The following is a 72,089-nucleotide window of genomic DNA, read 5'->3' as shown; positions in this document are numbered from 1 at the left end:
ATCTAAAGTAATGCCTTCTTGTGCCCAGTATTTCTCTTTGAATGTCTTTTGGTCTTCGGGAGTGTGACACCAGGAAGGATAGCCACTGGCTTCTTGTTTCAGTTTCAAAAAGGCATCCACGTAGTCGGCGAAGATGCCTTTCTGCGTGGGGTCACCCTTGTGGTACTGTTGTGTCTTGGGAAAGTGACAAATTTCGTACACTTCTAACAGTTGATATCCCATGTCCAGAGCTTTGAACAATTCTACGCTGACCCAGGTTCCCGTCAAAGCCCGTTCTTCCTGGGTGTGCTGACAAGGCTGATCTTGGTGCACGTTTCGGCACAAGTACGGCACAAAGGAAACATCATTTTGCCTTGGCAATGGTGAGGTAAGACGGGATGGTACAAGTCCTTGGGAGGCAAAACTTTGCACTTGATCAAACCTTCGTATTGTCGAATGTTTTTCAGGTCGATGTGTTCCGTGAACAATTGTGGGTGTCCTGCAGAAAAGCGACAATATTTGCACACGTAGGGATACAGCGAACACACGTCCAAGTATTTTATTTCTTCTCCTTTCTCTTCGTCGGCTTTGTACAGCAAGCAGGTGGCATTGGTCCTTCCTCCGTACAAACTATCCCTCGGGTTCAGCAGGTCCATGAACTGGTAACTTTCCACGAGGCGTTTAAACTCGGGATCGGTTTTCAAACGGTGATCGTATTCGTGTTCCCATATTTCCACCACTTGGCATCCTTCCTGTTCTAACTTTAGGCGTCGCTGACAAGTGGCCTGGTACAAGTCTTCCATGGTTCGTTGTAAAAACTGATTTTTAGTGCCACTGTCAGGATAACGGACGGGACATCCGTGAAATAAGCAACCGTTAAACTCGTACACGATCTTGGGGTTTTCTAAGTCCCAGTCGTCGAACGAATGCGTTCCGATGGTCTTTTCGCCCCCTCCTTGCGGCCATGCTGAATCCACTTGTCTTCCTTGTCGCACAAGTAATGTAACCAGCGTAGGGCTTTGACCGAGTATTGACGTTTGACATAGTTGGTCGTTTGAGGGCTGATGACAGCCACGGTGTTTTCAGGCATGAATCGTTCCCGGTACACTAAGGAACACGCTTTGGCAATGGTGCAAGCTTCTTTCAAAGGATCGACCCCTCCGTGTTCCATGAACAGTTCTCGAAATTTTCCACAGCAACGTCGTAAAATGTCCACGTCGGAACGACAATACTTTAACATTTCTTCCTGAAAGTCAAAAGGGTCGTAGGCGTGAGCCTGGTACCAAGCGTAGAAAGCTTCTCGTTGTTCGGTACGCATGTTCTCAGGGTCGTAATAGTGAGCCTCAGGTAAATGGGGTAGAACGGCGTGTTGATTGGCTTCCGTATTGAAAAAGTGTGGAAAGTACCCTTTAGCCATTTCTGTCATTCCAAACGTTTTAGGCATTCGGCTCAAAGTCATGGCCAAGTAACTCATCGAAACTTTAAACTGTACTTGTCCCACTTGCATGAAAATGATTTTGGCTCCGTTCAAAGTGACTTTAGGACGCTCGGTGCATTGTTTCGAATAGTATCTCAAAAGAAATTGTCCATCGTATCCGAAGAAATTGTGAGCCATCACCGTGGCATGGCGATGACAATCTCCGTAACGTTCGATGTCCTCTTGGCTCCACGTCTTGTCGATGGGGTCTAAGACCCATTGGGCAAAATCGGCTAGCGTGTTCGGTCCCCGAAAGATTTTTTCACGTCCTCCAGGAATCTTGCTGCAGTGAGGGCAATGACTGAAGATAGGTTCCTGAATGCACTTCTCGCACGCTCGATGAGCCACGCAGAAATTAGGAACGTGAATGCCAGTCTCTTGCATGCATTCGAAAGCGAAAAAGATGAAATTGCCCTTCTTCTTGTGACCGTCCTCTTTCTCTGGTGGGGGTTGGTATTTTTGCACGTAGCATTGGTGTTCCAAGTCCACGGTGTGGTGACAAATGTGACATTTGTTCTTTCCTGAACATACGTGTGCCTTGGCATTATTGGTACGTATGCCTTGTCCACACGTAGGGCACAATCGCAGCAGTTGACAAGCACATTTCTGCTGTGAACCTTGCGTCTTCAGATGTTGTTGGTAACAGGTAGGGCTGACAAACGTGCGCAGACAAGTTGAACAATGCACTGGTCCTTCGCTCAGACAGGGTGGAGAGGCCAAACATCCTGAGCATTTCAATCCACAATGCTTGTGTTGCTCTCGATTGTTATAACCATGGTCACGTTTCTCACAGTAATAAACATATCCCAGGAATCCGGTGATACTGGTAATGGTATCGAAATGGTCATCGTGATAAAAGACATGAATGTATTTTCCATCCTTAAAGTCTTTCCCTCGAAACAACAGAGGCCCGCGCATTTCTTGAGGGTGCACTTTCAAGGTGTAGCGTAGAGCTAGGACATCTTGCAATGTTTGCATTTCAGGAATGCCACAGGATGTGTCTGTGGACAGGCCAGCTTGTTGCAACAGGAGTTCTGCTTCACTTCGTTGTTTGGCTCGGTCGGATCGTTGAATAGTTTTCCAGGCTCTTTTCCATTCTACCGTGTCATTCTTGTTAGCATAGGTTCGTCCCACCACGATGGCTCGGGCTAAACACATCTGGTCTTGAGGGTTGTTAATTCGGACGAGACTCTTTTTGGTGCTGCGAAGGTCGTTCACCAATAAGACTTTTTTGAGGCCAGTCCCTTGAGGAGGAGAGACGTGGGTCATGTCCAGTGTGGCTTTTCCATCGGTGATGTCAAACTGGTCATTGGATTGTTGCACGTGTTGAATCTTGTCCATGACTTTGGAAGTAGTCAATTCTGCAGGGCTGCTAAACTCGATCCAAACAGGGGATTTCAAACCGTCGTGTTGTATGGAAAGTCTCAAGCGATCGTCTTCTTTGGGTTGACATTGTCGCTTGAGTGCAGTGAGCAAAGAATCCCACACCCCGGTGATGAACCCTTCTGCTTTCTCTAACGGTACTTCAGCCTTGAAATCTTTAAACTTCACCGTGTATTTGTAAGCCGTGGTTCTAAATTTTCTAGAGGAGCGCTTTTCTGTCTCTCGAATGGAATAGTACTTTTCAGGGTTGACTGAGGGTGGTGAACTTTGTTTAGAGGGTTCGGATTCTGGTTCACTCATGTTCTCTTCAAAATCACTGGCATGAATTTGTGCCAAGACTTCAGCCCTGGTACGAGGCGATAGATCACGTTTCTGCCTCTTACTTTCTTCTTCTTTCTTCTCAAATGAATTGGATCGTTTCATCTTGAGTGCAAAACGTCAAATGACTAAAGTTTAAACACCATAGACTAATTTATAGTCATGGCAGACCAGCGTTTATAAAAGGGTGTGTGTCTTGTCCTTTCACTATTCATTTCACTCTCAAACGGAGCACAACGATGGAAGAGACTAGCCAAATCGAACGTTTCATCAGAGCTTTGCGAGGGGTCATTAGAAAATTTTCTTCAGACCAGCCTTCGGACTACTCTCCTTCTTTTCGAGATAAAAGTGAAGATACTTGCTGTATGTGTCAAAAGAAAGGGCATTGGTCTTCAGAGTGTCGAGACCGTCAAAAAAGAAAAACAGGGGTTAAAAGAGACAAAAGTCAAGATACCTGTTATTATTGTCAAGAAAAAGGACATTGGTCTCCAGATTGCCCAAAAAAGAAACAAGAGGAGTCAGAAGAAGAGAGGGATTCTTCAGAGGAAGAAGAGGAGGAAGATAGGAGACAGGTGAAGAAAAAGAAACAGGAGAAGAAAAGAAGAAGGGAAGAAAGTGAGGAGGAAGAGGAGGAAAAGAGTGTGACGGTGAAGAAATTTAAAAAACAGAGAGACTAAACAGTGAGACAGAAGAAGTGAATGTACTTTTTAAAGTGCTCTGTTGTGAATTGTGAATTGGATTGTAACTATTTATAAAAGAATAAATTAGGTATAAAAAGGTAAGTGTCTTTGAGTTTTGATTTTAAATAAGAAGCTACACTCATGCACTCATATACAAGTACTATAGGGGTAAAATGGGTTGTTTTTTTTTTTTTTTTTTTTTTTTTTTGAGTTACTGGCAATTGAAAGTCGATCTCTTTTCGAGAGAAGTGGGTGGCCCTGAAAAGGGCCTTTGGTTTTCGGTGTAGGGGTGAGTTTAAGCAATCAACTTTAACTGCCTTAAGCCTTTGCCACGGCCGAGGCCTACTTCTGATGATGATGATTGGGTTGAAATCACTAAGGGTGGTACGGTAGGCTTAGTCACAGGGTTGGCGTGTTTAGTTTGGGAAGGTCGTATTCTCTTCGGTCGTGATAAAGAAGTCTGATACATTTGTTTCAGACTTCTTAACTCCGCTAAAATGTCTAACAGTACCGTGACCGTTTGATTTTCACCCTCTTGTTTCTTTGCTGCTGCTTCTTCTTGTTGTTGTTGTTTTTTTCTTACCTCTTCTTGCTGTTGTTGCTGTAAAAGAAAAGCTTGTTCCGCTTCCTTTTGTCGTTGTATAAATTTCTCCAATTCTTCTTTCTGTCTCTGTCTAAAATTCTCCACGTGTGGTAATGAAGGTGACGAAGGTTCCGGAACAAATTCTTGCGAGGTAAGAAAATCCACAAAATCCCAATTCACCTCTTCTGAAAGTAAGTCCGGGTTCCCTTGGGTGGTCTCCACTGCTGGTGCACCCCAATTGATCGTTTTCTGAGTTTCCGTCATGTTGAATAACTGTCGCATGGATTGACAGCACACAGGCACTAGCGAATCTATATAGACCACGTGACGTCACAGACTGTTCTCTTCGGATTGGATGCGAGCTGACTGAATTTTGTAACGCGTGTTTGGATTGGTCAATGAACTCAATCCGTTTCAATCCTTCCTCTACCTATAAATGAGCGCAGTTCACTGCATTGATTTACCTGTTCTCGTCGCCTCAGCATGTGGACTGTCGTTGAATCTTCCACCCTTGTGTCAACAATGATGTTCAGGACGGACATACCGATGTATGTCCGATCCGAATGGACAGTTGTCCATAGGACCGCCAGCAACCTATGGATACGTAGGATTTACGTGGAGAGGCAAGGATGCCTCAAAAGAGTCCTGATTTACGGTCCTACAGTGAGACGAAGCCTAAGGACAAGAAGAAGTCACAGATGCCCTTCATGTTAAGGGCATATATAAACCCAAAGGCCCTTTTCAGGGCCACCCACATTTCTCGAAAAGAGATCGACTTTCAATTGCCTACCCCTTTTTTATTTTTTTTATTTTTAAAAAAAAAAATCCCGTGTTAAATTCCCCTTGTCCCTAGAATTGCTTTTGTTCTCCCATGTTAAATTTCCCTTGTCGCTCAACAGACCCACGATTTATTCCCCATGTTAATTTCCCTTGTCGCTCAACAGACCCAAAATATATTCCCATGTTAATTTCCCATTGTCGCTAAAGTGACCCAGGGGTTTTCGTAATGTTAAATTTCCCATTGTCGCCAAAGTGACCCAGGGTGGTTTTTAATGCTAATTCCCATTGTCGCTAAAGTGACCCCCTTCACTACTACCGGAAACACCAGATGATGCTGTCATTTCAGCCAATCTGAGTTCGATATGTCACTCAATCACATCATAAAATTTATTCTCAGTAATAGAACGGCTGAATGAATTTCTCATAATTTTGTAATTCTACTTCTGAGAGAAAACGAATTATTCATATGTCATTTTTGTTTATGTAATTGATCAAATTGTCGTATCTTACATATGGGGACTTGTGTTATTCATTTCTATATCTCTGCTCAGTTCTGCTATTCCAGCCCTCAGTTTCATATTGCATGTTATTAATTAATCAATCCAGGCAATAATACCGTGGTCGATCATCTCCTAGATAACGATAACCAAAAAGAATAAATAGTGGGGAATATCTCACACATCAATCCAACCAACATACAACTTTCACTGCCAGTCCATGTTTGTAGAAATGCATCCTTTCCCTCAGATGCGCCTGTAAATGGCTTCTGCTGGTACTTAGTCATTCTTTTGATGTTAAATTTACAAAGTATCCTTTTGCCTCCACCATTTTAAGTCGACATGCAATACAGTGCTCTTTGGCGCTTTTGGTTAGTTGGCATTACATACTAAGGGAGACAATTCATGAACTCCACTAGAAGTCGTTACGACAAAGCACCCGAATATATTTTCGATCCGCCAAAGTGTAGATAGAGTTTACACATCGGAATCTTGGCTGGCGAAGACGTTTAAGGGTTTGAGGATTTGACTTTCCACCAGCCTCACTATTCATAAGCAGATTTATGAAGCTGCTAAGACGAATGTCACAAACATAGTTCATGCAGTAAACAGGGTCAACAAGAGTGGAGGGAGGCAACCGGGGATACACCCGAACAACGCTTTTTTTATTTTATAAAAGAAAACTTTTGTTTGAACAAGAACTAAGAGATGCCTGGGTGTTTCTTACCACAAGGCCCGTGATCGCTCTCTACGACTTTGGCAGCAAAATCAGTCTGCTACAGCACTAAGACCACTGAAAGTTCCAGCTACAAAGAGTTCTTTGCGATTACGAAGTTAATGCCAAGGAATAAATGTACATCACTTCCAACGACATTCTCTTCGGTCGACCTTCCGGACATGTAAAATGTGTTCCGTGACGAAGTACAATCCATTAGAAATAAGCATGACAACACAATTTCAGTAGACTCATCCTCACCATACAGTTGTGATACAGAATATCAACGGCAGCCTTTAACAGAATTTGAACCTGTCTATATAGATTAGGTACATACAATTGTGATGAAGAGCGCCCCAGAGTCATGTAAATTCGATTCCACACCAACCCACCGCTGCTTGAGTACTTACATTTAATATTGCCTTTATTACCGAAATTATCAATACTAATCCATCATCCGGGGATTTCCCATCATTTTTCAAAACTGCCATTGTAAAGCATATGTTGAAGAAACCGATTATTGACCATAACGATATAAAGACCTATCGTGCTGTTTCTAATCTCACCTATTCACGTCAAAAATCTTACAAAAAAAGTTGTTTTATCCCAATATGGACCTCATCTGAATTCAAATAGTCGTTTTTACAATGTACATTCTACATGTCGCCCTCGCCATAATGCTGATAGTGCCCTTCTGTGAGTAGTTAGCAACCTTTCTCTGCTTTGGATAGTGGAAAGATTACAATCCTCACCCTCCTCGACTTGTCTGCGGCATTAGACATAATAGACAATGACATCACTTTACCGCCGTCAGCATGTATTTGATAATCACGATACAGTCTTGCTGTTCTTCAAGTCTTACTTAGTCAACAGGATATTAATTGTGTCCGTAAATGGAAAACATTCCAGCCCAGTTGATCTACGAGTCTGGTGTTCCACAAGGCTCTGTCATCGGCCCCGTTCCCTTCATTCTGTACACTCAGCCGCTCTCAAGTGTCATAGATCGACATCCGGTGTCATCAGCCATTCGTCTGGTAACACTCAAATATACAAATCAAGCTGTTCCAACTGAAGCTGAGGCTTCCGTCCAATGCGTAGAGAGGAATTTTTCTGATGTAAAGTCAAGGATGATATGTAACAAGATGCAGATGAATGATGATAAAACTGAAGCAATCCCGATCACCACTTTAAGACTTTCTTATTTCTTTACCTCAAACAATAAGTATCATCAATACTATCATTTAAATCAAATAGCCAATACGAAACTTATGTGTCACTCTCGACAATACTATCTCATTATAGCAAGATGTCATGAATAAATGCACGCCAGCGTATCTGGAGCTGAAACGTTGATGCCACAAAAGAGAGCTCAAAACACAACAACTCGGATTATCCTTAGAGTACGAGGAACTGAGAACACCTGAGCACACACCCCATCCGACTCTGAAACCTCCATTGGCTACCCATTCAATCCAGAATCAACCACATGATGTTTTTGTTTTGTAATTTCATTGTCTTTGTTCTTTTGATCTTTTCGCTGTATATATTTCAATGTGTTATCTAATATGGATAAGCGCAGTGAGCTTCTAAAGTTTAAGCTTAGCACTAAGTCTATATTATTATCATATATACACTTGTCCAATCCAAAATTGGTGCAAATCGGCGAGATATATAATCGACAATATCATTTTTGTCACGAATTTCTATGTGTATTAAGCAATGGAATATATGCCTTAATACATTGTTATTCTTTCTACTGTTTTGATCTTTGCTGAAATAGGGTCCCGATGAACAAAATAAAAAATGACTAAATAAGGGCTACAGTTACTTAGAAAACAGAAATTATTTCCTCAAAACAACATATTCAATCGTCGAATAAAAATTGTGACAGTGTAACAGTAAAAGCACGAAAAGTACTTTTTATTGCCATGTAACAAATATTTTATGTTGTCTCTTAAATTGTTTTTGTTTTGCAGGCCTTGTAAAATATCTTTCCAAATCCGCCATTAGAATATATTAATATATTTATCTTCAAAGGTCATATTTTCTAAGAAAGAAACTCTCAATCGGATGAACTTCTGTGCGTTGGTCTCATCCAGATAACACATCAAATTTCAAGTAGTAGTCGTGTCGGATGCTCTTCAAGGGACATAACTCTTACATCTTGGGAACAAGTTATTTGACAAGTTGTCCCACTCTGATCAATAGCAGATCTACTAAATAAAAAAATAAATTAAGAAAATAAAAAAAATATTTGCAAGTAATTCCAGTAACGAAGTCTTCTTCTGCGTAAGACTGAATATTAGATATATAAAGGAAATCGTCTCAATAGTATTCCCTCATCCACATATTCATTTCGGAATGATAAACTGAGCCGGACTCAAATCACACGGATACAGAAAGTAGGTGATGTGGTATGTTTTCCATGCACACCAGTGACTTCCATTGCTCTATAAAAATCGACCGCACAAGAAAATACATGAACGTCAGTCACGAAGTCAAAGTTCATGCCTCCGCAATCACGAATTATTCTCTTGAATCTAGATGATTGCCGATTATTCGATCTATTCCTGTATATTTTATTTCAAAGTTGCATCTTTAATAAATGTACACTGCTGACTGCCATTTTTTTGGGATCCAGTTTATTGCACAAGGTGTCTATAACCAATAAAGTGTCAGTAGTATTTTTCGCATAAAGTTTCTATAACAAATAAAGTGTCAGTAGTACTTATTGCATAAGGTGTCTATAACAAATAAAGTGTCAGTAGTAATTATTGCATAAGGTGTCTATAACAAATAAAGTGTCAGTAGTATTTAATGCATAATGTGTCTATAACAAATAAAGTGTCAGCAGTATTTATTGCATAAGGTATCTTTAACAAAAGTGTTCGTAGTATCTCTTGTCATTGTATTAAAAGTTGAAAAAGAAACAGAGTACCATTCAGGTAAAACTTTCGCAATACAGTTACCTTGTCTTGCTTTTCTATGTCAGCCTTGCATCTGAGGTAATCATTTATTTTATCATTTAACGCTTCTCTACATTCCATGAGGTCTATCGGTATAATTTGATTGGTGGAAACTACTCTGTAATACGGTAATATTAGACAAAATTATGACAAGAAAAATGGCTGAATCTTGACCTTACGTTCAATTATCTACTTACAGTTATAGCATGTACACCACTTTTGTATTCCTGCGTGTGAATTAATAGAACTTGGCTATCAACGCTTTTCAAAATTAATTCAACAACACCTAAATAAGCACAAAACAATCAACTTGTGATCAGATCAATTAAAAAACTGCTTAATAGGTTTCTCCGAGATTTTAGTCAGAATTAATGGAATGCTATCATTGTGCTGGGCATTGGAAAGGCAATACAAACTAAGGTATAAATGCAGTCTCTGCAATTTTTAGCCTACTAATCATTGTATTTGCATTTCTTTCTAATTTTGTTGGTATACGTTGTGTCTTACACATTTATATATTACATTACATTGAAATTTACTTCTGAAATAAGAAAACTTTGCAGACACATTAATGAGGCACAGTATATTGTGAAGTTTTTAAACATACCTTCTCGTGTTAACAGACGCCTCATTGTCAATTTGTGCTGATTTGGCGAAATATTCTGCTCCCTCTCGAAAGTGAATTACGTGTAAACCAAGTTTTTTCATTTTATCGAGAACTGAAGCTTTTTTAAGTGATTGGCGCATTTTCAATAAGATTTTTAGGTATCACATTGGCAGCCGAAAAAAATAAAAATATTGACATTAATATTATGATTAAAGATTAAAACTTCTTCGATAGGGAGAAGGGAGAGAAGGGAAACTCTGACTCCAAACCCGGGCAGATGAAGCTCGTTAGCCTTGTCAGGCAGTTCATCTAGGAGAAGGAAACTCTGATTCAAAACCAACCAAGCCCCATCCATTGGATTATGGCTCCACTGCCTTGTGGATATCTTCGGGAGAAGGAAAGGCTACGGGAGTAAACCCAGACAGAAAATCCGGAGTGGAGCCCCTAAGGCGGCTGGGGGTCGACTACGACCTCCTTCCGGCAGCTCCTGAATCCAAACTGGTGCCAAATGTCATGCTCAGCATTCCTTTGGACCCCACCAGCAAGGACGAGAGGGGGATCCTGACGTCTGGGTAGCCCAGGATCTCCATACTCCACGCCCAGGCTTGCTCCCTGGAGAGGGCACTCCAGTCTCGCTACTGAGTGAAGAAACAACACGGAAGCTGACAGTTTACGGGTTATAAGTCCCACCCGATTGGCGTAGGGAAGGGGCGCCACGGGTCAGCTTTGACGGTGGGAGGGATCATCGTGTCCCACTGGCCAACTATCGCCCGCCTCAAGCCGGGCAGCCCCCGGTCAATAAGGTGTTGACCGGCCATCGTCTGCCTGCTCCAGTGGGTGTCTGGAGCTCAGTGTGTTGTTCAGCATGACAAGCAGACGGTAATTCCACACCAGACAAAAGAAACAAGAAACCAATAAAGAAGACTCCAGCTCTTCGATTTGCAAGCTGGAATGTATGCACCATGTGTACAGGCATCTCCGACGACCTCAGAGAAGTGGACGACACCAGAAAGACAGCCATCATCGATAGAGAACTCACCAGACTAAATATCAGCATAGCTGCCCTCCAGGAAACCAGGCTCGCCTCTAGTGGCTCCCTCAGAGAGGAAAACTACACCTTCTTCTGGAATGGTCGAGAACCTGAGGAGCCCCGCCAGCACGGAGTGGGCTTTGCCATCAAAAACAATCTCCTGGCCTCGGTTGAACCTCCCACAGGGGGCACTGAGCGTCTCTTGTCCATCCGCCTCACCACTGCTTCAGGTCCTGTCAACATCATCAGTGTCTACGCCCCAACCCTCACGTCAACAGAAGACGTGAAGGATCAGTTCTATGGGTAGCTAGACGAACAGATCAAAGGATGCCCCAAAAATGAACCACTATTCCTCCTCGGCGACTTTAATGCCAGAGTAGGTGCGGACCACGAGTCATGGCCTACCTGCCTCGGATATTATGGCACTGGAAAGACCAACGAAAACGGTCAGAGACTGTTGGAGCTATGCACCTATCATGGCCTTTGCGTCACAAACACCTTCTTCAAGTGTAAGCCACAACACAAAGTGTCATGGAAACACCCCAGATCTCATCACTGGCACCAACTTGACTTGGTCATCACCAGGCGTTCTGCCCTTAACAGCGTCCTCTCCACCAAATCTACCACAGTGCAGACTGTGACTTCGACCATGCCCTCGTGAGCAGCAGAGTGCGACTACAGCCACACATGCTACACCGCTCAAAACCAAATGGACGTCCTCGCATAAACACTACCCAGATGTCAGTCCCTGCCAAGGTGGAGGAGTATGTGTCCGCCCTGAACAAGGCTCTCCAGGACCTGCCTGAGTACGACGCTACAGCCAAGTGGAACGCCATGAAGGGTGCCATCTACAGTACAGCTATGTCAACGTTTGGCAAGAAGGAACGACCCAGCCAGGACTGGTTCAACGCACACCTATCAAGGATGGAACCACAAATCGAGAAGAAACGAAAAGCCTTCATAGCTTACAAAAAATGCCCTAATGAACGGACGCTTGCTGCTCTCAGAAGTGCCCGAAGTAACACCCAACGCATCGCTAGACAGTGTGCGAAGGAGTACTGGCAACAACTGTGTGAAGGGATCCAGCGCAGTGCCGAGTCCGGACACATCCAAGGTATGTACAGTGGCATCAAGAAGGCTCTAGGCCCTACAGTGAAAGGGGTCGCTCCCTTGAAATCTCTGACAGGAGAGAAGACCACAGACCGTGGGTAACAGATGGCCAGATGGGTGGAGCACTACTCAGAGCTATACTCCCGAGAAACGTCAGTCACCGATGCTGCCCTCAGCGGCATAAAGAATCTGCTCACCATGGTAGAGCTCGACAAAGTGCCAACCTTAGAGGAGCTCAGCAAAGCAATTGACTGCCTTCCAAACGACAAAGCACCAGGTAGTGACAGCATCCCGCCCGGAGCTATCAAACGTGGAAAACTAACATTGATTAAACCACTGCACGAGCTACTTTGCCTCTGCTGGGAGGAAGGAGTAGTCCCCCAAGACATGCGTGATGCCACAATTGTGACCCTTTACAAAAACAAGGGCGACCGCAGTGACTGTAATAATTACAGAGGGATCTCGCTCTTGAGTATAGTTGGTAAAGTGTACGCCCGCATCATACTCAACAGGCTGCAGTTGCTGGCAGACCGTGTGTACCCGGAATCACAGTGCGGCTTCAGAGCAGGCAGGTCGACGACAGACATGATCTTCTCCCTACGACAACTCCAAGAGAAGAGCAGAGAGCAAGGTCAACCACTCTACATGATGTTCATCGACCTCACCAAGGCCTTTGACTTGGTCAGCAGGAAGGGCCTTTTTGAACTTCTGAGTAAGATTGGTTGCCCCCCAAAACTCCTCAGCATGATAATCTCTTTCCATGCAGATATGAAGGGAACAGTCCTGTTTGATGGATCCTCCTCAACCTCCTTCCCAATTAACGGTGGTGTGAAGCAGGGCTGCGTGCTGGCACCAACACTTTTTGGGATCTTCTTCTCCCTGCTCCTGTCCTACGCCTTCGACACGTCCACGGATGGCATATATCTACACACCAGGTCCGACGGGAGGCTGTTCAACTTGGCACGACTGCGCTCAAAGACGAAAGTGAGAGCTGTCTTTATCAGGGAGATGCATTTTGCAGATGACGCAGCTCTTGTGGCCCACACCGAGGAAGCCCTCCAGAGACTGGGAGACCGTTTTGCTGTTGCCTGCATGCAGTTTGGTCTCACCATCAGCCTGGAAAAAACAAATGTCAGCGTGCAAGATACCACCATTGTCCATTCCATCAAAATCAACGGTGTCACCTTGGAAGCAGTCAACAACTTTACCTACCTAGGGTCAACCATCAGCAACACTCTCTCGATTGATATGGAGCTGGACAGAAGGCTTGGAAAGGCAAACACCATCATGGCTGGATTAACGAAGAGGGTGTGGGAAAACAACGCGCTGACAGAGCACACCAAGGTCCGAGTCTACAAGGCCTGCGTTCTCAGCACCCTTCTATATGGAAGTGAGACCTGGAGTACCTACATGAGGCAAGAACGCCGGCTCAACTCCTTCCATATACGGTGCCTAAAACGCATCCTGAAAATCAGCTGGCAAGACCGTGTTCCACACAGTGAGATCCTTCAGCGTGCAAGTACCCCCAGCATGTACTCCCTGCTGATTAAACGCTGCCTTCGATGGCTGGGTCACGTCCAATGCATGGAGGATGGAAGGCTGCCAAAGGACATCCTATATGGACAGCTGGCCACTGGCATGAGAAGAGTCGGACGCCCCTCACTCCGTTTGAAAGATGTGTGCAAGAGGGATATGAAGGCATGCAACATTTCACCCGATGGCTGGGAAGAGCTGGCCGAGGACCGAGGCACCTGGAGACTGACGGTAAACAATGGCATATGAGTCGCTGATGCGAGGAGAGGCCAGTTGGCGGCAGAGAAACGTAAGAGAAAGAAGAACGCGGCAGCAACCACAGTAACGCAGACTTCCCAGTATGTCTGCACCAACTGCAGTAGGGACTGTCACTCACGTATAGGCCTGCACAGCCACAGCAGACGATGCCAACAGAGACAGACAACACCCCAAGGGCGCTATTCGCATGGTCTTTCGAGACTGAGTCGCCAATGATGATGATGATGAAAGATTAAAACTTCTTCGATACCCAAACTATCCCCTAGGGCCTGTATTTTACTGGTGACAGTTATTACCTGTCTACAAGATTTGAGATTTGTACTCAGATGTACTGTTGTATTTCGCAAAAGATTTATCTTGCACACTTCCTTACAATTCGACCACGACATGTCATGCCATTCAGAGGAACTCACCTTTCTATGTCTAAAACCTAACTCAACAAACCAAAATAATAGGCAATATTAATAACTACATTCCTTTTCCAATAATAATACTAGTAATGATAATGTAACAACATAAAACAAAGTCAGAAAAACTATAGGCCGTTCAGTATGTTGTAATACCTAATGATATTGTGAATGGAGTTTTGCATGCACAAACACTGTCCAGTTAATGGGTGAAGACTATTTGATGTTAAACGTTGAGATGTGAGATGATGGTTGACCTACGAGACTTTGGCATATTTGATTATGTCATTTTTATTTGTCAATAAAAACATCTACCACGTGTGAATTACGTCTTCCATTCATGAACGTATGACACCCACCCACCATCGTTTAGATCGCCATCTGCATCTCTTATAAATGTGCACTCTGTGTTTTATACTAAAATGTGAGTATAAAACCTTGCTCTGGTCCTCGTAATGTCACGATGCTGTCATGAGTATTAGTGAATTCCTCATGGAATTCATCTAAAGATATCAACAGTTCTACAAGCCCTGGGACAGAGATCAACATCAAGTGGAAAGAAGTTCGCAGGTTAGCAGTTATTGCGCCATATTCATTTTCATGTTGGACTATGCGTGTGTCGTGCTGGAATTTCACATGAAAAGTTTAGGAAATGAATTATCTTACCTTCCATGGTTTTGGAATATCAAAGCCAGAAATATGTTACTACATAAATTAGTGACTTCAACCATCCGGTGGAGTTTTATTACCGAAACAGTGGAGATGCAGGATAGTGATGGAATCGATGTGTTCAGCCGAAGAATCACATTTCTCTTCTCAGACTTTTGCTGAACAATAAGTTAGAACTAATGCTACTGTTCATTATTGTAAGTTACTGGTTATGTAGAACTTGTTATTTTTCTTTAATGTGCGAAACAGTATGCATTTGATAGGGTCTATTGCATCAGCAGTACGTTGTACTCTCGCTCGATTCGCATCAAAATTCACTTGTCCGTTTCGTTCATTTCTACGTAATCATATGTATGAAAGTACAAACAGGATTAAAAGTAAAAACGCACACCACGGACATTGAGTGGACAACCTAATTCTGTCTAAATTTTGTGTTCAGAATGATTTTTCCATGCAGTTTGAACAATTGACTTGGCTAGCCCTGAGAAGGACAAACATTGATTAGCTAACAAAGAAGTCTATAAATGAGTGCAGACAGTGCACTGGCAGATAGCTGTCAGAGCGGCAAAGTATGAACATGTTAGGTAGAAAAGAATTTCGGCCATGTATTCTAAAACCATCAATTATATATTTTTACACAACCGGAACTAACTTTGGCACTTTAAAATCCCAAAACTGAAATCAAAATGTTATGACAAATTTTTTATAGATTTATTACATGATTGCTATTGAATTTAAATGCTTTATAATTATTATATAATCATTAATGAAGCCGCTGCTATCCCTCACCACACTGCTCAAGTACACTAGTACTAAAAAGCGAATTTTCATTTAGATCAATATAATGTCAGAATATGTTACCGTAATCTAGTAAATTTAGCTGTTAATATACGCATAAATTTAATAATATAATTAATTTCACCATAATATGGTGTATTACAATGTTGTCTTTTGGCATTTACACACACACTACTGCACAATATTATCAGAAGTTGATATTGTTGTGCCTAACACTGTGGATGTAAAGTCACTATGCGATATTAAAAGGCATGTTCTATCTCACCCTTATTATTTATAAAAGGCATGTTCAAGTCTTGAACTCTGGTCTTTTCGATATAACACGCGGGGTGTTACAACATATGTATAAATGTGTGTGTGTGTGTGTGTGTGTGTGTGTGTGTATATATATATATAGAGAGAGAGAGAGAGAGAGAGAGACAGACAGACAGACAGACAGACCAGTCCCCGTTTCAATGGACATACTGTCCATATATTTCTGGACATCCTTGGTCAGGCTTTCTGGCTGAATTCTGCTTCAATTCTTGCCTTCCTTTTAAGAAACTTCATCCCGATAGAATAGTCTCTGCGATTTAAAAGCGAGATACGTTTCATGCAAATGTTTGGCAGTAAAATTAATCGCTTTTAACATTAAAGTTTCCTGTACACTATAAACGTTTGCCTACAGTTTTTAATTCTACCAGCCATTCCAAGAAGATATTTGTTTAAAATAATTAAGCAAACTATACAAAATAAGTACCGTTAAACATCTGAATTTAATTTATTTCAGAATTTCACAAAACAGTTATAATCAAAATCATCAGTCAGCTTTCATTTCCCATGTCTGATACGTTATGACTAGTCTTTAAACTCGTCTACTTGTAAAGTCTCAGAGCGGGCTTGAAGAAAGAAAACCGCACCTGAAGAAAGTTGATGAAATTGTAAATTATACATATATATATATATATACATACATACATACATACATACATACATACATACTCTTTCAAATTATACTTTGAAACCAGGGGTAATGACGAGCAAAGGAAACAGTATTAAGAGAGGATACACATAATGATTCCCATGCTAATATCCAATAGTCTATTTAAGGGCCTAGAAAGATAACTGTTAAGCCAAAGTAATTGCTTTTAATTCCGATTATTGAGGCACGAAAGTGCTTATTTCTGTACCTATCATGGGACTTAGTACGTATTTTGTACCCATCATGGGACTATAACACTTATTGTTTTACCTATCATAGAACCATGGTACGTGGGGGTTTTTTTTACCTATCATGGGGCTCTAGTACTTATTTTTATTTTATGTGGTATAAATCAACCTCAGCGGGCTTCAAAATAATATTCAACGCTTAAGTATCGCCCAATATAATCCAGAATGGCACCTATTTATCTTTATTTTTAATGTAAAATATACTCCACCAGAACATGTGTAAAAAGAGAGAGCAGTAAATTAGCATTTTACATATAACATTTATTAAATATTAACAAAGCTTTACCTTTTCACAAATGCATTTGAGTTCCAGTCCCGTTCATTACTAATATTTCCCAAAAATATCGACACTACTCTTTTTTCATTTCAAAATATTCAATTTTATATAATAAAAAAAACATGAAAAGATTAATTTAAAAAAAGGATGAGAAGAAAAATCTATATAATTTCTTGATTGTAAAATCATTTCAAGTTGTCATTGTCTCAGATCAGCGTATTGGCGCCTACACGGTCAACATTAGACGATGACAGAACAGAAATAATGTCGTTTACTTTTATGAGTAATTATGACACGGGGCTGTTTTGTAACAAGTTAAAATTCAGAAACAAGTGAATTATGATAGTAGATTCTGACTTTTATTGTACAAGACTAGACATTATAGATAACATTATTTTTTTCTTTCTTAAAAATATATACTACTAAATTTATATATTTTTTGAAAATTTTATTTAAAAAATAAAAATGTCAATTTGTATTTGTAAATATGCATTTTTATATATAATATAGATTGTGTGTGTGTGTGTGTGTGTGTGTGTGTGTGTGTGTGTGTGCGACAGTTATGAGAGTTTATGTGAGGTACGAAAACCTACCCACCCCACGCCGCATCCAGCCACAGCGTTATTTATTCAGTAAATCTGGTTTTCGCGATCGATCGATCAATCAAGAGAGAGAAAGAGAGAGATGTTGTTGCGGAAAGTCAGTGAGAGAGAAAGGCTGGAGGAGGGGGGTAAACCGTCTTCATACATTTTAATATTGAATAAGCTGTTTTAGAACCTTATTAATAAGTTTCATAAAAGATGATTAATGAAATAGAAACAAACAAAGATTAAAAAGATTACAGTATGTCTTCCTGCTACACAATAAATGTACAATACGATCTTGACAAGCTATTCCAACTTTGTATCCTTGGTATTGTGTACACTGTTTTAAAATACCAATAGAACGTGTATACCTAACCGTAACATAGCCCCAGGTTCTTGTAGGTTAAGCTCTCTCTCTCTCTCTCTCTCTCTCATCGTATACTTCCTTTTATTCTCTTTCATATATGCATGGCGGTGGTGGGGGTGGGCAGAGAGGATTTCAACGAATTCTGTAAAATGATTCATTGATTTAGACAACGGGGTTATTAATAATTTATTGTTATTTAGTTACAAAATTAATGATTAATCAGTAGAAATTCGTCACAGATTTAGAGAAAATAAAAGCGATTGCCTACTGCTTAAATATAACATAATGTTGAAACAATATGTATGCATGCGTAGTAATGCGTTATGGGATTAATATACCTACTGTATTGGTATATCATATTGCTTTATACCAACATTTTCAAAGCCATGTTATTTTGTTTAACATACGTTTATATATATATATATATATATATATATATATATATATATATATATATATATATATATATATATATATATATATATATATATATATATATATAATTTCCTTTTTTCTATCTTTAAGTTGAAATTTTCTTTTCAATAAACAGTAATCAAACTTATTTATACCGACATCTTATAGATAAATACTCACATTTGTCAAAAAGGGGTAGTGAGTTCGGTATCATATTTTATATATATATATATATATATATATATATATATATATATATATATATATATATATATATATATATATATATATATATATATATATATATATATATATATATATATATATATATATATATATATATATATTCAAAATTTCTATAAACTCGCTCATGCCAATATTTTATTTTACTTTGTTTATTTTTATGTTGAAACTTTATCTTTTGTTTGTTTATTTCATACCTCACTACTAAAAACAACTAAGGTATCAAGATTACGTTCTGATAACAGAAGAAAAAATTATAACGAAAATTTATAATTCGTACACCAATTGTCCCGTTTTTGGTTTATAAACAATAGTCAAACTATTTGTTACAAACATCTTATATATCAACACCTACAAATGTCTTTCTTTCTTTGTCCGGCTGCCAAACAATTTCTTTATTTCCGTCCTGCGATGCGCAATCAACCTATTATTTGTGATAAAAATGCTCTTATAAACTTCCCAATCTGATTAAAATCATATCTCCACTCTCATACATGAAGACATGAAGATCTGACAGCGACCTCTTTGGGGTTATGTTCTGGTACCCTTTTTTATTAACATAATCGCTATTTTATCAGTCAGATGAAGTCTTGCTCTTCAAATTTGGGAAACTGAGTAGTATGATTGAAGAGAGTGGAAACTCGCAGCGGCATCCCAATTTTTTTAAATGTATATTTTTAATTTTATACTAAAACTTTCTTTTAAACTGATCATCCGAATTTTTTTAAATTTTAATTTCTACTTTTTTTAATTCCCGTCCTGGTAATTAACTTGGTATGTGATATAATAAGCTAATGGTGCTGTAAAATGCTGAATGCAGAATATTATGGTATTAATATAATTTATTCATCTTGGACTTCTGCATTATATTACATGTTGTATGTCTTCAACATGAAACCAAATACCAAATATTCCTACCAAAAAAAAATAAAAATTACACAACTGTCCAGACCACTTCTTTGGAGTGAATGTCAGTGAAACGCGTTACAACAAAGTCATCAATTCTCACTTGGTACAAAATATACATCTCACAGTCTAATAATCCCAAATACAGCTTAGAAATGCCAACTTTAAAGGATAACTTGCATCAGGAGGAACTCGAGTGTGAGATTTATAAAACTCGAGTGTGAGATTTATAAAACTCGAGTGTGAGATTTATAACTGGACAGTTAGCTGGAAGTCTAATGGCAATTAAACTTGACGAGAGTGGGAGATTTATAACTGGACAGTTAGCTGGAAGTCTCAAGGCAATTCAATTTGACGAGAGCGGAATTTTCACTTGTTGAGAAAAAGGCTGATGATATATCAAACAAACAATGGCAGCCAAGCAACAGAATAAGTGACAATCAAAGCTGTGACATGACCTCGGAACAGTTAAGATGAGTAACATATTACAAAGTATTTATTCTTATATGACAGTACACAAGTTGTAGAGCAATATTAATCTGGCATTAATGTTATGTTGTTCTGAGAAGTCATTAAAGTCTTCAAAAGCTTCATGGGATGTACGTTTTGGTATGATTATTTCAATTACCTGATCTGCGAATATTCTGGGCTACCGATTGCAGTTAGTTCCATATCTGCAAGTTACTGTTGTTGAAATGTGTATAAACCTATACTTCTTCACCACCGGTAGAAAAGGAAATTTTCGAATACAAATTGAGTGAATTTATTGGGTGAAAAATTTCAATAATTTTACCCAATCGACGAACTTGTTCCGTTTGAAACTCAGAACAAACACATTTTCTTGTTATGCTCAAAAGAGCTCGCTAGCTACAGCGTATGAAGATTTCCAGTTTAGCGGATTTCTTACTGTCAGTTGTTTATTAGGTCTCACTGGGCATTTTTTTTTTGTTGGGCATATTTTCTTCCGACGATGACCTATTGCAGAAAAAATTTTAATAATATTACTTTAAAGATACAAATAAAAACTAATGATTTTTGTTAAAAGGATGCTTGTAAGATTCTGACTGAGGTATTAAGGTTAAATCCTTATGCAACTGGAGGCTTTGATATTTAACCAACACTACCACCAACCCTTCTTTTTTACATTCATTTTGACAGGAAAGAGCTATTTTTAATATTTTCCTGTGACAAGGCAGCTAAAAGAATCAGTATGTGCCTTATGCACGAATAAAGTTCACTAGTACTAAAACAAATTAGCATACTTTTCATCACCTCTCAACCATCTATATCTTTATATATTTTCCTCTGCAGCAGACACACGTAAGTACGTAAGCCAACTCGGCTGCTCATTTGCAGGCCAAGTTACGCATTTGATCTCCAATGCTCGTTTAACTGTGACAGGCAGTCACCAACAAACCAACCCATTTCCAAGCCTAACTCAAAGTAAATGTAAACCACATTACAGATTTAGCTTATGTGTGAATTTTTAAATGCTAGGATTGTGATAATTAGGCTCATGCCTTCTACCTTAAAAATTAGGTGTCAAAATACGAAAGTATCCAGTGAGACCTTATTTATGTTATTCAGTGTTCTGTGTCCATTTGCACAGTAAGTCTGTATAACATACTTTTGTCTTGATTCAACGTAACAAATCATACATTTAACATGCACATGTACATTAGGACTGAAATGCGAGTAATATAAATCTGTCTTAATTTAAAATTTACAAAGCATACACAATGAAATAAATCAAAATCATACAGTGGGATTCGATCCTCGATCATTTGCGTGACAAATCGACCTATTTCCATTCAAATACAGTGATTTATTTACATTGAACGTAGGCCTATCAATCAGCCTCACACATGTAATGATCGTGACTGAAGATTATGGGGCTGATTTTATATATTCATTAAAACATGTAAATACTCGTCTACACACATCGGTGTACAATTTATACACTTACCGGTATTTCTTGCCACCGTTGAGAAACTTTTGGTTAAATTGTTCTTTTGGCGATATGTTCATGGTATATCCAGATCAAATAATATGTTCGACGACTTGTAAATCCACATGGAAAAGCACAACCCTATGTAAAGCGACAGTTTTGAATTTGAATTTCCGGAAAGCAAACGAGTTACATTACAAACACGAACTATATTTTACCAATCCAATTCATAACAGAAACAGAAACTATCTCTTTTATTACAAAGATAGATTTTACTATTCGTTAGTAAAATATTGAAAATAAACTCGTAAACAATAATTTTACTAAATCAGTGACAGCAAGGAAACAATGACTGTTTTAATTTTGACGGCTGTTACAACTTAAATATAGATTGATATAGTGTCAATGAAGAAAGTTCGGCTGTCCAATGTTGGACACTCATGACAAAAAATCATATAGTTCTGAGTAGCAATGTACACTATACATTACTAAGTACAACTTATGATTGCTTGATTCGATACGTGCATTATGTAGTTTTGTCACCTGCAAATTTGTATATTTTCCTCGACCAGATCATGTATACTAAATGTTATTATGATGGTTAGTATTCATGCTTCCAAGAATCGTTGGAAGTTGAAGATGTTTTCAGTGATATTTTGTTTTATATCATTGCCATTAAAAACCATTACAAACAAGAAAAGATAACAGATTGAATATCAGTATCAGAGATGAAGATGGAGATGTTTCCTTGAAGATAGAGACGTTATAGATTTTAAAAAATATGCACGTAACAAATATTCTCGTTGTAAATAAATAGTTTATCTCATGAATAGCATGCTTGGAGAAAGATCTCTAACAGGTCCTTATGACTTTGGATTTTATTTTAGCATTGAGTCAGAAACAGATAAAGCAAATGCCGCGTTAAGTAAAATAACAAACAGCATCTATTGTAGATTGTTCAACCTCTGAACCAACGGCATTATCAGTCTAGCAGGTTCAGTTACCCCCTCCCAATCCCGAAAACTATAAAAGGCAAAAACAAAGTTCTGTCTTTTGTGTTAACAGTACGTACAGCAAATCTTGTGCTGGTGGATTCCTAACTTTCTTATTGTGGCCATAGTCTTCTAGTTCTCGACTTTCTTGGGATAGTGAGGAGGTTTCTTTTTTTTCGAAACAGAAGACATTTATACGGGCTTTTATGTTTATAAAAATGCAGCAAAATCAACTTTATAATTCAACATCAACTCGATCATTTTACTAAAAAAAACGGAACCGGAAGTCCGCATTAAGGGCGACAATTAATAGAAAGACTACGAATAAATAAGTAAGTCAGAGTTTCTTATGGTTAAAATGGCGCTAACGTCAAAGTTGAAAAGGCGGCGAGAGAAAAAGAAATAAATGAATAGTCAATTTTTTGAAAATCCCAAAATGCGTCGCGGGCCGCACAATATGCCCTTGCGGGCTGCATGCGGCCCGCGGGCCGCGTGTTTGAGACCCCTCTCTTAGGTATTATTCAAAGAACCTGTATTTCCCTTTATTTTGGTGTATGATGGATGGGTGTAAGATGGGTTATATAGTATAATCTTGGCCATTCTCCATTTGTGCACTTTTCAAAAAAACTGCTAGCTCCACTTGGTCATTTTCGCTTCCTGAACTTCAGAGGTAAATTCTTTTTAAATTTTATGTATTTGGTCGTTCATTCATTACACTTTGAGAAGCTGGCATTGTCTAGTCTGGCAAAATTAATTTTCCCTGTTTTAATAGCTACTAAAGATAGTGTACTTTGGACTAATTCAGGCTGCTTTTTTTTAGCACAAGGAAGCAGTCATTTTAGTTAGCAGCGTGATTAGATCATATACAATTGCCACAAGTACGATATCCAAAAAAATGTCAGCCACCTGATATCAAAGTATCATAGAGGAATACCGACATTCTTTCCAATGTGCATGTTTTAAAAGCAAACAATTTCAACTTACATACGTCACTCTCTCAAACGTACATAATAACTGGTGAGCGCCCCAAAATCAAACTGAAAAATTGTGATACCAGGAAAAACAGATATAAGTGAACCCTAGAAATGAAGAAAACATACTGTATAGGTTTGAAAAGGAAAATTGTTAGCTGTTGTTTAAAATATAGGTTTATTCACCAAATGAAACAATGTACAAGAAAAATCTTTTGAACAAGAACACAAAAGAAGTAATCAAACTGCCATCAACCTCTAATCGGGAAGCATTCCTTCACTTGTGTAATCTGTTCAAAAAGTGAACTGGAAAGAAGCACCACCTTGTAGGAGATAGTTAGGCACCTTATGGATATCCCTGTATAAAGAATCAAAGAAATATATTGAACACACATACATATTTCTGAACATCTAAATTTTTAAATGTGCAATGGATTCTCTCAAAAGCAGATATATATATATATATATTGTATAACAAACAACGTATATCCCGATCTGCCTGCACATTATGCAACAGCAGTTAAAGGTCTGTGTTGTTTGGAGTTAGAATCAATTCAAATCTTTCTGTATGTAATGGTAATAGCTATGACATTAAACCTATTGTCCGCTCCATGCAATCTATTCCTAATCAACTTCGCACACAGAAAAATAGCAAATAGTCTTTAATATTTTCTGCACAGTTGTCGAAACTCCTCTAATGTCACCTTTAGCACCTTGACCACGTTGTATCTGACCTCTGATGAATGTTCAACAGAGTAAAATCAGGCTTGATGCCCAACGACTCCACCACTTGATAGTGACTTTTTTTTTCCCTGAAATCTGAGAGTACTTCTTGTGTTATTAGGAATGTTAGTATTTTCAAAGCGTTACATATTCTTCCTTTTTATCGATATATTTGATTCTTTAAATAGAAATGTTTGTATTAAAACAAAGTTTAAATCCTTAATTAGAATTATTTTGTAGTTAGTATCAAATAAACACCAGCATAACCTTGAATAAGGTAGAATGACCAAATCACTTTGTAAAAGCCTGTGCATGTCTAGTCTCATTTGCACGCGGCCTTTTGTCATTTAGCATTGCTTTTCTTTTCAATTGTTTTTTTTAATTTAAAAAAAAGAAGATATTTATAGACCGGTGTTAACTTGAAAAATATCAAGACTGTTCACACGTGGTTTCTAAAATAATTGGTCAGTGGTACACACAATCACCAATAAGTAGAAATTTATTGCGAGTAGATGAATTGTCAATTAATATAATGCTGAACAGAACATGATGGAATACCTTCGAACCGGCATTTTTCACCACAATTTTATCGGCATGATAACAAAGCGACGCCTATCAAATCAGTCATGCTTCATAACCCACATCTTATCTACTGGTTGGGCGCAAATCTCGGCCTTTAAGTTCTTAATAACGATCGTGGGCCTCTCTGACAACATATATACTAAATTGGTTTTAATGGCGTTAAAATCATACCCTGTTTCAAGGCTGTCCGATTATCTCTCTTGAAAGAGCCAACAACTCTCTGGCTGCCTTCTTTGTACTGATTTCATCTATTTCGTTACATGCAGTTAGATAATGGTCACTGGAAAAAAAAATGAAAATGCACTACTGTCACCAATACTGGTAGAGAAATAACTATTGACTTGCTTATAGTACATCATGGACTAATTAGAACGTTGTACCGTCATTTCTGATTTAGGAAATCCCAACGCTCATATGAGAGATACAAACTAAATTACTTGAAAAGTGGAATACCAACTCAGAAATTCTTATAATATGCTTTGTTCAACGATTATTATTATTATTATTATTCACTCTCAGATAGTTTTAGAGTGTGTACAGTAATCAGTTCAAGCAGTTTAACTTATTCGGTAACCAGGAAAAGAAGTTGTGAAGTTGCGGCAAAAGATCTCACCTAAAAATAAAATTTTTTAAAAAAATGATATTCTCCATACTTTTCTTTCCAAATTAAAATTCCAAATTTAGCACACGTGTAAGTAATAATAATTTCAGACGCTGAATGATAAATTGTCTGAAGTACGTGAAAAGTATGTATAAATTATCCACATCTGAAAGTTGATGAAATTCAAACCACATGAACGAGCATAAATTATTTAGCAGGTAACAAAGGTATGAGTTTGGCAGACGTGAATCCAAAATTTAAAATAAAATTGATACAAGAACAGGCAAGAAAAAGCACATTATAATTTGTCTTTTCTGGTACAGTAACGGTGTAGATCACAAAACATTATTTGCGACAGCTATTGAGTACTTCACATGACCTTTGGGAAAATTGTGAAGTACTTTCTTTGAGGCATTGTTGAAGTAAGCCGCATTAATATCTCTTATGCATGATAATACCATCGTTCAAGTACAAGCCGACGGACACGTTTTGTACAGACAAATATATTTGCTGAGAGGGATAGATGAAAATAAATTAGAAATTGGACTTAATGACTTGCTTAGCCAAGGTAAGGAACAAACATCTTCCATGACCGATAATTTGGATTTCTACAAGCATCCTATTTTGCAATTTGCTATGAAACATAGCGACCCATTCTGTACACTCGTGCATTTGCCTGGGTGTCTTATTTTGAAATAGTTGCTTTTTGTGTATTTTTCCTCATAGAACTAATTATTGTTTTTTGATGGAAATATTAATTTAAGAATTTCAAGAGTTTATATGAAAACATTGCTAAATTAGGAAAGAAAAACTAAAACAATAAATTTGTGCATTAAAAAAATATTGTTTTTTTGGCAGTTAAAGGATTCTTACTCAGTCGTTTTGGAGAGAACAGAAGCACAGCTGACATATTGCAGATAGAATTTCTTCCAAGTGCTGACAAAGTTGTCTACCTTTGAGCAGGCAAACAGCAAGACTTTGTCTTCATAAAGATCGGACAGCTGAGAAAAAGGAGAGCAAGAACTGAAGGTAAATATAGCACATGCAAAAACGTCAAAGATAGAATATAAAGATAGATGTTTTATAATTTCATATTTAAAAAAATGAATCCAGATAGGGACTATTCTTTTTCGGTAAATCACGAACTTTATAGCTTTAGAAAGGTCAAAAGATAAACTTGGAAAATTTGTAATTGTTTTTCAATTGGAATGAAAATCTACTGAGGCATTCTACATAAGTATACCGACCACATTTCGCACGTCTATTGGGTATTGCGCATGTCAAATGAATATTGCCTATTCGTGCAAGGAAGCTTTTCGCCAACCAAAAAGCTCAGTTAAAAATGTTTTTAAAAAATATACAATTTTGCAATGTTCTAGTGGTCTGAAAATCTAGCAAGTTGAACTATGAAAAAATATGAATTACTACCAAATATTATTTGTTGACCTCGAGTGGTATTTGCTTCTTGTAATACTGTAAATTTTATAGATGTCATTGTAACATGTAGCATTTTAAGTTGATGTGTGTGATTTGCACCGGGCTAAGCATGTTTGATGACGCTAGTGTTTGAATACATCTGGTAGCGACATTACTGATTTTTAACAAGGTTGAACTGGACGATGGAGTGAAGAGTGGGTTTTGTTTATTGAAATGCCACGGGTTGAAATGGAGCACAAACATCGTTGGTACTTGTTGGAATATATGTAACAAGTTGAAACTTTTGCTGAAAACGGTATATTAGTGGAAGCGGGAGAAAATGTAAAATTTGCCAAATCCCGGACGTTATACGTTAATAATGGCGGTTATATAAACCTAAATTATGAATGAATACGATAACCGTCTGTTGGTGCCTCCCATCCGATGTCTCGTGTTTCACAAATGTCTTACACCACAAAATTGGGTAGGCTAAGCGAAAATGCTTGGATCCGGGGGTAAAATAGAACTCTCGTACAAATTGCCCAAGGGATGTGTACTTGGGAGTCTTTAAGAGACACGTAACCAGGGTTCTGAGGAGACTGATCTGCTAAAGTGGAAAGAAAGCTAATACTGAAGCACAAGTTACTATGTCCTAATGTCATATATAATTATTCTTTGATACGAATCTTGAGGTTCTTGTTTGAATTTATTTTTCTTAAATGATACATGAATCTCGTATACTTAGGATGCTAAGAAGTGAATTTTGTTTGATCTATTTGTTTAACTAACATAATTCTTTTAACCTGTGAATTGGTTGTATTAACATTAAGGCAGAAATGTAGACCACACGACCAATTACTGCCAGCCGTAGGTGTGCATGTATTCAACATTAGTCAAGATAGTGATTAATTCTTCACACTGTGGGGCTTCGTTGTCATTAATCGAGAGAAGACGATGATATCGATGAATTAGAGATTTCATCTGGTTCTGTTGGAGTAATAAATTGATTGTCCTGTACTATGTTCATTGTCTATATTAAAGAGAAAATCTAAAATCTGTAGGCAAATACGACTATGTTGTGTTGAATGCAAGGTTATGACGTGAAGCCATTTAGTCGTTAAGTGTCTGTTGTGAACGCTATTTTGAAGTGATAGGAGAGATGGAATGTTTGTTCTTCCAGAACGTTCAGTAGAGCAAAATTTTAGACGGTATTTATTTTATTTGTCTGGATAAAAGTTTCATCCCTTACACATCGATATCCACCAAAAAGAAATATGCCACCACACTAATAATGGCTTGATAATATAAATAGTTCATCCACGTATACGTACAAATACACCACATACCTTCTGCTTGGTTATGTCGAGTGCTTCGTGCACTAACTAAATTTACGGAAAGGACACATGGACAAAATGACACGACCAAATCAAGATACCATTACCTTTCTCTGCGAGCAGTGGATGCACAAAACTGATTGCACTTGATGCCACGATATTTGTACAAGGGTATATATTAGATGAATCCATGCCCCAACACCACTTTAAACAACGGAATTTGTGATATATATTTCAAACAAAACTGTACAACATGAGCAACAATGTTTGACTTAAAGGAAGAAATACAGTAGGCTGACCAACTTGAAAGCCCAGGGACATAATGCAAAGACAGGGACTGAAAAGCATTACAAAAACTGACATGGCACGAATTCTGCAGGGTAATGAAATAGTAACATCTGTAAATAAAATGTGATCTGAAAAAATATATGGATGAGATATATTCATTCGAGAAAGATAGCAGCATAGATTATCGTTCCATAGAACTATTGTTCTGCAAATAATCTACACGAATTTATGCAAATTATTGAGTGGTGTGAAAGATGCATGAGAGGAGAAAATGGGGGACTGAGAGGGGGTCTAGAACGGATAACAGTCCAAAATGTATTACACTAGTATATGAATAAAGTAAAAAGTACATACTGAGATCAAATGTTCCCTCATTTCTTCTTCCGTATGGACTAGGACTCTATGCTTCTGGATAGCAAAATGGGATTTTTTCGCAGCCCTTTTTTGTCTTTTGTTTGGTTTTTTATTTTTCAGTTCTGTTGCCAGTAAATACAGGCATTCTAGGGCTGTGTCCACCTTCTGCAATAGTGCATAATAATAAAATAGTAATATTAGAAAATATTTCATTTCACAGACAAATTTGTCTTATACAGCTACATCTAAGAGGTGAAAATATGTTATTTTCATTCAAGGGGCCTCTAGGTAGTTTTTGTTCATCAAATTGATTAAATGGAACTCGAGAAAGAAATGGTAAGGTTTCTCTCGTAAGCACCAAAAATTTACCTTTTTTCAAGAGTCAACCCTTCTATGCAATTTGTATTTTGCTTTTCAAATTTTATCATTTTTTTTGCTAAATATTTGTAACATTGAACCAGTCATTATTACTTTCTTATTATTTTACTTTGTTACATATATGTTACCTAATATATATACATGTTTTACGGTGTCTTGTGCAATTTGAAGCTTCCATTATTTTTGTACAAGTCCATCTAGGTGTGAACCAGGTCCGGTGCAAGAGTATTTGGTACCCTAGACGAACCTTCCATTTTGCGCCCCACCCCACCCCACCACCCCTCAGGGCATCGCTTATTATAAACTATTCATTAGTATTAATACACATTCAACTTGATAATTCATTAATTTCATTATTTACTTAACATATGTAACGATAATAAATTAATAACCTGACAGTGTACTGGAAGCCGCCTAGTTCGTCTAGCGGTTTACCAGGCCCTGTAAAGAACTACAGGAATCCAAAGCATCCAGAAAGTATTAAATATGTAACAAAAGAATTTTTCTATAGTATTAGCACGCCCTCATGTTTTTTGTACCCCCTTGCGATTGTGAAAACGGAATGTATCAAGGATACAAAAAATGCACAAAACTTAGTAATTTCATTCTTCGATTATCATTTCTAACCTGATTGTAACCAGTGGGTCCCTGACACGGTAAGGTTGTTGATATTTAAATCTAAACGTGACTTTCCTGAAGACTGCTTATTGTCCTTTTGTGGTTTATAAAATAGTCCATTTCAGTTAAAAATGTGTCGTCCAATATTTGTTATATCTAGTTATAATATTTCTAAATGTTTATTGCACGAGATGTCTTTAACAAATAAAGTGGCAATAGTCTTTATTGCATATGGTGTCATTAACAAAATAAAGTGTCAATAGTGTTTATTGCATACGGTGTCTTAACAAAGTGTCAGTAGTGTTTGATTCATAAGGTATCTTTAAAAAATAATCTGTAAATAGTGTATGTGGTTATTGTATTAAAAGGTGAAAGAGAAATGAAGATAAAAATGATGCAACATCGTTACCTTGTCTTGCTTTTCTATGTCAGCCTTGCATCTGAGGTAATCATTTATTTTATCATTTAATGCTTCTCTACATTCCAAAAGGTCTGTCGGTATCATTTGATTGGTGGAAATTACTCTGCAAAACAGTGATATTAGACAAAATTATGACACGAAAAATGGCTGAATCTTGAATCAATTATCTACTTATGTTACTTACAGTTATAGTATGTACACCACTCAAAATACTTTTGTATTCCTGTGTGTGAATTAATATAACGTGGCTATCAACACTTTTCTAAATTAATTCAAAAGCACCTAAATAAACACAAAACAATCAACTTGTGATCAGATCAACTAAATAACTGCTTAATAGGTTTCACTGAGATTTTAGTCAGAATTAGTGAAATACTAGTATGACGCTGGAAACTGGTAAGAAAATAAAAGCTAAGGTATGAATCCAGTCTCTAATCTTTAACCTACTAGTCACTTTATTTGTATTTCTTTATAAAGTTGTGGGGATAGATTGTGCTTTACACATTTAAATATTAAATTACATGTAAAAATTTCTTTTTGAAATAAGAAAACCTTGCAGACACATTAATGAATCACGGTATATTGTGAAGTTCTTATACATACCCTCTCATGTTATCAGCCGCCTCTTTGTCAATTTTTGCTGATTTGGCGAAAAATTCTGCTCCCTCTCGAAAGTGAATGACGTGGTGACCAACAATTGTCTTCATTTTATCAAGAACTGAAGTTTTTTAAAAAGTGACTGTTAGGTGTGTTATATTTTCAATATGATTTTTAGGTATCAAATTGTTCGCCGAAACAAAATATCCACATTATCTGCATGACTAAAGAGCAAAACTTTTTCGATACTCGAACTATTCCACTGAGCCTGTTATTTTACTGGTGAAATCGATTACCTGTTTACAAGATCTGAATTTTGTACTAAGCTATGATGTACATTTCGCAAAAGATTTATCTTGCACATTTTCTTTAAATTCAACCACGATATGAAATGATCCCATATATATATATATATATATATATATATATATATATATATATATATATATATATATATATATATATATATATATATATATATATATATATATATAAAGAGAGAGAGACAGACATACATACAGACAGACACAGACACAGAATATTACCAGTCCCCGTTTCAATGGACAGACTGTTCACATATTTCTGGACGTCATTGGTCCAGTCTAAGGCTTTCTGACTGAACTCGGCTTCAATTCTTGCCTTCCTTTTAAGAAACTTCATCCAGACAGAATAGTCTCTGCAATTTAAAAGCGAGACACGTTTCATTTAAATGTTTGACAGTAAAGTACTCGCTTTCTACATTAAAGTTTCCTGTACTCTTGTAACTTTTACCTACATCATTGAATTCTACCAGCCTTCCCAGCAAGACTTTTGTTCAAAAGAATTAAGCAAAACTATGACATTAAGTACCCTTAAAGATCTGAATTTAATTTATTTCAAATTTTGACAAAACAGTTATATTTAAAATCATCATTAGTCCTTCATTTCCCATATATGATACACGTTATGACTATTAATTAAATTTGTCTACTCATAAAGTCTCAGAGCGGACTTGAAGAAACAACCATAACCGAAGAAGGTTGCTGAAGTTGTAAATATGGCATTATAATTTGATCCTAAATGTGTATATCTTCTTTCAAATTATACTTTCAAACCATGTGTAATACAAAGCAAAGGAAACAATATTTAGAGAGGATACACATAATAATTTCCATGATAATATCAAATAGTCTATAAAAGGTTTAAGAAGGTTAACTGTTAAGCCAAAGTAATTGCTTTTAAATCTGATTACTGAGGCACGATAGTACTCATTTCTGTACCTCTCATGGGACTTAGTACGTATTTTGCACCTCTCATGGGACTATAGTACTTCTTTTTTTTACCTATCAGCGAATCATTTCACGTATTTTTTTATACCTGTTATGGTACTTTAGTAAGCAGTTTTGTATCTATCACAGAACCTTGGTACTTGTTTTATACCTCTCATGGGATTATTGTACGTATTTTTATTTTACGCGGTATACATCAACCTCAGCTGGCGTCAAGTAACATTCAACGCTTAAGTATATCAAAATAGATTCCAGAATTGCAATTATTTATCTTTATTTTTAATGTAAACGTTTAATTGCTTGCATCCTTTCAGTATCCTATTTCTATTTATATACTATGATTTTGTCCAGTAACATTAAACAACTTTAACTTTGACAGCAATCGCCCCGCGATCCCATCAATGTGTAATGACGCTTTGGAAACAGTGGAGTCAGGAACATTGACAAAAACGATATATTTCAGCATATTGAAACAAAATTTCTAATGAAACTTACGTCAGTTCAAGGAAGTTATCATCTAAAACACCATCACCGACAATGAAAGACATAATTCCTCTTTTGTCTACACAGATTTATGAAAATTTGCTCAGAGTGTGAAAAACACGTCTGTTAGGTTTTGCTACGTAAATGCAGGTGACGTACAGCCTAACAACGGAGGATGACGTATATATTTTTGACGTCATGTGTATGATTGGTTAATTTACTGGTCCCATCTTACAGAACCTAAGTGAAACTTTTGTTCTCTCTGTGGTTGCTATATCAATTTAATGTAATTTATTTATTTTTTCGATTGGGTCTATCTACGGTGTGAAGTCACAAATCCCGTTAGAATCACAATACAAAAGATGAATGAAAAATAATTCAATAAATAATTAGCAAAACAATCAGTTATTGCTACGAACAAATGAAGATCATTGCGATATTATCGTTGTTGTTATAACGGTATTACCATTTTTATAACGATTATGATCATCGTTTTCATAGCGATATTATCATTTTCATAACGAAATTATCATTATTTCTATTTAAAATGTACTCTAATATAGACTGCCACCGATTAGGCTGATATCATTTCATTAGGTATATATCTTAGCATCAGTTATCGCCATGCAAATAAAACAATTATCACAAAATTTGCAAATAATATTGCATGTCACGTGGTTACATGATTAATATGGTCTTGAAGCTTGTCAGCCACGTTGTCGTCTTAAAATGTTATTACCAAAGTGATTTTATTTTCAAATGCAAGTTGCTTAAAATGAGTGAAAATTGTGTTTGATACAAACTGTCTCCCAAAAATGTCTATTAGAATATTGATTTATGTTTTCTTTTTTGATTGATGACACACACAGATAAGATGTATTGTGAAGGTATCGATCGCCAGTACTTGCCATAAAAAATAACGAATAATAATAATAATAATAATGATAATCTCAAGGTTGGAAGGTAACATTCAGAACTGAAGGTTTTGCGATGATGACATGTATGCTGAGGAACTTCTAGGGTTCGTCATGGCAAATGTCAACGCTATTTATCAGCCTTTTATATGCGTCCCTTCCCCTTAGTGCCGTAACCTTGTAGTATTAGGATTTAATCCGTACATATGTTATATCACGACACTATGGTCTTAAGCTAGCTAATAGAAAAGAGCAAAAACCAACAAGTATTGTAAAATAATTTATTTCTCTAGAATAAAAGCGAAAACTCATAAAGAAGTTACAGTAATGTCAATTAAATCCGAAATAGTCAAAAGGTTATATCACCAGTCCGAATGAATTAAGTTCTAATTAAATTCCAATGTTTTTTTTTTTAAAAAAAAACAGTAAGTTCAGGTGCTGAAAGCGTTGAATGTACTAACGTACAAGTGTCCTAAATAATAATAATGAATGTGGTGCACATCAGGTAGACCAGGTTATTCTATGGTGGAATTCCGAATGTTATTTTGTCTATCCATGGGTGTTAAATTTACTGACAGGTTTGGTTTTTGCTTTTTGTTTTCTGTTTAAAGCTATACCTATACTTTTTTACAATGTCTCTCTTACGTGCATGTTTCTAAATATGAATTTTATACAATTATATACAAACTTTCGTGCTGTTGCAAATAATTCAACCTAACCGTGCGGCGTCATTTTTGGAAGCATCTGGTATCATGTCAGTTTCAACTGATTTGACATGGGAATCCCAATCATATTATTGAGAATGTGTGCGTCGAACAAGTTTGTTGTTGTAACAGGTGATAATGGTAACGGTTATCAGTATGTCTTCTCTGTTGATCAGCTGCAATAAAAACAGACGACATGCTCGCATCAAAACATTGGTCAAAAATATGTTTGTTCCGTTGTTTGCTTTATTATATATAATGTTTCACGTGGACCGAATCAGCACATAACTATACCTGAATCGGCCTTATTCTGAAACAGCGATGGGCCCAAATTTATACATGCATATTTTGAAGGTCATTTGTGAGAACAAGTGATGCTCACAGCGCAAACACAATCCCTTTCCCTGGGTCATAAATTTGAAAAACAGTGTGTACTTAATAGCTTGATGCTATTTAAAATAGCTGTCATCCAAGCAGTTTTTGATATTTTCTACTTTTCTCGAACCAACCTTTCTACTGCTGTAAGTAGCTAGCTCTGCTTCCTAGCCGACTATTGCTATTTCACTGGCTACATACTGTGCAATGACCTCAATTTCAAGAACACCACAAACCAGAAAGACCAAATTCACAAATATATCCATATCTTTAATTATTACACAATAATAGCTCAAAAAGTCACACCAAAGCCTTAAGTTCAGAAATTCGCCTAAGGCCAATTTACGAAACTGTCTCCTGCCTCGATATATTCGAGTTATGATTGTAGAATTGACCTCGAAGTTTCAAATGGTCCGAAATCGAGCTGCTAGCTATTTTTAGGAACTGATGTTACTGCGTGAGACCTATCATTGAATTAAAAAGTGCAAGCGCCAAACAACATTCGCGTCAACACGAAGTTGGTTGAAGTAGAAAATTCAATAAATGTTGCCATTTTATCCACAGACATTTACTTGATTCTCCACATATATTTGACTGAGACTAAAATACAGAATTGATAAGGTATGCGTTTGAGCTTGTGGCGCTTTTATCCACACTCCATTTCTCTCCTTCCTTCTCGGTGTAAGTAAAACGACTGTTCATAATCCCTTTGTAATTTTGTTGAAGCAAAATATCTGCTTCTTGTCTTCGACTGTACTTCTTCCCTATATACTGTGGTAATGAAGCAAATTTGTTTCCTATTTCTCTAAAATATGTACCTTTTTATGAATTATTCTTGGCAATAGCTATATGATAGGGAATTCATAATCCAGTTTATCCGTAGTGATTCAAAATTTCTGCAAAATTTCAGTGATCACTATGTATGACCCCTCTTGTTACATGTCTATAATAGATCATTTCTTACATTCATAGAAACTTTTGATTCCTTGCTAGGACACAACAAAACAAAGAAATGAGCATTCACATGCCAATTCCAATCAACGATTGCATAGATGATGATGATGATGATGATGATTAAGATGATGGAAACAAAAATAACAACAACAACAACAACAAAACAACAAACATTATATAAGTGATGAAAATAAGATCTACGGTACATCGTAATCAAACACCAGATTTTATTTTATTTTTATTTTTAAACAAAAATTGGTAATCCGTTTCCGAATTTCAACTGCAGGTTTCTTTTGCGGCATGTACTTGTTGTGGCGGGTACTTCAATCACAAAAATGAAGATTGTTATGCTGAAATGAAATCAATAATTGCATCTTCTGGCTGCACTTATAACGTGTACAGAATAACTAACGACATACTTTGCGTATTCTCGCACAAAGATGTCGAAACAAAGGTAACAAATGTTTCGTAACAGTTCAGACATGTGTGTAACCTATTTTCGAAGTTACTAGGGATGGGTTTCATTTCTTATGCATAATTCAAGAGTGATTATGTATATTCTTTGGGTTGAGTAGGTCTTAAAAAGTGAACATCGAGCAGATTTTTTCTTCTGCACATAAAATTTGTTTTAAAAATAAATGTCACTGCAGGGACTTCATTTCCATCCCTGGATGCTCAATTATATAGTCCTACATGTAAGACCTAACGCTGATATTTATCTTTTTGCACCTAGACAGAATGTGCTATGTCTTACATGTAAGACTACTTAACTATGTAGCCAAGTCCTACAGTTCATGTATGCGCATTTACTCATATTACATTAAATATAAATTGTTGTTTTAAAATTTAATATTAGTTTTGTTTAACCGCAGTCTATTCAGTCTTGATTATTCAATGTTCTGCACCTTAACTGTCATTTAGAACTTTAAGACGAAAATTATCGATCGCTATGTACTTGTACAATGGTAGCCTGGTTCTAAACTGAGTTAAGTAAAGAACACGTAGAGTGTAATTGTCACAATATAGGGTAGCACTAATTTTATTATCAACATGCTTAGCTTTCACTGTGACATCACAGTGTGCGACTTTCAATCCGGATTGTACTGGATGACACATTTAGGTTCATCCACATACTTTGACACTGATTTTGCTACATGTACAATGCTGTCGGGGATTTCTGCGCACCTAAGGTTTTCGTCACCAATACTGAAGCAAAAGACATACAGAATATGACCGATTTATGAAAATAAAATACTGCATTGCTTACCATTTGAAAAGAGGCAGTTGTCACCAGAATATTCTGTTCAAAATAATATTAATTTTGGACACACGGGATACCACCCCCATGTTTTCATTACTCGTGATATGTTGGCCTATTCTGTGCACAGCTTTGAAAAGATGTAATATTTATCCATCAGGCTATAGAAATTAAATACATTACTTTGGAATGTTTTTGTCAGCAGTTCAGTTTAGTAATTAAGTCAGCTTTATAGCTAGTTTTACAAATTTCAACGTAACAATGCTGATAAATGGCAAGCAATATTAAGCCAACCAAACTGATCTTGTAAAAAAATTAGTCAAGTTCAACATTTTATTAAAAGAAAGCTATTACATGGAAGATTTTATAGCTAAAAATTACTAAAGAATTTAGAAACAGACTATAAGCCAAGGAATTTCTTGAGAATCCCGTTCTAGTGGCAAGTTGATACATTGGGTAGCAGACGATTTTGTATGTGAGGGACAACTTGCATAGTGGAAACTAGGATTAAAATGCAGAATTCTTTTAAAGTATACATTTCCATCTTTTAAATAATGTATTTATTTGTATGATTCTAAATGATACAGAGCAAATAAGATTTTCTGGGTTACAGGCTCAAGAAGGTCATGAAGTGAGTCTTCATGTTGACATTTAGAAATCACATTTTCGTATGCATTTCAAGTCAAAATGTGGGATAATTTTTGCACAGTTTATGAATATCACTTTTCTTAATTAAAGTACAACCGTTCTTTCTTGATACAAAATGGATTATTGATCCCAAATACCTTTTTTCCAATGTTTACAGAAATGATGTATCGTTGCGCAGAATTACCCGATGCGCAGAATTGGCCAACATGGTGGTACTTTGTGGGCATGTAAATAATGACTAGAATTTTACTATAGTTCATTCTGCACATCTTTGTGATTGTCTGATATTGATGCCTGTAGCTCAGTGAATTTTCAGGTTATTCTCATTACATGGAGCTAAAAGTAAGTAATTTATCTCAGGTACAAACTATTCGACACCATTTGAATCGACATAAATTGTAACACACCTCATTTAATAAATGCTAAACAGGGTGGTCTGTTTACATCCAAATTTTGATGCACCATGACCTGTGGAAGAGTTGATTTTTTTAAGAAAGAGTGATCAGCGTTCTTACAGGGCCATACTACAGTTTCCTCCCTTTAATTTCATAGTAACTTATCATATCGATCTATCTGTCTGTAGACTCAATTGGACCGGCTGACAAAAACAGTTCAAACAGATGTACTAGAACCCAACTCCATCACTAAACACACTTACATTGTACTAATAGGTTTTCCTAAGTGATCAGAGCATTTGCCTTGCATACAGGAGGTCGCGTGTTTGAACCCCGGCTGAGTCATAGACTTATACCAAAAACTAATAGAAATTTACTAGCAGCTGCCTTACTTGGCACTTAGTATTAACAGGTTAGCGTTAGGACTGGTCAGCCTGGTGTCAGGATAATGTGACTTGGTGGGACATGATGCTATATGTCTGCAGCATGATGTTCCAGTGCCCACTATAAACTGCCACACTGCAGACATCATAGTGATACGACTGAAAACTTTTTAAAGCTATGTCAAAAATCCAAATTACACAAACACACACACACAACCTTCCTTTGAAGAACACAGGAACTTGGACATGCTGAATTCTTTTATCTCTGAAAACCTTGATTGTATCCCTGAAATACAAGACCACCTGTTCCATATGTACAGGAACTGACAACATACACAGGACAGATGAAGTGGTGGCTACAAACACTACATTTTATAGGTTTGCAATCCAGCTCTAAAGGTCAGTGGTAAATTCACATTATGACTTCTATGAAGTATGGCTTATTTTGAGGAAGTCTATATTTTATACTGACACCTACAAATACAGATACTTGAATGATGTTATAAAAAAGCTTTTGTTAGTAAAATCAGTGCTCAAAGAAATTTTATTTAGGCAGGCCCGGGGCTGGTGACATAAAATAACAAAACAACATAAGACCTGGCTTAAATTCCACATACCCAGGCTCCAATTCCTCTATGTCCAAAATTTCCTCTTTTTTTAATATTACACATAGGAATTGCTACATTTCAAATATAAATTCATTGGGAGGTTTGAAGGTAATGCAGGTGTCATTAGTACTCATTACTATGTTTACTAAAGACTGGATGGTCCTGGAGTTCAGACTTCTCTGCAGGATTCTCTGAGCAAATCCTTGTCAGAATCAAGTTGACATATTTGCAAAGAATTAATTGCCTTCCCCCATTTTGTGTGTTTGTTTGGGCTGGCAAAACTTTATTGACCTGGAGTTCTGAACTTATTTTCATTGGCTTTACTGATAGCTAATTGCTGCCTAAATAAAAAATGATTCACACTTAAATACTATTCTGACAAATGATCATGCTTTGCATTTTATAAATGGAGTAAAATCCTACTTCAAAGAAACATTGCTGCTGTTCACAAACTTGTGATAAAAGTATCATACATACTGTATGGCTTTAACATTCTCATTCATAGCAAATGATATGTAATAACTTTTGTTCTCCTACATGTATCTAGCATCTCTTTGATTTACCTATAATGGGTTGTACTACATCCTGATCATACCTGTGTAAATTAGCACAGTGGGTTCACCCACTGCAGCCTTAAAACAAATCTCACTAGAAATTGTGAGCCAGTTACATATTACATGAAATGGTGGTTCATCCCTGACCTCTTTGCCTTTTAATTGCCACTATTTAAACTGCCCAAAGAATAGTTTTACATCAGCTCCAGTCATGGCTTTATACCGTTTAGACATACTACATGTAGCAGGTACATACTGAAGTAATGTTTTTTAAAAATACTTTCAAAGATTACAATAAATTGTGTTTTGTCTAAGCACAAACATGTCAGGGAGTTTGGGAGTATTTTAAAATCATTACTTAAATTAGTCAAAACTTCCTGTAGGACAGTGGTGATCTGATTTTCATCAGATTTGCCCCATATTATGTTAGCATCATGAAAACACATTTTCATATTTCATCAGCACAACCAAAGTTTTCTCTTGGTAAATTTTATTATTTTGTTTTTGATAAGTCTGATGAGCACCTCTCTTAGAATATAGGAAGGGCTTGATCTGAAATTAGAGGGACCCCAGGCATTGGGCTATCATATTTTTTGAGCAATGATAAACATCTTCGTAGCCCCTTTTTTGTTTCTGATGTCAGAAGCAAAGGAATGAGCAGCATTTATCTTACAATTCAGACTGCAGTAAATCAGAAATGGAGCAGTTAAAAATTTATATATCCAAAAATAAATATCTTATAATAATGGATGCAGATGTGAGAAATGCCTCTGTTGTCATGACCACAATTAAGTTCACTGAGCAATTTTTAACAAAGTTCTTTAGTACTGGTGGAGAGACAAGCATAATCTCCTTAGGGATTTTGCTGATACAGAACTTCTTCAGTTCATCAAAGTTGTTTTCTATCACTAGTTCAGTTAATATTGTGGTAATGCTGATGAAAAAAAATCAATGAAAATATTTGCATTATCAGTGTCATCAGTGACAGTGGTGATATTTACCAGAAGTGAGTGAATTTTATTGGTCAGATTTCTGTGCCCCCCCCCCCATTGAGTTCATTGAAAATTTTCAAAAGTAGAATTAGAGTTGCTCAATTTATTTTCAAGCACTGATTGATAAAAATAAGTTGTTTAGCTTTTTTTAATCATAATTGATATTTTATTTATAAATACTATATATTGTGCATGGTTTCCTATAGCTTTGAATTAGTCTTGTGTTTTCATGGCATCTAAGATTTCAGTTATAAGCCAAGTACCGGTAGGTTGGATTTCATACTTTACCAGTATACTGAGTGGCAGAGTGGTCTAAAGCACTCACCATTACAGATCACTGCCATCTCACCTGTGTCTGCTTGAGTCTCATTGCTCATCTAATGTGGATACGTAAATAAGATTGTCAGTAGCTTCCTGTGGGTTGATGGGTCTTCTTGGGGTTTTCCCAGGTTCCTCATCCATCAGTTATACTGGTTGCCATGTATAGCATATCCTGTGCTGAAAAATGGCATTAAAACTCATAGCAATAACAATAACAACTTTACATGATGTACTTTCAGTGGTGCATGTTTAGAGACTACATACATACATACAGACAAGTCAGTCCACACCCCAGAAGATTCATCAACATCATCAAAATATTGGGTTATAGTCCATGGAATATTATTTAAGTCATCCAAAAATTGTTCTTCAGTAAAGTCTTGAACAATCTGTAAGTGATTGTTTTGTGTGTATTTTTCATATTTTGTGCCTTTCTTTGAGAAAAGTAGGGTAGCAGTCACTAAGACCAATATAATATTTGATACATTAACATTTACCACCTTGTCTGGTGGGTTAGTTTAAATATGGTCCATTATATCATTTACCAGCTGGACACGGCCTAAATATTCAATAAATTGTTGTTAATTATCTGAGCATTGAACAAGTCCTCACTTACCCAGTGTGTCTGTTTCTTTCTGTTTTATCTCTTCTAAACTGGATGAAAAATAACCATTCAACAATTAAAATTAAAACTACAATTAGAAACTGTAGACATAGATGTAGCAACATACAAATGAAATACATTTTCAAAGGAGATAATCTGGATACTAGGTTATATTACAAGGAAACTCACTTGTCAATTGCTACATACAATAGTTTTCATCTATGGCATATGTTCGGGAACATTCATAAATCCCAGATATTGACATCCCATTGGATTTGCAACAATGAACAAGCTGTTTCTGGAGATATTGTTTACTACCTGAAATTAAATTTGAATACCCCTGACAATTCAACTTTGATCATAATATTGTGGGTTTTTTTATTTATTTTTTATCCCAAACATAATTATTTTAAATACTAAATATTGATTGGGGTTATTAAGATAGATCAGCTGCAAATATATATGTGTCTGTCCATCCATCTACATACCTACCTATTCGTCTGTCTGTCCTTGTGAAAGTCACTTAGCTCCCATTTCTTCTGCAGGGTATAACCAGGAATGTGTTAAAAGTGCTATTAAGAACCAGCCAGCAAATATCCATTGTATTATAAGTAATTGGATTGATTAATGTAATTATAGGAGGGAGATATACATGTTCACTCTAATATACACATAAATAATGTCTGTGTTTCATTTGTTCTTGTGCTGATGAATGCTTAAGTCAGGTTTTATATCAATGGACACATGCTAATATCAATGATGAATTCTTCCAGGTAACAGTCAAGTCCTGTGAGGAAATAGTGGACTATAGTTTGGTGGTGGAGGAAGATGGAAAATCTTGGACCCTGTATTTCATCACGTGCACCGGCCATTTACACCATGTTTTTGAGGATGAGGCCAAGGAAGGAAAAAGGTCCTACATCTGCATAAAATGTACTCTATTCTTTACTATTCTGTGTTATCACAGGATGTTAGGTCACATTCTCACTAACTGCACTAGTGCTGAAAGAAGTATCACAGTACTCTAGTTCAAGTCACATGACAAAGAGCATGTAGACAATTTGGAAGATTTTCCTCTCACTTAAATTTGTTTTACTGCTGGGACTCTTATTATTTCTTGTTGTTGTTGTTGTTGTTGTTGTAGGGTTTAACGCCATTTTTCAGCACACAATAGGCTATACATGGCGGCCAGTATTAATGGTGGAGGAAGAACCCGGGAAAACCCCAGAAAGAACCACTGACCCACGAGAAGCTACTGGCAAGCTTTCTCACATACCCACATTGGCTGAATCCTAGACTCGAACCCACGCAGACAGAGGTGAGATGGCAGTGATCCATAACAGAGATTGCTTTAGACCACTCTGCCACTCGGGGCCCCTATTATTTCTTGTATTCCATATATATATGCAAGATCTATATATACCATATATACTCACTCATAAGCCAAGTCAAACTGTAGACAACAAAAATCCTGATCTGCCATAGCATAATGCATCTGCAGATCAGGGTCTGTGTTGTTTGTTCTACTGATTACACCTAACAAACTAAACAGATCCAGATCTTCTGGAGTATTATGTGACAGCAGATCTGGGTCTGTGCAGTTTGCAGTTGGAATCATCTTATAAGCAAGTATATATCATAGTAGTATTTTGGAAGCACAAAAGTTGAATACTTTCACTTGCCCTTTTTTAATAAAATGATTTTGCAAGCTATTTTACACATCACCTCATAAAGCTGTGGACAAGCTGAAATATCTGACTTTTGATTCCTACAGAACAGTCTTTGTATTTTATACTATTGAATAATGTTAAGCTTTCTTTCCTTTAACTGACCAAGAACCATGATTATTCTAACCATCATTTTGAAAAACAGTACAGTGGGACACTGCTCTGATGAGCAAAACATAAATGCAAACCTACCAACTCTTACGATTTTGCCGTAAGCCTTAAGAAAATTACCTTTAAAATACGGACTTACAGCATACTAGCAAAAACTACTGAAAAATGATCGTTGCAGAAAAATTGATAATTGGTTCATCTATGTTTTATTTTGATCTGGGTTTCATCTTAGACTATGCGAAATTAGTCAGGGAACCAGACTAACTTTACTGAAGCATCCCAGATGCTTTAAAATGCACCTATTTGTTCATGCAAAGTGTCTGTGTGATCAAACTGTTGAATATTGAATTTTTTAAAATGGCGTCCAGAAAGCATTGCATGTTAAAGACAAAATGGAAAATAAGCTTCAAAAAAATGTGTTAATAATCAATTCAGAAGAATAAAAAGGAGTATTCAGATTCTTGTAAATAAGAGCTGGAAAGGACACAATTATGTTTATTGGACATTACGTGCTAATTTGAGTATGTCTCCTGGTGGCAGATTAGATTGCCATCGTGATGTGAAATGAAAAAGATTTTCCAATAATTATGTTAAGTTGAGAGATAGCAACAAGCCTTTGAGCTGCATAGGGCTTGGAACTAGAATTTGTTCAACTGTACTAGTGGTAAATAAAGTTTATGCGTACTTTACAAACTTTTTAGTTGCATTTGATGTTTATCGTCGATGCGTCAAACTTTAAATTGTTTTTAAGCTTTACAATAGCTGTTATTAATATTTTATTACACCTTACTGAAAACTGGTCAATCTTATGGGGAAAAAATCAACTGCCTTACTGAGACAGACTCATCAGGGTTGGCAGGTCTGTAAATGGTTCAAAATCATAATCATTATATGGCAGTTTATCATATTCATAAATTTATTTAATTGATAGGCAGTTCTCAGTATGTGTATACAAAATGCATCAGTAAAATTTACTTTTCTGATCAATAGTAAATGCACTAATATTTGTCAAGTAAAGGGAGGTAATCAGGTTCTCTAACCTGAGTAGAGTGAGTGCAGTTGGTGACCACAGTTTAGAGAACTTGAGGTTGTGTTGAGTCAGCCATATTAGGTACATGAGTTTTAAGTTTGGTGCTTGTTTCATTTCAATATAGGACAGAAGTATCCTGATTTTCTTCCCAGGGCTATACAAATCTATCTTATCCTAGGGTTAGATAAGTTCTTTGTGATGTCATTCACATGACATTTTCTATGCCAAGTTTATAGCATGAAAATTGTAAACAGCCTTCTGTGTTTTCATCTTTTTTGCAAAAAGAATGGTATGCATGCTTGGCAACAAATGATTCTTCTCAAGCTGTAAGGGCAAGATAAGGAATTCTAAATAACCATGTGATAAAAGGAATTATATCAGGGGATACAGGATAATTTCTCACAGACATAAATCTTTTCCCTAAAGCTAGAATTTTTCTACTCACATTATATGGTAAGATTTTATTTTTTCTGTACCTTGATGAGAAATAGTAACCTGTTTTAAAAAAAATGTAATGGTTTTAACAGCTTTCCTTTGTATCAACTGATTTAACTTTGACACAGCCTTCTGCATATGCTTTGCCTTTGTTTGGAAAAATACAAGCCGCACTATACAAAAGTAAAGGATTATTATATATTCAGGATACATTTTAATCTTATTAAGGTATATAATCAGTCTTTAATATAATGTGCTATTAATCTGACTTATTCTTTCAGCTGTTGCTATGCTACAATAACATAATTTTTAACCAGTATATCTCCATTAAAATCAAGTTCATTTTACAAAAGGTTAGGTTTATGAGACATTTTGAATAGACATAGCTTGAGGCTTAATCCATATTAAGCAGACAGTACTGTAATGTTGCATTTTGCATTTAAATGTTTTGTTCCATTTTAATTTAGGGTATACTTTGTCTGCTTGCTTATAAGTCGAGTCCAACAGCAAGCTGCACAGATCCAGATCTGCCACTGCATAATGCACCAGTAGATCTGGGTCATTGCAATTGGTTAGGAGTAATCAGTTGAATAGACAACATCGATTCTGATCTGCTTTGATTTTGCAGTTATAATGTCAACATATATCAGTACTAATGATTATATTGATAGTAATGTCATGATTTTTCTCAAATTTGTTTCTTCATTTTCATCTGATTCTTTGGAAATTGTACATAAACTTTTCCTTTTGATCATAATAAGGAAGTTGATTAGATTCTTTCTTGAATCCATTTTCAGTTTGAATACCAGATCAACCACTGCAAATCAAGAAATATTCACCGATCTGCTAGATGAGGAGGAAGATGAGGTCATTGTTCTCCACCAATCAACAGAACTGGTTCATATCTGTCATACAAAGGATTCAGTATTTAATGTGACAGGCCTGCCTGTTGGTCTGTGTGTATCATGTGACTTAGTTACCATTACGACTTTTGATGTTGACACTCTAACCTCAAGAGTCTTCATCAAGAAAGAGATTGACCTGTGTAAAAAGAAACTTGGTGATGTGACCCCATTCAGATGTTTCACCTTTCCAGTCAGAGAAGGCAGGAAAGCAGATTTAGTTGCATCCAAAGAATGTCAGGTTTTCCTTGTAACATCAGATTTGACACAGGTCACGAAAACATTGAGTACTGACACAATTAAAATTAGTGACAAACTGTTTCATGCCATATTTGGTGCAGATGTATGCCTACTGAAATCCCCAGTTCTGCTGATGTGTCACCCTGGTGGTTCAGTATACCATGCACCACTAAAATGCGCCACAAAAACCACTCTTTGTATGCCAAGCATGGGATGGGAAATCTTTTGTGAGACAAGTAGTCCTGTCATATCTGTGGCTCAGTGTAAACTAAATGTTTCTGAGGCAGACAGAGTGGGTGCTGGAGATATGGATAATATCTGTCAGTCAGACACTTTGCTTATTTGCACGCAGAATGGCACACTTTATGTCATACATAATGAAACCTCAGTGAAGGGGAAAGGCTCAACGGGCACTCAGTTTGTCATTCTGTACCTAAAGAACTGTGTCACTGATTTTTGTACATATCAGAATTTAATTTACTTTTTGACTGAACATAATGTGTTTCAGGAAGCTCTACTATTGGAGAAGGGTGTTAGTAAAGACAAAAGTAGCACCATATGTCTGTCACAGTCCAGGAACTTGAATATTGCTGGAGTTAGGGCAGTTGGCATAGTTTCGCAGCATTTGGAGATTGGCGGTAAGGTTTTCAGCATCACATGTTGACCTGTATAAAATAGTTTACTTTTTTATTATGGTAACCAAGCTACCAGCAATGTCTTCATTAAAGCTTTTTATTAATGTTTTCATTATTCAGATAAGATAATCTGTGAGTCAGACAAGATCAGTATAGAGATTAAAATTGGTTAAGAGCAACTACTTTGTAGAAGTTCATATCAAGTGTTACTTCAGTTGAAAAGGTAAGAGTTCACACTGTATATATTTCAATATTGCATAAGGTCTTATTCATTTATACATAAGCACCCATATCAAGGTCCTGACAATCTTCTGACCCTTGCAGGCCTTTTCTCCAAAAAAAGTTAATATGTCCACCAGACATTTGTGAAATTTAATATAAATACATTAATAAGGGGTGATACTGCTTGTTATAAATGAGAAATACAGATAAATCCAAATAATAGAAATACTGAAAACTGTTATTTTTTTGTTCTGAATTTTATGTTGCTTCAGTGTAATTATTCTTCTTCTCTGCTTCACTTGTTTTCTGTCAAAATGTCAGAGCAACAATGTTATATGCCACTCTTATGTTTTTCCAGGCCAGACTTTCATTGTCAAAAAGTACACTTGCAGCCTCAACAATACATACCTCCTAATTGACAGATATATTTTGTACAGTCTGGTGTTAATGTTAAAATTCCTCTGCTAATTTCATTTTCAACATATTCATAATTTTGCCTGTAAACACTAATATGGGTGGAAAAGATTAATTCCTTCTGGAAAAGGTGCCAGATATTTACTGTGAAGGTTATAAGAATAAAATCATTATTTCTCCTTCGAATATGTTCCCCAATCACATTACATTAGGAATATTTGCCTACTACCTCATGAATCCAGCCCTACAAGAGATGAAAATCGTTTTATCCTGTGGGTTTTTTTTTTATAGACAAGGGGAAGTAACTCTTGCCCATTACCTCCACTTGATACCAGCTGGTGTCACCAGTTTTTAGCTTCGCTGTCATGCAATGAACACGCAGTGCTTTAACCTCTTATAATTTAGCCTTTTTCTATTTACTTAGAGGTCTGCTCAAGCATTTTGGATTTATTCTGTTGATTTATATCCTGCAGGTTATATATATTATTTTTACCAATTCAGCCAAAATTTGAGTGATTTTGACCATAATATTTTTTCTACACTCAGGTTTTGATAATCTAGTGGTTAGTTTATATTAAGCCCATTAGGGCCTTAAATAATGTTACGACACCTTTAATATCTGTCCATTAAGACACTGTCTTCTAGCGTTTAGTAATTTAAGCCATTACTATTTCTGCATTTATTTGTTCTCATTTTTTATCATGTCATTTCAGGGCCATTACTAAGTGCATTAAGGAGAAACGCAAGAGATTTAAAGCCAGAGAGGACAACCATGACCCCTGCATTACATGTAAAAAAAAATGCATGTCTCAATCAATGTGCTAAAAAATGCAGTGTTTGGTCAGAAAACACATGGACTGTGGTGCTTAAAAAAGCAGCATGATGTACCCCAGTACCAGTTCCAAGCCAGTTCCAGGAGGCAGCAATCTATTAGGAGGCTTTCATACAGAGGCAGGAAGAAATAGACTTTCTCCGCCTTCAAACCTCCCAACCACAAACATTGACATAATTACCATACTGTCTGTAGACAGCCTACCAGTGGTCAGCCATCTCCTGGAAGGGCAGGTGTTCCAGGTCATTTTGGATGGGCTTCGGGTTTCGTTTTGTCAACCCCTCCCATCTCTTCTTCCCCAATCTTCACAGATGTTCTGGCAGATTGGGAGAGGGATTCCTTACTTGAACAGGAGATTCAGTTGCTTCTCTCCAAGCAGGCAGTGGAGATTGTGCGAAAACCACAATCATGGGGGTCTTAGTCAAGGCTGTTCCTGATTTGAAAAACAAATGGCAAACTCAGACCTATAATAGATTTGAGTCTCCTCAGTTGATTTATCCTTCCTCCAAAGTTCAAGATGGAGACAGCAATGTCAATCCACCTCTCTGTCTGAGAGGGTGAGTATGCCATTAGTCTCGACCTGACTAACCCTAACTTTCACATCCCCATTCACCCTGTTTAATGCAAATATCAGCTTTGCTTACCGAGACACAGTCTATCAATTTACAGTTCTTATTGGTCTCAACCTCAGCCACTAGGCTTTCACTCAGATGATGGATTGCTTCATCTCTGTTCCGATCGACGTCCTCAACAGTGACAGCGGTGTTCCTGGATGACATCCTTCAGAAACACATGGTAAGTTCGACCCTTCTTCAAGGCAGGAACGATTTTCATTTTCTTCTGGCTCATCTAGGTTTTCTAGCAAACTGGGAAAAGTCAGATCTTCATCCATTGCAGAGCTTTATCCATATGAGTATGGAGTTTTTCACCATCCGGAATCTTGTGCGGCTCCTTTGTGTCCACATCAACAAAATAATAGAACTGGTCATGTCTGCTTCCAACAAACCTTGTATTTCAGTGAGGGAGTTCTTGTGTCTCCTCAGCTCATTCAGTGCGGACCTGATCCCACTAGGACACCTTTTATGCACCCCTTACAGATGTCACTGCTGGCTCAGTGGCACCCCTACTCAGATCCCCTCGATCAACCCATCCAGATCACGCGAGAGATTCGATCCTCCTTGCTTCTGTGGTGCAGTCTAGGTTGGTTGTCTAAGGGAATCCCATTGGAGAGGTCCCAAGCAGAAATAACGCAGAGTTCGGGCACCCACCTGATGCTGAACTTCACTACTGATGGCTGCACTTGGGAACCAGAGGAGTGGCCTCAACATATCAACATCCTAGAAATGAAGGCTGTCATCAAGGCCTTTCACTTCTGGGAAGATCAGCTCTCAGGCAAAACACTCTTCATCATGTCTGAAAATTGGTCAGTGATGACTTACCCCCTCAAACAGGGGACCACTAAATCACTTGACCTTTGTGTCCTGGTGTGGCTGTTTCTACGCTGGTATGACAATCTCAATATCAATGTTCAAGTCAGACATATTACTGGCAGGCTCAATGTCCTGGCCAATGCCATATCCAGGAGAGGCCAGGTCCTTCATATGGAATGTTCTCTCAACCCAGCAATCCTGTTCCAGACCCAGAAGCCTGGGCCATGGATGCACTGTCAATCAGTTGGAGGGGTTTTGAGGCTTTGCCTACCCTCCAACAATACCAAAAATAATATAGACGTTATGGTGTCAGGGTTGCAAGATGAGTCTGATCACCCCTCTCAGGTGTGACAAGTACTGGGTCACCAATCTACTCAATCTAGCAATAGATCTACACAGGAAGATCCTTGTCAATCAGAATCTCTTCATGCAACCACGGTCGAAGTCGTTCCATCCCTGCCTGGACCATCTTCTACACGCTTGGCTCTTATCAGGCCAGCCCAGCAAGTCAAACAATTCAAACCTTCCATTGTGGAGAGAACCTCAAGAGCATGAAGGCCCTCCTCTCTGAAGACTTATGAGGGGAAATGGCATGTGTTTAGGGACTGGTGCCAAACCCATCAAATCAACCCTTTGTGTGCCTCAGTCCCTCAACTGGCTGACTTGTTTCTCTGGCTCTTTGAGGAGAAATAGTTGGCTCCAAATCATTATCAAATGCTATCGATCCATGATCTCTGACTCTTTCTGTCTTCACAGCAGATATGACTTTGGATATAATAAAGATCTCTCAGATCTGTTATCTAATCTCCAGTGACCAAAATCCACAACATTATTTCCAAAATGGAATTTGTCCTGGGTTCTAACTTGGCTCAACTCAAGCAAGTTTGAACCTCTCACTCGTTCATCACTAAAGTTTCTATCATACAAGACATGTTTATTGATAGCTTTAGCCTCCGCATGCGGGGTCAGTGAGCTACATGTCCTTTTAGTTGATCGGTTTTAGTCCTGCTTACACAACCAGGTGTCATTGCCAAGAATCGGTTGCTGTCAGTAGGTAATCAACAATTCCGATCAAAGCTGGTAGACCGGATATCACCCCTCAAGCCCTTGCTTCTTGGCTGAAGTGGGTTATATGCTCAGCGTACTCTGAGATCTCTCAAGATCAGAGTTGCCTCATGAGGATTACAGCTCATGAGATTAGAGCCATTTCTGCAAGCCTCACTTTTGAATCCAATGTTTCAACCTGAGACATTATAGAAGCTGTTGGCTGGCATGCAGTCAACCTTCTCAAGCTTTTACCTCAGAGATTTAGCATCACAGAGACAATTGTTGGATCTGTTAGGACCAGTGGCAGCAGCACAGATGGCCACCAGACCCAACTAGACCTATCAACACACCCCATTAGCTTTGCTGGATTTGCCAGTGAAAATTTTGGTAGGTGAGAAGATCTCAATTTCATCTTCTCAGCCATATATATGAGTCTCAGATCAGGGGATCTTGGGCTGTGTTGCTTGGGTCATTAGGAGAACAGGTTATCTTTCCTGTGGGGAATCCAGCCACTCCAGAAGGATGCCTGAGGTAGAGGCTTAAAACTGGCAACACCTGGGGGTATCGAGGGGAGGTATGCCCTTTGTCTATCTAAAAATAGACAGGATAAGACCATTTCTTTCTTTTCTTTTCTAGGGATGGATTCACAAGTTGCTAAGTTAATAATCTTAACATAATGTGATTGGTTAAGTTTTCTCGGAGAAACATAATTTACTAAAGCATTTGCTATCCATGAATATTAGATGGTAGACACTTTGTCCTGAAAGTCCTTGAGTGCATTTTCAGCTGGAAGTCATGGTTCTTGTGAGAAATATAATATCTGCATGTATTCTGCTGTGTTATAATTGGTAAGATCAAGTTAGGAAGTGCTTGTTATGTACCTTGGTGTACAAAAATCTAATTTAATAATCAAACAAAGCCTGGCATCTCTCCTATTGTGTGATGATCTCCATCCAGTGGAGTATGTCACCAGTGCAGGATGTACTTTGATGCTGGTTGATGGCATATCTGGCTGCTTACGTTGATGTTGGGGATGGTGATTGAGTCAAAACCAGGACTGCTGTATTGTACTAGTAGACTGACCAGGTTGCATTAGGCCTGTTCATGTATAGCACTAGTCTGATAAATCGCCCCATCCCCCAAATCTTTGTCGATACTGATGGATGATATTTTATTTGTTTCTTAAAATGTTCAATTTTCCTGCATGCAGATCTTTCTGGAACACACCTGCCTACAGTTTAGACACTTACTGGTATTTGGTAATAACCATGTCTAGCACGAAATTCCAAAGAGCCACAAGACAGAGGTTCATGATATTCCATGAGGTTTTAAAAGTCAGCAAATACAGGATTTTATCCAGAAATATTATGTACATGTTGTTAAAAGAACCCTTCAGCCGATGGTAGCTCAACAGCCATGAGAAATACCTGTAAGTGTATAAAAATGTACACCAATGTGTGCAGATAAACGTTTCTGCAGATTTTAGCATGTTTTAACAAATAGGCAATATCAGGCCCTAAACTGCCAGTCAGTATCATTACAGATATGGGGCTGATATATATCTGCCTAGTTAATTGCCAAATTTATAGTTTAATTGGCTTTTTATCTGGTCAGGTTTTGAAACAATTGTTAGAGGATAATAATAATAATAATAATAATAATAATAATAATAATAATAAAGGTTAGTTTTGTTGATAGTCATTTTCTTTGGTTTTACTGCAGTTAAAAGCTATGTGTTGTTACAGTTTGATATATTTTTGGTTCTCTTTTTCAGCAAATGGTAACAGCTTATATTCATAAATTCTCAACAGTTAAGCTGTTAGTGAAAGGTGGTCTTTTAGGCAGAAAAACTAGGGGGGAAGTAGGAAACCACTGTTTGTGTTGATGGAACTGAAATTCAACTCAGAACAGTATAGGTGCAAAAATAGAACCCTATAGTATGCTTTGAACTTTCACACTGTCAAGGAAACAAGTTTGTGCTTTGGACATTTATATATGGTTATGAATTTATGTTTTTGGATGGAAAAATGGGTTTTTACAAGAAAAGTTTTATCGAATTTGATGTTTTTATCTTTGGTAACATATTCAAGTGTTGAAACTGAATATTAATCCCACTGTAAATGGTAGTTGTTGGGAACTGCCTGCATTATGTACCAAAGTGGATTATAATGAGAACTCATCTAAGTTGAATGAATGCATTATGTACTAAAATGCCATATAGTAAGTGCTATAATAAATTAGATTAATACATCATGTAGCAAATGATGTTATAATGAGAATGGTCGAAAATCTGATCAGTGTGGTATCATGAGGATGATTAAGAATTCAATTATTTTGGGGGTGAGGCAGGAATAAACAGAATGCCAGTCAAACTTACAGTAATAATTTTATTCTCTGCTAAGTTGCATATTCTCATACTCAATGAAAATTAATAATAGCTGCATAGGAACATTGGTTACAGCTTGTAAACTTTGGATTTTTCCAACTTGACTGAATTTATTTCATCTGTTTGACAGCTTGACTGATGTTTTGAGTATTGTCAGGTTACTGGTGGGTTTTATGGGGTTTAATGCTTTTTTAGCACATGATAGGATTTAATTGATGGTCAGTATATTTGGTAAAGGAAGAATCTGTTAAGGTCCCATGAATAAGGCACATCTAAAGCAAAAATTGTGAACCATAATGGGAATATATTGCATAATAATTTGTGTTCCAGTGAAGCATTAAAATGTATAGCAGTACTCTATCTCTCTCTCTCACACACACACACACACACACACCATGGCAGCTAGATATTGGTAAAAGTTAATGTACAAATATTAAAGTGTGATTTAAGAAGCTGTGACAAAAATGAAAATGTTGATATATATAACTATTACATGTAGCAGGAAATGTTTCATGTTTTGGTTCCTGATTTGGTAGGGCCATGGTATTATCCTTCTATCATTAACTGGTTTCATCAAAAACATTATGCTTAAAGGTAATTTCTTTCTTTAAGAAAAGCCTTCTGAATTTCAAACCGAAAGCAATAGTTTATTCACTCTTAAGTTTTTACAAATTATTTTTTAATTGACAAGAAGCAGACCTACTTCCAAAACAGCATGTAAGACCTAATTAACAGACCTTTCCAAGAAAGTTAGATGGTGAAGTGTTACTTGAGCAGATCCCCAGTCTTGGAGGACAATTATAAAATCTTAATTCAGGCTTTGGCTTCACATATTTTGTTCTTTAGGTACCATGTGCTGACACACCATGGAGTAAAGGACTGACATAATGTCTGTTGTATAGTGTTTTGTTCCCTTTCCATAAAATTGTGAATCAAACACTTAGTTTAGCTCTTACATTTTCAGTGCACTCGTTGCTTTGTCAAACCCTAGATGGGAGAGTTACTGCATTCAGTGTAGAGAATTTGAAGGCAGAGTCAGCTGCAGTATTCCGTTCTGGAAGTAACAGAATTAAGGAGCTTCTCCAATGCATCAAATCCCTGGACTCCAAACATGGCCATCTTGACACCTGCTTCTCTGAACAGAACTACTGGCTTCAGCAATTGAATATGGCTGCCACATTGCTGATGTTGCAAGAAAGTCATGACTGTAACAGAAGTCACTTGACTTGGATGGATGGAGGAAAGGATCAGTTTACCTGTAATATCACAGCCAGGCTTCTAGAAGGGAATGGTTCTAGTCTTGTATATCTTGACTGTGAAATAACCAATGAATCACCACAAGAGTTGTCACATGATTGGAGTATCACAATGACAACAACCTCAACCAATGAGAATTCAGGATTAGGATTTGGATCCAGATGTTTGAGGTTATCGGAAGGGTTCAAATCAAAGGAGACACTCACCATATCTGTTTCTCTTCCATCTTCGTGTATATTACTGGGGACAACTGTTAAAGTGTATCTGTCTCTTCATTTAAGTGAAAATTTTGATGCATCATTAAGAACTAACAGTTTGGACAGATCATGTCTGGTTTTACCAGTTTGCATTCAGACAGTGGATGTGCTACATTTCCTTCTTCCAGATAACAAGAATTCCCAATACAAGACAGTAAATTTGAGTGCAGATAAAGATAGACATTGTATGCTCAGTGTGATATCTAAGGGCAGACCTGCTGTGAATCTCTTGATGGAGGGCGTGAATGAAGAAACCTGTGCAGCTGCTCTTAATACTGTTTGTATTCCTGTCTACTTTACAATCAGTCAGCAAGTTCTCAGATCACAGCCTTTCTCCCAGATTTACGGACAAGGTTCAAGTTTTTTTAAAAATCTCTGTTTGTTTTAAAATTGGTTTTTAACTAATATAACAAAAAATGTTCTTTGTCACTCATAACTATTTAAAGTGAATGTCACACCACCATAATCCACCTAGATTATAAGTTTGGGCCACCATAATCCACCTAGATTATAATTTGGGTAACTTTGGTGTATTGACTAATCAGAATGATGTAGACAGTTTGGGGAAAAATACTTATTTGCCTAATATTGTAATCATGTAATATGTATGTAATACCTTATTTATTGACTTTATCTACCAATCTCTTCAATTGATTCACTCTGATCCTTGGAGATACAGGCTATTTGCTTACATGATCAAATAAATTAACCAACCTCATCAATGTTAGGAAATTCTCCAACTGCTTGAAAAGAAAACTCACCGAAAAATGAAAACTTTTGTCTTTTCCATCTTAAATAGTTTCTACATATATATATATATATATATATATATATATATATGGATGGATGGAAAAAAACAGAAGTTTTCATCATTCTAACTGAACTTTATTCAAGAAGTTATTTCATAATGTTTTTGTCATTAGATAAGTATTCTCCACAGAAAAAAATTTACTGTTATAAAATTTTCTTTAAGATATATTTTGGTAAAGTTCATCTTCATTTAGTCTTTCTCAGTTTCTGACTCTGTTATTTTACATATTTTCTAAAAACTGTTTTTTATGCATTATGTACAAAAATTGAAAAATCTTTTTATTGTTACCACAGAGTGGTCTTTGAGGTGGAGAGGGTCAGAATTACAAGAACAAAGTTACAACCTAAGTCTTTTGGATACCATGATACCATATGTGATTCATAAGCCCAAACCTAATCCAGGTTTCCGTTACATTATGCATCTGTGAATGTGTAACTCCTTTGGATAGTATGCAGAGTCAATCATACATTTATTCCTCATGGCATAACAGTTCGCATTCCTAGCTGGGTTGAATTTTGCAAGCAAGGTTAAGGGTCATGCTTAATAGTAGTGTAGTCTGGGGGAGGATGACTCAAACCTATGACTTTTCATGCCACTAGATCAAGTATTTTGAGGAAAAGAAAGGTTCATACCAATAAAGAAAGGTCTGTTGCCAATCTTGTATGGCAGTTTCTTGAATTTAACTTTTAGAACCTTACAAGTGTGAAGAAAGAGCTTAATAAGGTAGAGCTTAAAAATATACCGTATATACTCACTCAAAAGTCGTCCAGTTGTGATATTATTTATTGTTTTAACTATTTCTAACAGTAAACTGCATAGATCCGGATCTGCTGGTGAATTATTTGAAAGCAGTTCTGGGTTTGTGCAGTTTGTATTTGGACTTGCGTATATATGCTGTTTTAAACTCAAGTTTATAGTCTTCCTTTACACTAGAAAGGTTTTTAATTAAATTCTTAGCATTGAAATTGTGGTTGATATGCATTTTGTAACTTGCCAGTCTTCACATTACCTTATCCCATTTAGAAGGTAATTTCATAATTTTAATTGCACTTTAGGTTATCGATATGTCAAGTGGGGAATTTGAAAATTGGTTAGATGAAATGTTAACATGATAGTTTCAAAATGGAGGTAAATTATTAAATCATCTCAACATCAGATGTACTCAGAATAGCTTTAACTGCCATTTCAACATTTTTGGTAAATCATTAGCAGTTGATCTAACAAACAGCAGTTTTTTTTTTATCGCATGGTTATCATGTTTCATTGCAGTTACATGTTAATTGGACAAATGTAAATCATAAATAAAAGTGGATACTTTGTGACCTGATTTGGCAGTTGCTGTCTGCAATCTAGATTCCATTCTTGAGTTTTGCATTTTTGTTTTGTGCACAGGTTTCAAAATTTAAAGAAAAGGTGTTTCCCAGATTTATCCCATGGCAATCCTTGTTATATGTACATCGTCTTGATGGAAGTAGAAAGAACATAACATTTCTCAATTTTGATATCTGGATGATGGGTTTTGATTTGAGTTCATGGGTACATTGCTAGGCCTGCCTTCTGCATTCCAGGTGCATTTTCCCAGCACATAGAATTGGTCATTTTCATCAGATTTATGTTGCAGACACAGATGGTTTTCCTTTTAGTAATAAAAAGTAAATATGAAAGTAGATCAAAGACATGTAAAGATGTGCTGACTTTTTCTGTAGTGTGATATCTCTAGAGAAAACACTTGTGCCTTTCCAACTTTCATCAGTTTTCCAAACCTCTGGAGGGGAATCTTTTGTTTCAGATTTTGTCTCAAGATAGATTGAATGCAAAAGTTCATATTGTTAAGCAGATTATTTCTGGTGATGAGTTTTCTGAAACATCAAAGGTTAATGTCAACTAGGCAAATGTTACCTTGTGGAGATCATTTAATTTTGTACTGTTTACATAACCACAGGTGTAGATGCAGTTTTGAGGTATCTTCTTTACAACTGCAAAAACCAGTCTTTAGAAGTGACAGACGGATGTTGCAACCTGCTGACATTCCATGGCCAAAAAGTCTCCCTTAGAGCCATGTTACCAGATGACAGCAAAGGGGAGACAACTCTTGCTGAAGTAAGGATAGTAGCAGACCTAGCCACAGCAGCAGCAGTTGCCCAAGCCATCCAGCGAAGAATTCTGGTAAGACAGTAATTACTACAGTGGACCATGTAGGCAACTGTCTACTGAACACTGTCATTATGTGAATAACAGGATAATCACATGTAGCAGAGACAAGTGACTGAATCCTAAAATTAGATCACTGTTCTCTTGTTATGTAAAATGGTGAAGCATATTTCACTGGACTGAGATTCAAACCAGGAACTTCTATAACACTCACTTAATGCTCTATCCTTTAAAAACCCTTAGAATCGATGCTCCCAGGTTGGCCCACTACATTAATGATCTATGGCCTTCCCCTAAGTAAGGGATGAATCCAAAGCTTCAAAATGTTGTGCCCATCAAAAGTCATAATCAAAAAAAACAGAAGAGAAACATGACATGAAAACTGATATGAAATCTGTCAAAGTGGCCTGTTGACCATTCAAAAGATTATTGAATGAGCCATTTTCTTGATGGTATGCAATACATTCATGGTTTGGATGGAATTACTCCATGGTACCAAACTACCAGGAAGCATGTACAGCTTCATACCATTTTCAGATGAGGTCCTCATAATATTCATTGCAATGGTGTAAGGGCCAGGTTCCTCATTTGCATGCTAGCACAATAAGGGCTATTCCATTTAAATGTGCTTCAAGAACAGGAAAACATACTTTCATTTTTGTTTTAAAGGTGTGGGGTCGGAACCTATATCTTTTTTTGTATAATTTTATTATTTTTCTAATGGTGGTACCACTTCAAAAAGTTGCATTCCCCTGTCTCTATGTAGATTTAAATGGAATAGCCCTTAGGATAACATAGTTTTAAAAATTCTTTCAAAAAATCTGTTCAGATTTGCATATACAATAATTTTTCCCAAATGATAGCCATTTTGTTTTCAAGAGATGAATGGGTACAGCATAAGAGATGGATCCTGCAGATCTTTATGGAGTTTTGGATTCTAATTTAAGGAAAAACCATTATCACCCAATCACAAAATGCCCTTTTACAAATAATATTTTGAGGACAAAATCATAGAATCATATAATTTACATCAGTTAAGTTTAATCTGAATATTTCTAATTTATTTTGGATTAGAAATAAGAAGTTAAGGAAATTGCCAGTAATTGTAATTTTGTTTTAAACCTGAGGCTGCAAAAAAACATCCACCTCCCACTTTATTGAAATAACACCATGGGTCATATGAATTCAGCAATATTATAAACACTTCTAAACTGTTTCTTGATTCATGCCTTATGAATATGTTTTTTAATCATTACTTGTGTGAAACTTTGCTTATCTCATCCCATAGCTTTGTATCCACTGTGATGTGTTAATTAAGTGTGCTCTCATGAAATTATCTCCCAATATGAAATTTGATTGGGCACAGAAACTTATAAACAGCAGTGCCCTGTTATATTACTGACCCCTGCTGAGTCAGTTAAAACAGAATAAAATTTAAGGTCATTTATCAAACATGTATTTGAACCATTTGAAATATTTTTTATTTCTGATATGTTCATAATTAATTTGTGGTCTTTTCATTGCTGCACCATATACAAACTAACTTGTTAAAATTCTGTCTACCCCCTCCCCCCCACCCCCGTGGTTGTTAAATCGCTGGCCAGTTTGCAGTGTTACTACCACTATGGCCAATATGTTCTTTCTTAAACAACAAATCAAGCATTAAACTCTAAAGTGTTGTTATCACAAAAAATTAAAGTACTAGTACAGTAGAACAATGATAGTTCCAACATCCAAGATGGGTATAGTCAATAGTTTCAGTTAATAAGAGTTCATGTAATTGTGAACATACAGCTTTGCCTTGAAATCAGTTTGATGAATTTCAGACAGTTGAGACAGTGAGATTCAGCTGTAGGTAGCTTGATATGGTTGCATTGTGCTGTTTCACTTTTTTCCATTTGCTTCATTTCCAGCTGAATTCTCTTAATTCTATGTCATTTAAGGTGACAATCACCAAAATATTGAAAAATTCACTGCAATTTGCAAATGTTACTACTTAAAGGATGAGACAGTCTGTCTATAACGTTTTACCTGTCATATACAGTGCAGTCTTTTACCTATAAACCATTGCAGTTTTTAAAAATATTCAGAAGAATGATCCTCGTAACTGGCCGTATTACAGATCTAAAAGTAATATGATTTTGTAATGTTCAGTATCATCTTGATATGTCAATCATGGAAGTGTGACATTGCAGTCTTTGGAGTCTTTGAGTATGCCCTTCCATCCATCTATCCAGTGGAGTCTTTGAGTATGCTCTTCCATCCATCTATCCAGTGGAGTCTTTGAGTATGCCCTTCCATCCATCTATCCAGTGGAGTCTTTGAGTATGCCCTTCCATCCATCTATCCAGTGGAGTCTTTGAGTATGCCCTTCCATCCATCTATCCAGTGGAGTCTTTGAGTATGCCCTTCCATCCATCTATCCAATGGAGTCTTTGAGTATGCCATTCCATCCATCTATCCAGTCACTAGGTTAACCATAATGTTAATGATGGTTACTTAAGTGAAAGGTAAGGCCTGATAAAAGTGTGGTCATTTATAAAATGAAAGGCAGGCCTGATAAAAGTGTGGTCTTTTGTAAAATGAAAGGCAGGCCTGATAAAAGTGTGGTCTTTTATAAAATGAAAGGCAGGCCTGATAAAAGTGTGGTCTTTTATAAAATGAAAGGCAGTCCTGATAAAAGTGTGGTCTTTTATAAAATGAAAGGCAGGCCTGATAAAAGTGTGGTCTTTTGTAAAATGAAAGGCAGGCCTGATAAAAGTGTGGTCTTTTATAAAATGAAAGGCAGTCCTGATAAAAGTGTGGTCTTTTATAAAATGAAAGGCAGGCCTGATAAAAGTGTGGTCTTTTGTAAAATGAAAGGCAGGCCTGATAAAAGTGTGGTCTTTTGTAAAATGAAAAGTGATACGTATAGCTCTTACTAGTCCAAGTTAATTATATTCAAGCCATCTGTAATACTAACTCATGGGCTTGGCATAAACTGGCCTTTTGGAGCAAGTAACCTTTATACAGGTAAATATACTGTTAAGATGGATTTTACCTGCCTTGTACATACATAGAGGTATGCAGAGTTTAGTAGTAGGTTTAACTGTATGCATACATAGAGTATTAAGATGCACTGAAATATATTTTGTTCTTCAGAACTTGGGAGAGAACAGTGAACAACCGGTGCAAGAACAAGCACTCAGACAAGTTTCGAAAAGTTTAGATGTAAGAGTTTTCTCAATCACTTTTAGCTTAAATGCAGGAAAACTTAGCTTATTAACTTAGGTTGTAGTAATATATAGGGATTGGCATTAGCAAATGTACACTTTTTGCATTCAAGTCAGTATATCATATTATATTGTCTCTGCACTCTCAGAGTTGATTTGTTTATATAACCACAGATTAGTATTACATACCCATGCAAAAAGTAAGTCACTGCAACATACTTTTTAGGTTTCAGTAACCATGCACACTTTTTATGATTGTGTTAGTTTTTGGGACATTATTGCAGGTACAGTCATGAAACTGAAACCTCGACTTGCATCAATTTTGCATTAATACAATTTCGTATGATTTTTTTAAAAATTTAATTTTTATTGAAGACTAAAAAATATTGAAATTATTTGACGAAAACAAAACAAAAACAGGATTAGTAAATTGCTGAAATAATTGGTATTAAGTTTTATTAAATTATATATTTTTCAGTGAATTTAAATACTGTCCAGCCAAATATTTTGTGTTATGTAATTCTGAGTTGCATGACCACTCCTGGGAATGCCACTATTGTCACTGACCTACTTTTTTGATCTAGTGACATCAGGTGAAACAGTTAATTAATATATTGATGTATCAGTATTTTTCTATATCACTATTACATCAATACAATAGGTGAAGAATCAATGTAAAACAATACCTACCCTATACAAGTTACTTTAATTTTCAACTGTCATGAATAATTATTAACTGTTTGCATTTATATTATTTACATTGAGAATTCATATGAGACAGACATAGCAGGCACATGCATTTTTTGATGTTAGTAACAAAGAAAAACTATTGGCAACACCCAATTGCCTTCTACAAATTACCAAATACAAGATGACTAACTCACATGGGTTGAAATTTGCCTACCCCACTCATCAATTCCATGCAGATTATTTTATCCTCTCAGTATGCTCAGTCACTGATAACATAATCAGTGTCAAGATTTATTCCCTATGTATGGTTGAAGTACTTTTCTGATCATTAATAACCACTTTTACATGAAGTTTCACTGTTGCTTCACATCTTGTCTGCTTGTATTGAATAAGAGGGCTACACTTCCAGTGTTCACACAGTGAAATATGTTACATCCAGTTCTGATTGATGGTTATTGTTTGTTCTTGTCCAGAATAAAATAATAACCACCAATCAGAAAGAACTGTAGAAACTATTGGCATCCAGACTCAATAGAAATAGATAGAAAGCAACAGAGAAGCTTTGCGCAAAATGGCTATTAAATGATCTAAGTGCTTAAATCATACATAAGGGAACAAGTTTGGAATGTCTTCATTTACACCAATATGTGTAGTCAATGACTGAATGTGCCTATAGGTTAAAATTAAAACTAGCACAGAATCAGGAAGGGCCAAACTGCCAGACTTATAATCAACATGTTAATTTGTGATGTGGAGTAGGTGTTTTTTCATAATTTCTTTTATCACTCGCAGAAACAAATGTGTCTGCAGCAGTTGTTTTGCATCTGCAGGATAAACTACATGAAGGATTTGGTTGTTAGTCATCTCTGCTCAACTACTTGGACTTTTTATAGATAAGATTTCACTTGCATGAAGAAATTGCACTACTTCTTATTTTGAAATTAAGTGAAGACATGAAATTGGTAATAAGCTGTTTTAAAAGCATTCATGGAGTGCAAAACAAAGGGCATGGTGACCAAGATGAGCTATGAACCTGTTCAATTTGGAGCAGCCTGATATGGCCTAAAAGACTGAATAAAAATCACTGACAACTAAAAGGGAGTCTGTTTGGAAGTATCTTTTTGTCTTGTCAAGGATGAGAATTGCATATGAACAGATGATATGTCTGTAATCTGCATTGTAGAAATAATACCAATATGTCAACATGTGTAAAATGACACCACCCTACTACTGAAATTGTTGTTATTGTAGGGTTTAATGCCATTTTTCAGCACAAGATAGGCTATACATGGTGTCCAGTATAAATGGTGGAGGAAGAAAACCCCGGAAAGAACCACCGACATATGAGAAGCTACTGGCAAGCTTTCTCACATGCCCACATATGCTGAACCTGAGATTCCAACCCACGCAGACAGAGGTGAGATGGCAGTGATCGATAATAGTGAGCACTTTAGAGCACTCGGCACCCCCAACTACTGAGAGACCTTCTAAAGATGAAAAGACAAAGTTGATATGTATATCGATAATATATCATAGGCTGTGTATTTTAAATCTTATCGATATGCAGTAGAGATGAATTGTTTCAACCCTACTAGTGACCATGTACACTCTTTGGTCAAATTGTAAAGCAGTTTTTTCAGCTTACGGATGATGTATGTGTGTCTTTCCATACATCTCTCTGGTATCAACACTAAAGCCAGGGTTTTCATTTTGGACATTTTCTCAGATACTATTACTTGCACTGTCACATAGGTTTCTATTTGCATGTGTAATGTGGACTACTACACCTTTCAGTCAAAATTAGGGTGCTATGGCCAATATTCATGGTCCATTGATTTGTGTTAACCCATGTGATCAGCTCATTTATCCAGGTAATATTGCCTATGGAGACTCATAACTTGATATGTAATTGTAATGATGAGTATTAGTCATTCTTTGAAACCATGTCACTATGACTAGTATTTCATGGTTCAGTGAATTGTGCATAATGCTGTCGTTGCAGTAAGTTATATTCTCTAGGTTATGGTTTATGTTTAGCTCAGTTTCTCTGATATGAGATTGCAGAATCACATAACTTTGGATAAAGATGCATAATAAGTGCTACACTTATCAATCATAACTAGGTCACTGTGACCATTATTTCCAGTGACCTGCATTAACCTTTGTCTTTAGTTATTTCTGGAATATTCTTGACTAAAGTCTTATATATTTGGTTGTAGGTGCTTCATGAGATTTACTGCACTGTTAATCAAAGCTTAGTCACTCAGAACTAAATTTCATGCTTCAGTGACCTACATTAACCTTTGTGTTCAATTAAGTTTCTTAGAGACTATTACAGTGGGGTGAGGTAAATACATAAACTACATCATGAGAAGTACTATACCATTTAGACGAAACAAAGCTTTTCAGTCAGACCATACTGCCATTGTCAATTTTCTATTTTTCTACTACCACATCAAAAGTAGGTTGCTTGAACCTACTTTAAACACTCCAGTGCTGAGTTTCTCTGACACTTGTTTGTACAGTTATGAGCTGCTAATTTTATGGTAATGAAATTTGAATTGTACATGCCTCCTGAGGAGTATTACATGACTATGCCAAAGTTGGTTATTGTGACCTATTTTTCATATCCAGGTGATCGTGTACACATTTCACATTTAGGCTTGTTTATGGAACACTGTTGCTTCATGGATATATATCAGTTCATAGTATATCCTGAGAAGTTGTATACCACCACACTAAACATAGGTAACTTTAAGCTACTTTTAACACTCCAGTGCTGAGTTCTTCTGATACTTGTTTGCACAGTTATAATACCTGATTCAGCATTTTAAGATAGAAAGAAATAGATGGGTACCCTCAAAATGCCCACCCCACTTAACCCACTGTTCATCCCTCTGTGTCTATTAGTAAACCCTGCTGGTTTCTTGAACTGCTGAATTCAAGTAGTTTTAAACACCATCTCATTTTCCACATACCTTGTTATTTTATTTCGTTGCTTTAATTGTTTTTTAAAATTCATTAAGTTGGTTAATTGATTCCAGATCACATTCTACTCATATGAAACACCACATGGCAGGTGTATATACTTGCCAGAACTTAATTTAAGGTCAGAGGGCATTACTGCAAGCATTCTGGTTTGGAGATATCTACCTCATAAAGTTCACTAATCCCAGAGATGGCTTCAGTTCTTTCTATCCTGTTAAATTATTAAATATCAAGCCTAACTATTCCAGGCATGAGCCAATTTTTAAATAAAGAAACCAAATGCAACTATAAGCTTTACTCTTTTTCAACAATAGTTTGTGGTATTTACATCTATAGTACAACCATGCCTACAGAAAAATATTTTTTTTCTCAGCATTTAAACCAGGGATGAAAAGTTGCAAAGCACAACCATTTAGCAATCCCTGCTTTGGCAATCAGCAGCTCTTGCAGAAAGTTTTTTATTTATTTTCTTTACAAAATTGTTGCTGCCACTGTTTGTCACTACCTGACATATTATCTGATATATGAGCCAATGATAAGCCTCGTTTTAATGTAATGTGTAATGATCAGCCAATAATCAGCCTCATTTTAATGTAATGAGTAATGATCAGCCTCATTTTAATATAATGAGTAATGATCAGCCTTGTTTTAATGAGTAATGATCAGCCTCATTTTAATGTAATGAGTAATGATCAGTCAATGATCAGCCTCATTTTAATGTAATGAGTAATGATCAGCCAATAATCAGCCTCATTTTAATGTAATGAGTAATGATCAGCCAATGATCAGCCTCATTTTAATGAGTAATGATCAGCCAATGATCAGCCTCATTTTAATGTAATGAGTAATGATCAGCCAATGATCAGCCTCATTTTAATATAATGAGTAATGATCAGCCAATGATCAGCCTCATTTTAATGTAATGAGTAATGATCAGCCAGTGATCAACCTCATTTTAATGTAATGAGTAATGATCAGCCAGTGATCAGCCTCATTTTAATGCAATGAGTAATGATCAGCCTCGTTTTAATGTAATGAGTAATGATCAGCCTCATTTTAATGTAATGAGTAATGATCAGCCAGTGATAAGCCTCGTTTTAATATAATGTGAATGCCTGTTAAGACATAATATCATTTGATGATAATATATACAAAAAGTAATCAGTCCACCATATGTAATAAGCAATCAGTCCACCATGCACAATAAGTAATCAGTCCACCATATACAATAAGTAATCAGTCCACCATGCACAATAAGTAATCAGTCCACCATATACAATAAGTAATCAGTCCACCATGCACAATAAGTAATTAGTTCACCATACACAATTAGTAATTAGTCCACCATGTACAATAAGTAATTAGTTACACCATACACAATAAGTAATTAGTCCACCATACACAATGATAATTGTCAGTTTTCTCCTTTTTATCATGAGTCTGTCTTCATTGTTACTTTAGAGTCATTTTTTTTATTTTCCTTCTAAGTTCTGCTTCTTTATTTACAATCTGAGAAGAAAATAGTATAAGTTTTCATTGTAAAATCATGACATCATGCCTCAAGAATGGCCCCATCTCACAAAAAGTACCCTTTTGAGGAGAAGTGCCCTTTTCACCAGCCCCACCCCATTAGAAAATCCTGGATGGAATACAACATATGTGTACATGTATCCTTAGAAGTACTACACTATAATATCAAAAGTAGGTCACAGTGACCTATTTTTTACACTTCATAAGCTGTGTATAATTCCACATGCCTCAGAAATTTTTAATTCCAGTTTTGATTAATATCTTAAATTTTCTTGGATTTGATCTTTTTTTTATCCTAGTACATACACAAGCTGCAGTTGCTACAGTAACCATTCCACATGAATATTTTCATACTAATGACACTCATACCAAAGTAAACTAGAGTAAGGTAGAAATGACATGTCTCCAGTCACCTGCTTATATGACTCCTGATCAAAGTACCCTAGGGTCCAGCACTATCAATTTTTATACTACTTACGATAGTACCCTATGGTGCAACACTCAATTTATATACCAGTATTACTTGTGTTACACTGTTTCCATAGTAGTATAAAACATACTGAATGTAGAACATTTTAAGTAGCATAAGGCAGATTTATGCAATTTGCTTGACGTGTATCAAATGACTACATTGGATAGAGGCCATTTTCTGCCCTGTTTTTATGGAGAAATGATATTATTTATGGGGCAACAAACAGATAAATAATACATTAGCTACCTTATATTGACCCATATTTCATTGCTTTTTTCTTGTTTGGAGTCTCATAACTTGCATAAAAATGACACGGTTTTACAATTTTGTTTTCTTGCAGGAATTTGTGAAAGAGTTACAAAAGGAAGAGAATGAGAAATTGTCAAGTTCCAAGACCATGGAATTTATTGGGAAGACATACGAGAGACTAAGGAACCTTAAGATTTTTCACTAGAAATCCATCTTCATGTTAGTTATCAAACTAAATCCTTGCTGGTAATTTATCAGCCCTGAAACACAAATACCAGTCTTGTATTCTCAAAACATTTTGAACACAAGATTTTGTGCTCCAGATGAAAGTCCCAAAACAGGGACATTCTTGGGCTTGAATTTCAATAACGTTGTAATGATGGAACTTTTAGGATGATCAGAAGTCCCTCTTCCAGTCTGCAGAATTTCACTGCTCCGTAGTATTTTCTGATTATGAGTTTTGAATTTGAGCTCGATTCTTGTATTTTGCACTCAAAGTTTCATTAGTATGTTGCTTGACTTTGCAATTAAGTATTGATCATGAAGGCTTGAATCATATGAGAAAAAAATTAAGAGAATGTACACAGGTTCATGCACAAACTTGAGGTAATTTAGACTTGTAAATGGAAAATAATCACTAAATTGAACATTTTATGTTTATTGAAGTGAAGTTTCCCTTATTGCGAAGAAAATATATGCTAGGTTGAAGATTCCATAGCGTGGTAATGGCAACAGTTTGGGATCAGGATTTGAAATTGGTGACGGTACAGTTGCTATGTCATACAGTACTTGTCTCTGAAGCAGATGTTTTATTTCAACATCATTATTAGCACAATAAATGGTTATAATGTACAATTTTGTTTTGTTAAAATTTTATTGTGTGCCAAAAAAGGAATCCTAATATGTACTTGTTGAAGTGCATGTGTCTTAGTAGTCCAAGTTTCCTATGGCCTTTCTAACCCATTGATGAATATTTAGACAGTAATGTTAGTTTGGAAGGTCAAAATGCATTCGCTATTAAAAACAAAAACATGGAGTTTGCCAAAACCACCATGTGATAAAGGCGCACACGGTCATTGCAAAGTAAGTGAAGTCATAGAGACTTTTGTTCCTTAAAACTGCATTTTGTTTTTTATTCTTGTGAAAGAGTTACATTTTTATGAAATGATTGCATCACTGTGCAAAGACATTTTTGTGCAAATAATATTACATTCTTGAGAAGGTTTACATCAACAAATAAAGCCAATTTTTTCTAAAGTAATGTATGGTCTTCATGATCATTACATATTTTTCATGTAACTCAGTACTGACATGTCTGCTATACCTGCATGTTAGCTATATGGGTAATCATCATGTAAATTTTCTCTCTACATTAGTTATATGGGTAATCATCATGTAAATTTTCTCTCTATGTTAGCTATATTGGTAATCATCATGTAAATTTTCTCTCTACATTAGTTATATGGGTAATTATCATGTAAATTTTCTCTCTACATTAGTTTTATGGGTAATTATCATGTAAACTTTCTCTCTACATTAGCTATATGGGTAATCTTCATATAAACTTTCTCTCTGCCTAGTTATATGGGTAATCATCATGTAAACTTTCTCTCTATGTTAGATTTATGGGTAATCATCATGTGAACTTTCTACCTTAGTTATATGGGTAATCATCATGTGAACTTTCTCTCTACGTTAGCTATATGAGTAATCATCATGTAAACTTTCTCTCTACACTAGCTATATGGGTAATCATCATGTAAACTCTCTACATTAATTATATGGGTAATCACTGTGTAAACTTTCTACCCTAGTTATATGGGTAATCATCATGTAAACTTTCTCACTACATTAGCTATATGGGTAATCACTGTGTAAACTTTATCTCAATGTTAGCTATATGGGTAATCATCATGTAAACTTTTTCTCTATGTTAGCTATATGGGTAATTACTGTGTGATCCTTCTCTCTACATTAGTTATATGGATAATCATCATGTGAACTTTCTCTCTACATTAATTACATGGGTAATCATCATGTAAACTTTCTCTCTACATTAGTTATATGGGAATAATCATGTGAACTTTCTACATTGGTTATATGGGTAATAATCATGTGAACTTTCTCTCTACATTAATTATATGGGTAATCATCATGTAAACTTTCTACATTGGTTATATGGGTAATAATCATGCGAGCTTTCTCTCTACATTGGTTATATGGGTAATAATCATGTGAACTTTCTCTCTACATTAGTTATATGGGTAATCTTCATGTAAACTTTCTCTCTACATTGGTTATATGGGTAATAATCATGTGAACTTTCTCTACATTATATGGGTAATCATCATGTAAACTTTCTACATTGGTTATATGGGTAATAATCATGTGAACTTTCTCTCTACATTGGTTATATGGGTAATAATCATGTGAACTTTGTCTCTACATTAGTTATATGGGTAATCATCATGTAAACTTTCTCTCTACATTGGTTATATGGGTAGTAATCATGTGAACTTTCTCTCTACATTAATTATATGGGTAATCATCATGTAAACTTTCTCTCTATGTTAGCTATATGGGTAATCACCATGTAAACTTTTGCTCATGATGGTTCATGCTGCCAAAGGCCATGGTACTCATTGATTTGTTATAGATCCAGCTTTCAGATAGTTTATTCAGGCATCATGGTTCGGAATGGAAAATGCCCAGACAGATTGTCAGCACCATTCACAAGGGACACTAACCACATTCAGAGACTCCATATACAGTTCAGGGCACTTCCCTTTTGTTTCAATGCAAGTCTGAGGTGTTTACATGTACTATAGACAGAATTGTGTTGCTCTTCACAGCCACCTCCATATAAGTGATTTCCATCTTCCTGGCTAACATTCTGCAAAATCACCAGGTGCATTTTAATTCCTGATCAAGATGTACTCCAAATTTATGTCTGCTCCTTCATTGCCAATAAGATTGAATCCATTTTAGTACATATCAGAATTATAGCCCCCATTGGATATATAGTTCATAATGCATGTAAACAGGGACTTTTTCCCCCCGAGAACCTTCCTTGGTAGTATCTTGATTCATCTCAAGAACCACATCTCAGCCTAAGAACTTCATCACTTATTGGGTCTTAATGCGACAGGTGACATTGTTATCCTGCATCGCCTGTTTATGTCACTATTTCAAATTATCCTGTTGTCCCAGTGGTGATGGAACTTTACTGACAGGAACAAACAAATCTATTGTCCGATTGTTTTAGTGGTTACCATGCAGTAAATGGGAAAACCCCAATTGACTTAGTGCAGGTGTTCCCTTGCAGGTCCATCTCAGATACATTGCATCATTACAAAAGAAAGGATATAGGACAAAGGAAAGACCACTTTGACCTTCTAGTTTACTTTCATCTGCCACAATGACCACTCAAGTGGCCTAGTGATTTGAGTTTCCACCTCCAATGCAGGCGGTTGAGGGTTCAAACCCTGGCAGAGTCATACCAAAGACTTATAAAAATGGTACTGACAGTGGCCTCACTTGGTGCACAGCATTAAGAAGTTAGTGTTAGGACTAGTCAGCCTGGTGTCAGGATAATGTGACTAAGTGAGACATCATGCTACATGTCTGCCTCATGATGCCCCAGTGCTAGACATTACTATAAACTGCCAAACTTAAGACATTATAGCGATATGACTGAAACATTGTTAAAGCTACATTAAAAATCCAGATCACAAACACACACAGTAATCTGTCAAACCAAAGGGTTTGGCTTTATTCATGAATGGGGTATGACATGGTTAAATAATGGCATCATCTGAACTGTTATCTAGTGCATCATGGATCTGCAAGATAGTGGTCTTACTATGAAGGTATTAGGATTGGGTATGTATTGCAGAAGAAATGTGCTACTGCAAAAATTGTTTTCTTTTTCTAAATTAAAATTGGGCAAATTTTAAATACCTATTAAAATAATTATTTTCTTTACAATTAGACCTGAAAAATATTTTACATGTACTAACCGTAACTAATGTATTTTATAAATAACGATGGATAGTTAAGATGGAAGGCTGGCAAGAATGAAAATTGAGAGCAAGGTTGATAAATACTTGTCACTTAATTAATTACCAAAGAATAATTGAAAAAAATTATAACTATTAGAGATGGCTTCAATGCCAAGGGTCCTGCTTGCTTCAGATCGATCAGTGTGGCCTTAAAGTTCAGATATGGAGGGTCTTGTGTAAAGGTAATTTTCAATCTTACATACCTGAAAACAGTATTTGTTTTTATAAATTCAATTGCATTGTTTATGAAAATACTGCACTTAAAAGTGTCATTCAAGTTGGAGCAGCCATTAAATTTTGATAAATGTACAGAAGTGACAGATCAGTGGAACAAATAACTCACCAAAATTGAGGTTATAGCAAAGAGGATTCTAATTAGACTCAGAAATGAACAGTAATCCTGTGGAAAGTTAAGAAATTGACATGGCTAATGCTGCACTTAGTAAATATTGTCAGTGATTTTTTAATAAATTATAATAGTTTCAAGAATGACAAAAATAGCATGCATCCCAATAAACTGCTGCAATTTCAGCTTCTTCATGATGATTTCTGACCTTAATATCCTGAAAGACTAAAAAATTGTGTTAATCAAGTATGTAATTATAGGGAAAATTATCCACATTAACTTTGTGAAAAACAACTGCACTGAACGACCTTCATTAGTCAGTTATCTTTGGATTAGATGGTGCCATGTAATAAAGATTGTACTTACTATTAAGATTAATTCCTATTAACTCTAATCCTACCCAAATTTAAATTAAAATACCAAATGCCACTTTCTTCCTGTAATATTGTCAAAATTGGAAGTAAATTTTTGCTATCTATAGTTAAAAAATGGTTGATTTTTGCTGCCATCAAACCAATTTCCTTTCCTTTCTGCATTACTGCATAATAATATTGACAAAGAAATCCAGTCATTATATATATATACCTGTCTACAGTGGCTTTTTGAGATACCTTTGATGATTGGGGAATGAAAAATAGCTTCTTGCAGCTGTTGATTCACATAATTTACCTTTATATATATATTGTGCCTTGCTAACATTAAACAAAAAAGGTTTAATTTGCATATTTTGAGTGGCCACTGCTAATATGCCTTAGTGCTCACAGAAGGCTGGGTGAAGTCACTGCTTGGTTAAGAAACACATGATTGCTGACCACAGAGGACAGGTGACTGCTGATTACATTATTGTAGGAAATTATGGTTGACTTTGACTGCTGACATTATTCCCCAGAAATTTCATGGCTTTCCTTAAGTGCTAGTCATTTACAAAGTTTGGTCAAGGAATTTACTTAGAACTAAAACTTGTTTTGCAAAGTCGATTTTTCCTTCAGCAACAGCTTTGACATTTGACCCTAAAATCAAGAGGCCAGGACTATTATTAAGTGCAAGCTCTCCAAAAGCTTTGGTAAAGTCAGATACATGGTTGACAACTGAAAATGTTCTGCAGAAACCATTTTTCTTCTTTCAGTCACAGTGATCTTTAACCTTCTGACCACTAAATCAATAGGACTTTTGCTAACCC

The 72,089-nt window shown here is 36.4% G+C and overlaps 1 protein-coding gene across 1 annotated transcript; it reads left to right on the top strand.

The window, feature by feature from the left end:
- Positions 1-36,007: 36,007 nt before the first annotated feature.
- Positions 36,008-67,357, top strand: LOC149773577 (uncharacterized). Its single transcript, XM_089946291.1, has 7 exons — positions 36,008-36,165; positions 42,248-42,387; positions 45,575-46,557; positions 53,850-54,752; positions 57,153-57,376; positions 60,503-60,571; positions 66,594-67,357. Exons 1-7 carry the CDS (start codon positions 36,067-36,069, stop codon positions 66,705-66,707), a joined length of 2,532 nt encoding a protein of 843 aa, XP_089802417.1. The 5' UTR covers positions 36,008-36,066; the 3' UTR covers positions 66,708-67,357.
- Positions 67,358-72,089: the final 4,732 nt, after the last annotated feature.

The sequence above is a fragment of the Sinohyriopsis cumingii genome, unplaced genomic scaffold (assembly GCF_028554795.1).
Source record: "Sinohyriopsis cumingii isolate HCF-2022 unplaced genomic scaffold, ASM2855479v2 utg000624l, whole genome shotgun sequence".
Taxonomy (NCBI): domain Eukaryota; kingdom Metazoa; phylum Mollusca; class Bivalvia; order Unionida; family Unionidae; genus Sinohyriopsis; species Sinohyriopsis cumingii.
The sequence above is the reverse complement of the archived record's forward strand: the minus strand, read 5'-3'. Positions and strand labels throughout refer to the sequence as shown.

Bases quoted from the DNA above. Each gene is read 5' to 3' on its own strand.
- LOC149773577 (XM_089946291.1), top strand. From the start codon at position 36,067: ATGAAATCAATAATTGCATCTTCTGGCTGCACTTATAACGTGTACAGA. The intron at 42,388-45,574 runs GTCCTACATCTG...ATCCATTTTCAG, and splicing joins GAGGCCAAGGAAGGAAAAAG to TTTGAATACCAGATCAACCA. The intron at 57,377-60,502 runs GTAAGACAGTAA...TTTGTTCTTCAG, and splicing joins CCATCCAGCGAAGAATTCTG to AACTTGGGAGAGAACAGTGA.